Below are 52958 nucleotides of genomic sequence, written 5' to 3'. Positions count from 1 at the left end.
TATTCAATAATACCACTAAATTTTAAGTTCTACAATTTAAAAATGTAAAATGTTTGGTATTTGTATTTTATATTATTACATATTTATAATCGTACATATAAAACTTGTATATACATAATTGTAAAGAAAGTTAAGTATAAATTAACTATGTCTAAATATTTAAAAAAAAAAATATTTGTATGAAAAAAAGCATAATATTAAAATCTATCATCTAAAATATTGTAGCTGTACTTTTAAATATCAAAACATGAATAAAAAATTTAACTATAAAATAAATATATATAAAAAAAAATTGAAATGCCTTGATAAATGCTTATTAGGTGATTATCATAGTAATATTAAAAATTAATAAAACAATATACAAGGTATGTTAAACTAATAAATACAATTCTGGAGCATAGCATAGCATATACAGCATAGCAGAAACAAAGGAAGCAAATCAAACTACCTTTATACTATGTAAGTTGGATACAACTGTTAATTTTATAACTCTGTTATAACATTATATAATAAAAAAAAAACAAATTCAATATTAAATTTATGTTTGATTACAAGTAGTTCTTGTTACTGCAGAAGATCCGTCAACAAATTTTGTTCTAAACAAAACATTAGCATTGCTAAACATTCCATCCTTGAGCGATACTACAATAAATTGGGATTGTTTAAAATGTTGTTTCAACATTTTGCCTATGTTTTGGGTATGAGAAAGATCTAGAGCAGCATCTACTTCGTCCAAAATGTAAAGAGGAACTGGGTTGAACAGCAACATTGCTAAGACTAAAGACAATGCAACTAAAGAGCGTTGCCCACCGCTTAGTTCTTCTAAACTTTCTTTCCATAGTCCATTAAATGCAACACAAATCTCTAAGCCAGCTGTGATGTCATCTACGTTTGTTTGTTTTAAACGAGCTTGGGCACCAGGTAATACACTACTAAATATTTTTCCAAACTCTATATTCACACGATTTGAAGCATGTTGTAAATGAAGACGTTTTTTTACTTCTAATTCTTCAATTATTTCATTAATTTTAATTTTATCCTTTACAATTGTTTCCAGTTTTTTTTGAAGGCGCTTATACTCTTGAATATGTTTATGAAAGTTATTTAATTTTCCGGGATCTACAACTTTTGCTAATTGGTCATACCTAGCTTGCAGTTCATTGACTGACCGAGTGCATTCCTCTGTGAACAAATAATATATAATTATTTAAACTATTCAAAATACTTATTGATTAACATATTATGATGTATAAATAATATGAGTTATTTTATTAATTCTATAAACTTACAATTATACCTTAACACCAAACACACACATTACTTTGATAAGTATACATATAATACATCAGTTATTCTAATTATTGTTTCATTACTAATTATTTTTGGGAATATTTTACTTTAAATAAAATATGATATGAACATAATACTGACATTTTTTAGAATACTTATGATTATAAAGCATGTTAGTGCGTGTTTTTACATTTTTATTGCTGAGATTTATCCAGACATAAAAAACAACTAGATAGTCAACCTTATGATAATATTGAAGTCTACAGTCATATTATAAAAGGGCAATGTTTACAAAGTTTTAATATTATATGAAACTGAAAATAAATTTGTTATTTGTATTATTATCACTCAGTATAGGTAAATTATTTATTGAGTTATTTTGTAAACATTGCCCTGTTGGCATATAGCCGCATGACTTCAACATTCCTATGGAAATATTATATGCAATTAGCATATTTAGTTGTTTTATAGGTCTATGGGCTTATCATAACCAATACAAAATCAGCATTGTTTGATGAAAACAAAAAATTATAAATACTTATAAATAACCCAAAATATATTATTTATCATTATAATAAAAAATGGTATACTATGCTGTATCTTACCAGATTTAAAATTTATAAAATCCATTTTAAGTGCCATTTGTTTTTGTTCGTCGGGTAATCTCTTATCAATATCCTTAAATTTTTCTTGGGCAGCTACTAATCCATTAGTCACTTTAGTAATTTCTGAAGAAAGCTCAGCCAGATTAACTTGATTAGTTGAAATTTCTTCCATCAATTTCTTGAATAAATATTTATGTTCTTGAATTGCATTAGAATTTTGCATTGCAATTTCTTTCTGAGCTTCATATTCTTTAGATGCCTCCTTACATTTATCATCAGCTATTTCTAGTTCAGACATCAATGTGAGAAGCTTTTCTTCAAGTTGTTTCTTCTCCACATTTAACTCAACCAATTGATTTTCTTCTTCTTGCATCTGACCAGTTAAATCTTTTATTTCAAGTTCTAATTTGTTGTAGTTATTTTTTTTTTTATCGTATTCAGTTTTGTTTTTTTTTATTTTTTCCAAAATATTTTTTCTAGTTTTTTCTGCATCACTTAGCTGTTTTTTTAGAATATTCTCAGCATTTTTCATTTTATTTTCTAATTCTTTAATTTTTTTTTGCAAATTTTTTTCATTAGCTTTGCCTTCTGCCAACTTAGACTCCAGTTCTGCTATTTGCTGATTAATTTTATTAAATTCAGTAACTTGTTGATGAGGTTGTCCTAAATGTACATCTGATCTAATTTTTTCCAACTCCTCTTGAACAGAAATTTGTCGATCTTTAAGCTGTGCAACCTTTTCTGGCAAATTATGCATGGCTTGCAAACTATTATCCACCTTTTCAAATTCAGCTTTTTTTGCTTGAAGCTCTACTGAAACTTCATCTTGTTTCGCTATTGATTGTAAAATAAGCCTTTGAGTATTTGCTCCACCAGTAAGACTACCAGAAGGATTGAAATGATCACCCTCCAAAGTAAAACAATGTTTATTGACTCCCTGGTCAAAACAAACTTTTTCAGCAATTCCCTTGGTAGTACATATAAATGCTTGTCCAAATACCCACTGTATAGCTTTTAAGTGTTTTTTATCATATTTAATAAGTGACATGGCAGGAAAAACTTGATCGGCTCCACCAATTTGCTGAGCTCTACTTATAATTTTAGGATCCAAACTATTAGATTTGATTTTACTCAAAGGAATAAAATTCACACGACTTGAAAACTTATTGGTTTCTAAAATATCTTTACCAACAGTATCATCTTCAACAACAATAAAGTATAATTTACCTCCAGCCAAAGTTGTTAATGCAAGCTCAAATCTAAAATCAATAGGCGTAAATAAACGGCAAATAAGCCCATGCACTTTACGTCGATCAAAATTAGGTCTTGGATCATTGTATCTAAAGAATAAACTTGGATTGTTCGATTCAAACGATTCAGTTTTTGAATTCAAATTGCGTACTTCTCTGAGTAAATTATCACGACTTGATTTCAAATTATGATGTTGATTTAATGCTTCACTAGCTTTTATATATTCGTCTTTAACTTTCTCATATTCTTTTTCTTTAGTTGTTAATTGAGCCATTTGTATGTTATACGTTTTTTGTGCTTCTTTCATACCAGTTAAGTGTTCATTTAACTTTTTTTTTAATCCATCAATTTTAATTGCACATTGTTGATTTTCTGTCTGCTGATTTTGTAATTCTAAATTATATTTATTAATATTTTCCTGCACTGAACCATTATCTTCATCACCAAATATATTTCCTGAATTTAATGATCGTATTTTTTTATCAATCTCATCCAAATCGTTTGTATTTTTTTTATTCTCTTCTTCTACACCTGCATTCATCTCATTAAAGTCTTCCATCTCTTTTTTCTTTGCTTCATAACCTTTCTTACTATTATTAATTTGTTTTTCCAGATCTTTAATTTTTTTAACTTCAACATTTATGTTTGTTTTACATGCATTTACTTGAAGCTGTACTTTGTCTTTTTCTTTTTCTGTTTCTTCAAGTTTAACTTTTAATTTATTCAAATTAGTTCCACCATTTATTTTCAGCAACTCCTCATCTTTTTTAAGTTTTTCCTCCATATCTTTTATCTGATTTTTTGATTTTTCTATCAATTCTTCTTTATCCTGTTTTAAAACATTTAATTTCTTAAGATCCTCAGATAATTTATTTACCATTTTCATTAATTGCACATAATTCCAATTATCAAGCTTCTCCTTTAATATTCTTAACTGACCATGAACCATATTTAATTCTTCTAACATCTGTTTTTCTTTTTCAATAGTCTCCATAGTTGGAAGAATCTCTTCGTCGGCAACATCTCGCATTTCTTTTAATTTGTTATCTTTCTTGCCCACTGTCATTTCAAGACTTCTTTTCTTAGACTCATACATGTTAGTCCCAGCAGCCTCTTCAATCATAGACAATATTTCTATAGGTTTCATATTCAACACTTTTGTAATTCTACCTTGCATAATAATGAAATGAGGATTATTAACATTCATTTGTAGAGAATTAAAAAAATCCATAATTTTTTTAGCCGGAACAGTAAGACCATTAATCCTATAAGTATTTTTAGAACCCATTCCCACTTCTCGTGAAATGACAATTTCATCGTTGTGTGTATAATGTGGAGCAGACCTTGATTTGTCTTTATTGTCAAAAGTGATAGTGACAGTAGCTGTATGAACTCCAGCCTGTCCACTTTTATAAATAACATCTTGCATAGTTGAAGCACGTATAGTGTTCATAGCTGATATACCCAAAGTAAAACATATTGCATCCAAAATATTTGACTTCCCCGTACCATTTAAGCCAGTTATAGCATTGAATTCTGGATCAAAATCATTCAACTCCACACGTTTTCCATATGACTTAAAGCCGTCAATGACCAAGGATTTTATATGCATTATAAATCTGGAAAATAAATTTTACTGATGTTAATAATAACCTATTATTTAGTCTAACAAGTTTATAACAAAATAACTAAACTTAAAATTAATTATTATAAAATACACTCGTAACACAATAGCAAAAATTAATCAACCATAGTCTAAACGTTACTATCACAATTTGCTATGTGATTAAAGTATGAATATGAAAAAAAAAAACTAAAAATATTTATTAACTACAAAAAATGGTTATAGTCTTGTCTTGGTTATAATAAAATAATTGTTAAAAAAATACTTGAAGTCATATACTTGTAATCTGTATAGTGAATATATATTTGTATCTTAATAAGGCATAATATGGAGAATTTAACGTTCAGAACAATCACTTTTAATTTGTTATTTTTAATATTTAATGAATTAATTTCTAATTAAAAAGTAAATATTTTATCTAGATATGTCAAAAGGTTTTTAAAGCGTTCATTTTTGCTTCAAAATTAAAATATAAAAAAAAAACATTTTGAGGTAATATGTTTATTCTTAAATTAGATATCAGGTCAATTGACTCTAATATTAAAAATAATAGTTTAAAATGGATTATTGTAAATGTTAAATTGTCCATGTTATGCATTAAAAAGATAAAGGCAACACATATGGGTAAAATGTCTTCTCAATATCTAAAGATACTGTTATATTTATTATCACTGAATTCTGTATAAATGTGGTCCATAATCAGAATTTTCTTCTATTCACCAAATTAAATAATGATTAAGTAAAACAATTTCACTAGTTACCACATTTAATATCAAACAACCTAACCATGCAGTAAAGTAGTAGAATATTTTAAATTGTGATAACGGATCAACTAAGCAATTCAAATAAAATAAAATGATATTATAGTATCTTCAATCTGTAAATTCAATAAATAATATTAAATTATTAACTGTTATTCAAGCTTCAAATCCCTATCACAAAACTTCTAACTTATGATTTTTGATATTCTTATAAATATGTATGCTATATATTACTGTAATTTTGCAGTTATCATTCACACTTAAAGAAACTGATATTAGAAAATCATAAAAAACCTTCGTCATCGGCACTGTTAAATTAAAATTAAAGAGAATTGTCATATAAAATTTTTGTAGCACTGTAAGAAAAAAAAAATTACTACAGATACTTAAATTGATTATATTATTTTTTATGGTCATCTGTGTGGTTTTGGATTTGGACTTTATTTAGATAAGTGCCTATACAGCTACTTGTTTAAATTACTTCAATACATAATTTGCATTTTCAATCATTGTATAGCCACAAAGCACAGACTAAATGAAAATACAGTTTCATATAATCTGTAGTATGGTATCTCTAGCCGCGATTTCTGTTACAGTCGCCAGTCTTACTTAACTTTAATTATCAATATTGTTATTTTATAACTATTAATTATATAACCTACATCCTACTTGTACATTTATTATAACTTAATCGTTTAACAATATGATTGGTTTTCTAATAATCACTCTTTTACAACAGAAAGCCAAATTAATTGAGCAGTGTAAAACATATAATAATAATTGCGCAACAGGGTTACTTACTCTTAGGCAGACGTAGTAATGAAAAACGAAATCATAACATTAAAATCAAAAACTGAGTTACTGTTAATAACAAACTATAATATTATGAACTTGCTTTAAAGTTTAAATAATTGATTTATCGTCGAACACACATATAAATTAACTGTAAATTTGTAAAACCCACAAACATGAAACTTAAAATCTATTATAGTGTTATCAGATACATTCTTTTAACCGCCATTTTACCGCAACGCAAAAGGCAACATTTGTTATCATAACAAAAAAAAACACAGGGCGAGCCTTAGAGTAAATATTTAACAAGCCAAAAAAAATGTATGTTGGCTACACCGGATCAACGCGGGAATATAAAAATTAATTATTATAATTATTTTTATTATGCTTATTTATTTGGAAAAAAAATTACATATCCTAATTCCATTACTCAACCATTCTTTAAATTAAGAAGTTAGTCCAAACAATAAAATTCATGAAAAAACACAAATAAAAATAATTTATTGATGTACTGAAATTGTGTTTTTAGGTACCTATAGCCAGGTCGGGAAATTAAAATTTATCCAGGCCATGGCTGCACCGACCAAAAGAATTTGGTTTACCTATTTCAAAACTATTATATCAATAGACTTTATTTGATTACTACTTTCAGTATTATAAAAGTATTTCAGTCACAATTTTTCTATTTCTTTTGACTTCTGTCTTCTAACGCACTAGGATATATTATATTATTACCTATATTTAAATTGTGATATATCGTTATTTTACGCGATTTCGTAAAAAATTAAACTTCATACGTTCATAAATATTTTTCTATATTGTGCTATAATTTTTTATTATATTTTAGTTTTTAAATTGATTTTCACTATTTATGTTGATGAATTGATTCGGTCCATGATTTATGGAAATAATTGGATGCAGGATAATGTACATATTATATGTAATATATCTATTTTTATATGGCTTGGTGAAATTTCAAAATGGCCTGCTTGATACCTCGCATGCCCGAAAAAAACCTGAAATGACGTCCCTCCCCGAGTTTATATATACAATTCAGCAAAAACAAATATCTAATACCATATTTATCATACACTATACGCAGAATACAGTACCAAATAGGGATTTGGGAGGTACCATATTAATATATATTAATATGCTATAACTCTATAATAGATAAGTCCGTGTGCGAGAAAAACTATTACAGGGTTATGGCCTGTGTCCCACTGTGAAATTTTTAAGTTAAACAAATATTACGATAGATCATAATAGATAACTATAAATACCTGGATTTTTATGCTACAATCAACTTCAATTACATTTCCAAAATGTATAAAATTAAATTGTTAATATCTATTTATTTTTTAAATTAGAGAATAACATTTTTTTAGTGTAACCTGTAGATTGGTAGAGGTACGTCAAATTATATTTATTTAATATCATAACATATTTTTTATATAATCAGTAATGGCCAATACTTACAGGCGGTGCTACTCGGGGCAAGGGTAGGCAAGTGTTTATGTTAATTATATGTAAGTAAAGAAAGAAATTGTAAATCATAGTATTAAAAAAATAGTATTAAATATTATTAATTAATCTAGTATGATTTATAGTAAATACATTAACGGTATTGTTTTTGATTTTCAGTAACTCAAGTTAAAAGTATTTAGCTCCCCCATAAAAAAATCTTGGCTACGCCTCTGGATGTTGTATAGTATTAGTATATAAACTAAATATATTATAAAATATATAATATATAATCTATAATAAATTATCTAATCTAATTAAATATCAAACGAGTACATTCTAAGTTGTTTTCTTGCAGTCGCGACGGGTAGAGACGGTAGTGATGTAGATGACTATATATTATAGCAGTGGTCACTAACTGGCGGACCGCGAACTTTTTTTTTACGGACCCTTAGCTACAGAGTAGATTTTAAAGTTTTTATAATATAAATAAATAAAAATTATAAGTGTGTCATATAAAATTTATATTACGAAAAAAAAATTAAAGTAATCTGTATTGAACAAAAGCATAAATAAATCAATATAAATACTAATTTAAAAAAAAATGTATTTACTAACGTGATGTGTAAATTATTAAAACTGTTAGAGACCACGGTCGGTATAGTAAGTTTCAAAACGGACCTCCATAGCCATTAGTTGCTATATAGTATATAGTTTCCCATGTTTCGGTCGTATCTCGTATAGTCTTCGTTATCTTTGTCACACCGTATATTATACAAGTTCAATGACATTGATAAAGTAACATACATAAACTACAAAATAATAATACCTAACATACCTACAATAACTATGAATACAAAAATCCATGCATTTTGATGAAATAAAACTGAAAATATGTATTTATATGCAAAACCCCTAAAACGTGCAATTATTTGCAAAATAAAATAATTATTATAGATTGTTCTGAAACATGCAATAAAAAGTTTCAATTACTCGAGATTCAGGTATTCGTATAATATAATTCATATTTATGTATATGCTGATTCCCCTCATTAATAACCTCAGAAATTTAAACCTGAAAAATATTACCACATGTCCACATAATATAATAATAACGATTATGTACACAACATATTTACTGCAGGATTTCAATGTCAATTTAAAATTTAAAAAATAATGTATGATGTATATTTTTTAGTCTAAATAATACATTTGTATTAAACTTTCAATAATATAAGTAACTACCTATACAAACAATATATATAATATAATAATATACTTATACAGTCGTCTGTGTTTGTATTTAACCGTTCGTTCACATTGGGTTCACATTGGATTTAGATCATTAGTTTTGAATTCCTATATTATTTTGCAAAGCAAGTTTTATTTGGTCTTTCGGCAATTAATTTTTTATTTTATTTCTTTAAATGGTAAGGATATAAGTGATACTTATTTTTAACAATATTTCTATCGTTTAAACTATAAATTGCTAACATATTTTGTGTACAGCATAAATAATACACCTTTCAGATAGCTTTTTTTGACATAATAACTCTCAAAAATATTATTCAAACAGATATTATTAACTGATTAAATCACATTACAGAACTGCATATACATAATACAGTACACAACAAAACATGAACAATTTTAAAGATAATCATTTCCAAATTTAAATAATTATAAAAATAATTTCTTTCGGCGTGGAAGCTTGTCATGAATAGAGTTATACAGTACATTGTTTAAATTAGGGGTTTTGATATAACCAAAATAATTATACGGAGCTAAACATAACAGATCTTTTCGGATCGTAATTATTGGCTATTTATTATTTCACTAAACATGAGGCATAAACTCACCAGAAGTGATATAAATAGTTTAATAAGTATTAGTTTATATTTTAAATACAAAATGGAACCTAACTAACGAAAAAAACAAAATAATAATAACATATTTTCATATAAAAATAAATAACAAAGAAATAAATGTTATGATTATTTAATTAGATTTTCAAAGTTCCCCACCTGACTGTAAACAAATTTAAACTCTAAATGAAACACTCTTTGTACCTAGTCCTTTATTGTTTTAACGACTGATATTTGATTCTAAAAAAATTAAGATAGTAACCATTAACAGCGTATAACTTTGCAATTATGGAAGATAAGAAAACCAAACTTATAAAGTATTCTAGGTATTATTTAGTAAAATAATACACAAACGACAAAACCCATACTAAATATTGAATTATTTGTAGTAATACGAGATTTATTTTTAAAAATTCTAACTTTTAATAAAAAATGTTTACTTTTTCAACTTAATAATAATAATTTGCATAATTTTGGTTTAATTGCGTATGTTGCTTGATAGGATAATTAAATAGCTTTAATTTAAAAAAAATTATGTTAAAATGTCGAAAAGTTTTGGAGAAACATAAAAAAATGAGTGCTAGGTTTGGTTTTATTTAAAAAAAATTGAATTGCTTATAGCTTAAAAAATAAAAAAGTTAGACCCCCTCTTTAAAGGGGGTATTTCTTAATAATTTTAGGCATACTTTCATATGACATCGGCCGTGCCTACTGAGTATTGAGTAAACAACTGGGTGTTTACTGTAAGTATAGGCATACTAAATGCACTATTGCAGCTTACACGTCTATTACAATGAACTACTTTGTTGGTAAACAAGCAAGCAAAGAGAATAAAACAGGTTTATAATTTCTGGTTACGGATTTTTGGTGAGAAATCGACGTTTCGATTTTTTTGGATACCTATCGGCTATCTGTATTATTTGAGTGTCGCAGTTATAAGGATATTTATTCAATTATTTTTAATTCTTGAAGAATTGATCAGTTAAGCTTAATATCAATTTCTCGTTGTTCTGTGTTGTACAGCCCGTACCTACACTAAAAAAATCCGTGTGTACTTAATAATTACTATAATACTATGTAAAATGTAAATATTTAATATCCCAATATCCGTATTACCCAAAATTGTATACAGTTATTAACACTATTAATGAGTAAATTATTACCTATTAACATAATATTTTTTAAATGAACCTATCTCCCAACAGTCCCAACATGCAATTATTTCACTTATATAGTTTGATATGCCTAAATAACTAGGTATTGCATACAAGTTAAAATTATAAGATAGGTTATCTTAGATAGCACTGCGACTAAACATAAAAATTTAGTATGTTTAAACAATAACAGTGTTATTTATAGTCATCGTTTAAAAACTGAGGTTTAACCTAAGTTTAAATTAACTTGGTTTAATTATTAGACCTTGGTTAAACTCGGGTTTATAATGTATTATTCACAGTCAACATAGTCAATGGTCTAGGCTAAGTTTTGAAAAACTATGGATTATCTTTAGTTTATTATAAACAGCCATAGAGCCACCCAAATTTCCATATTATTACTATTTGTTGCCAATCTAAAAAAAAAATAAGGTAAAAATACATTCTATGTTCTATTATTTTAATGCGAACGTTACAGCTATTCGAGGTGTTTTTTTTTGTCATTGATATCGTTATATTTTATGAATTGTGGTAAATATTTTTAGATTACCTATATGAATTTATTTTTAGTTTCGTGTTCTATTTTTGAGTTTATTAGTGGTATTTATTTATTTAAAATTATAATTTAAATTTCATGATTCTATTTTAAAATGGATAAACAAAAAAGGGTTAATTGGGAAAGTGGAGAGAAAGAGCTACTAACTGAAATCGTCACACCATTTATCAAAGTGATTGAAAATAAAAATTGTGACACAAATACAAATAAGTAACTAGGAGCGTGGTCACAAGTTTTTAAAACACGAATGAATTACATTAAATGATTATACATATTAAGATAACAGTAATTTTTATAATAAACCAGCTTTAGACCTAGTATTTACCTAGTTTATAAATCAGAGGTTTATCGTTAAACTTAGTCTATGGTCTGATTAAAGTTTATCGTCTATGAATAAAAAAAAGATAAACTATTGTTAAACTACTATTAAACCATTGTTAAACCAGGTCCAATCTGGCTATGAATAACACACTGTAAACGTTCAACGTAACTATACAACTAACCTTATGTTTGTAGTTTGTTGATGAGGTATAGCAACTTATGAGTAATTATCGACATGATAATTTGTTCCTTTACAGATATTTGAATCATAATCCAAAACTAGTTATTATAAGTATCATACAACAATATAATAGAAAATAGCCAACATTTGTACTTGCCACTTGGCTTTTGGATTCCCACTGCAAACCCAGTTTGTCTATTTGTTTTTTAATTACCTATAGAAAGGAGATAAATTCGTCATGCTTTCAAAATAAACATTTATAATATCTATCTATAGTTATGTATATTTGTCATAAAAGTCGGAATTTTTCTATACCTATATTTTATTTTATTAATGTATTTTGTATCATACAATTTATTTTTAAACTTCATGTAAGTAGTTTATTTTATTTTTATAAATAAAATTGTAATATACCTAATAAGTTTGTGAGACGTGAGTACCTACGTGACTAATTGAGTTTACAAAAAATATAATGTAAGTATATTGTGTATATTGGGTAATACAAAGGGTATCAACTATAGTTAAAAACTTGAAGATAAACTAAAGAGTTAATTATTAATAATTAATATTTATTAGTTAAGAGTTTGTGAATTTTCTAATTAACTTACTATTTAGCTTTTTTCAGTGAATTTGAAAAATAATGTGATTAGTTATAATAATAATAATAATCATACTTATAGATATCTTTAGTTGTAACTTGTAACTATAGGTATTTAATTAAATTGTTTTTTATCATAATGTAATGCTATACCTATATAATGATTTTAGAAAGATTTTTTAGAATGTTTTTTTAACAAAATATTATTTAAAAAAAATACACTTTATTAACTGAGTTGATTATATTATTATGATGGTATTTTTCTACACATTAACTTTAAATGTTCAGAAATAAATATATATTGTTTTTCAACTATCATTCACTTATAAATTAACATCGATTTAAGTAATTTAAATTAGGGTTTTAAGCATTTTAAATGACCTTTGAATTTTGAATATATAATGTCAATACCATATCATAAATATATATATTGTTATGAATACGCTACATACATATTGTATTGTTTCCGTCTTACAAACGTACAACGTGGTAAATTTTCGTTCAGTAAAACAAATTTTGTGTCATTAGCTTAAATATTTGAATGAAATGAATAAATTACCTATAAAAAACTAGTAAGTTAAAACATCTGTACTCTCTCGTCGTATATATTATACAAATTTGTTTAATTTATTGTTGTAATACAATATATTTCTTAATATTTTCATTCAATTGTATTATTGTACTTGACGATGAACGATTGATATTTATTTTGTTTCATTGTCATACTATTTTATTTTTCGGGGGTTGACATTCTGCCTAACGTCGGTTTATGATTGTCTAACCAACCAAAATAAACTTTAAGCCACACAAGATGATAAATTAAATATAATATATTTTTATATATAGATTAACTTGTATGTTTCATAGCATTTCCGTTCAGCAGCTGATGGTGCTGTTCTGCAGTTGCATGTTTTATTTATTTTAGTAGGTACCAATAATGGGCTATAACCACACTTTACAATTAATTACAAATCAAAATCTAAATAGTAGGTATTATAATGCACTAAACGTCTATAACGAACAACAGTCATATTGTACAATAAATTTATCGTATCGTATACATACCTATTAGGTACGTATATATTATTTAGACTAGAGGTCATATACACGTACTTACATATTGTATATTAAATATAGTAATAAATTTAAAGCATGTATTTAGTTACATAATCGTAATACTTTGGATAATAATTATTAACGATTTAATATATTATAATATTATATAGTACCTATTGATATTAAACATTATAACTTATTGTTTATGTACCTACCTAACTCATCAATTGAAATTTGATTGGTATCTAAATGACTAAATCTATTTAAGTAGGTGCACTTTGTGTGCAATTATTGTTTGAACTACATAGTATAAGAGCTCTAACTATATTTTCGTTTAGTTTAATCTATAGCACTTAATTTTTATTTATATTATTATAATAGTATTATACTCCAAGTTGTTTTTATAAAAATTATGATGTTTCTATTTTTGCTATAGGTACCTACCATCACATTTATTATTTTGTTATTAAATATTACCTATTTCTTTAAAAGTATTAGTATAATAGTATATTACATAATATTATAGTATTTATGGTCATTAATTATAATTATTTATATCTATTTTTAGTTTATAAGTATATTATATTTACATATATTATGTAATTATTGAGATTTATTGTTTATTATCCCGCGGTAAGACAGAAAGTAACTTCCTTATCATACTTACTCTTACAGTACAATCATGATATTTTAATTATTTTTAATCTTCCATTGGAATTGGTGCTATTTATTAATTACTTATTATTTAATGTAAGCATAATAATTACTATTATAATTTAATGCAGTAATACAATGTTCATTTAACATACCAACAGTTAACAATATATATTGGGTATTACTTATTATACATCTATACGTATACTATTATAAGTATTTATGTATACGTTTTACATTCACACACATCGCACGCGTTACAATTATAAGAACTGCATGTGTGAATATTTGATTGTGTTATTGTACACTGTACATTATTTATATTTTGTACTAACAAACATAATTAAAATAAATTTGTTTACTCATCCATGTCTTCCAGAAATCATGTGACCTATTTCTGAAAGCTAGATATTATTTGTATAATATGTACTTACCACCTATATGTTGAGAATATATATTATAGTGTATTATATCTATATTCTATATATTACACTAATCTTCTCGAGAGTCGAGGGTTTTTAAAAATAATTATCTATTTTATGTCTTATATAATTATATTACTAATAAATTTATAACGAATTATATAATTTAAAGTATAATATTTAGGTTACTTACAAATAACAATACAAGAAGACGAAATGAATATCTAATTAAAATACAAAACAATTATTGAAAAAGTCCTATATTAAAAGTCGCTATACTCGATTGCCAACAACATTTTCCTAACTTCCTCAGTTATTTCCACAATTCTTTTTTTTTTCAAACATAACTTTTTAATTATTATATATTTTATATTTTTATTGTCATTATCGCAATAATAAAAAATTGAATAATATTTTAATATTTAATAAAGAGAATATCAAAGTATTTGAACATACCTACCTAATGAACTATAGGTTACATTGTGCATCATCATGTCTACAAGCACTGGATTATTTTTGCAGTAGGTTACCCATACGTGTTTTAAATCTATGTAATTAATTTATAAATATTTTGTCAGAGGATAATATTAATAGTATATAAGTAGTATCAAATAATATAACAGCACCAAAAAAAAAAATAATAATAATATAATATAACATTAATACAATATGCTATTGCTATTCTATATTTCGTAACATATACTAACATAAGGATGTACACCTCCTTATATAGTGGACATTTTTTAATTCCTCGCAAATGTCCACTATATAGAGGAATCACTGTATACAATTTGGGCGAGTGTTTATTTTACAAAAAATTCTGTTATTAGACGAATTAATATGAATAAAGGTTAGGTTATAAGTAAATAAATTTATATGTATAGTAAATATAGATTGTATAATAATATTAAAAAAAAACAAAAATAATGAAATAAAACGACTACTTATACAATATTATACATAATTCATTATTAATAATTAACTATAACTATACAAAGATATTGATATAGTTAGTATATATAATAATATATAATACAGTCAAAAATTAATGAGATCAAATCACGTGTGCATCTAATTTAATATTACTCTTGCTGGTAAAAATAATTTTACTCACTCAAACAGACTATTCATTTTTATGGTAAAAATTATTAACTCTCCCAAAAGACCATACCGTTCATTTATATGTATTTCTATATGACACATTAAAATTTGTGTAAATATAAATATATTATTTTTTTTTAACTTATAAATTATTTTAATATAGGTAACTACTTTTAAAATTTAAAAGAACAAATAAATCCTATGGAAAATAATTAATTGTAAAAATAACAGTTACATAAAACACATCTGGCTTAAATTAAATACAATTATATTTTATATAGGCATGAGGTAAACATAACTTACAAATTAGTTAGTAAAATGGTATGTTACATATAGATACAATTTTACCGTAATACATTCTATTGTAGTATTGTGTCTATTGCCGTAAAATGATTTACAAATATTACAGTTATTTTACCCATATAATTACTGACACGTTTAACTTTATAAAATATGATTGTGATATTGCAACTTGCAAGCAGTTATAATATTATAGATAATGAACATCGATAGCTTTTTATTCATACGTAAAACTATTATATAATAAATAATAATATCAGTGAGCTCGTTCTGTTATACCTTTAGAAGGATGTATCATGTATGTATATTAAACATTATATAGGTATAAGACGTAAAAAACTACCTTTGAATAGGCCTCTAACCATTGTAATAGATGTGTTAAATTAAATAATAGATCATAATTGTATTCGAAAAACGATTCAGAGAACAAACATGTAGAGTCTAGATGAATATCTGTTTTTAAAGACACTTTATTATATTTAGATATATATTTACAATTCACAAATGTTTTCTTAATATACAATGAATAATTCAATAATTGTAGGTTCATTTTACCAAATACATAATCTATACCTAATTTTACCTTTTTATTATTATAAAAGTAATTTATTATGGTTTTTTAGTACATAATTATTAATTATGTTAAATTTATTTTTAAGGCATATGCGTTGCTACCGAACAAAAGTATAGCAAATTCTTCAAGAATGTTTAAATAATAAAAGATTCTGCTGTAAGAAATTGTTTAGTACATATAGCCTAAATACATTTCATTATTTAAAATTGAATTTGAAATTGGTATGATTGTTTCTATTAGAAAAATTTTTGGCTATGACATCTATTAAAGGGTGTTTATTCCACTTTTGTCAAACTATTTTCAAACAATGTTTATATAATTTTACCAAATATTTAAGATTATGACAATTGTTAACCTGACGATATAAATAAAATTAATATTTTTTTAAGAAAAATGAAACAAAATTCTATTTTATTATGGTTTGGCGAAATAGGCTTAAATCACCAAAGTACCTTACATAATTTAAGTAAAAGATAGTTAGTTAGTTAGTAAATGTTCATCCGATAATATATAGAAACTTGTAAATCTTTAAAATAATAAATTTATAACATACAATCATTCTAAATATTTTTCTATATTTCATTGTCCATGGAAAATAATGTAGGTGCATAATTAAAGTCTCATCCAGTTAATATTATTTAAATTACAACATAATGAATACAATTGTTGGAGGATCGTAAAGAATAATCGATATATTTCATTTAATTTAGAAATTTTGTCAGAATTTGAACAACTCATAAAATGTATTATATTGTTTATATTATTCATTAAGTTTGTAATTTAACTTGAAACCCTTATAAAAAATATATTGTAACTAAAATGTTGATAAGTGGCGATCACGCCCCCCTCAAGACATCTTAATCTTTATTATGCTAAATATTTTCAAATTTAAATCTTACGACATTCAAAACTATACAAAAGTAATGTTAAAATTCTTTATCATTTAAGATTTGAACTGTCCAAAAATGTATGGTCAATGGTAAAGAATATATATATATATATATATAATATTTTGTTAATATTATATTATATTATATATACTACGCAAATACGCTGTTAATTTGTATACTAAATAGTACTCAATGTCTCAATACACTAATTTTTGTTATATTATATAAACCAGTGTATCGCCAAATAAGTCTAAATGTGTCACGAAGTATTTAAATGACACAAAATATTCAAATATTTTTGACACTATTTACAAAAATTAATAGGTATTATGATATCATTTCAATAGTAATAATAATAAATTATCTGTTATCGACATATTTTACATATTTTATATTACCAATTAAAATTAAATAATAAACATTATTCTTATTTTTTTTTTATTGTGTGTCGCAAATTATGAAATATTTTAAGTATGTCGCTACTCGCCATAACACAAAGGTATAACACTTGCTGGCTAATTTTATTATAGTTCAAGTATGTATACAAGATACAACTTACAATACCTACCAAAAAATATTGCCCTAGCCCCTAAGCAAAGAACTTATTATAATAATAATATATATTTACAGCATATTATATAAACTTATATAACTTAAAATGTAATAACATTTTTCTATTAATACCGTAAATCAGTGTGAATAGTTTTTAGTATAAATAAATAATATTTTAAAATAAATCAAAAATGTAATTTGTGTATAAGTAATAAAATGTATAATAATGTAATATACGTACAACTTTTAAGTTCTTACGAATAATGTTTTTAATTCATAACAAAATAATTACCAAATATTCTTATTTATCGTTTAAATATAAGCAATTTCGTTGACAATTGAACTTAAAAAACTCTATAAAAAATAATTGTTTTTATATGTTTTTTAGATTTTATGGTTTTAGTATAAATAACTTCTCATGAATCTTGTATTAAATTTTAAAGACTTAGATATAAAACAAAAAGTTTTTATGAATTTTTAAATACAAAATAATAATAATTTGCTGTTTTGTAATTTTGACCACATTTGTCAAAATTCTTACTTCGAATACATATAAAAATAATTGTGCATGTTTATTTTTAATATCTTTATACGGATTTACATGAGTTTTGACCCAGTGAATAATTTTTTTTTAGACATTTACAGGGAATAAAAACTAAAAAAAATGAAAAATTGTCATGCCTATAAAAACCTCAAGAAGAATTAAAATAGTTCAAATATTATACTATGTTTAGAAATGTTTATAATTTAAATATTTTGTAAACGAATATCCACTGTTATTATTTTTTTATAAAATACAAAATACTATCAAAAAATGTTTGAAAAGAAATAATTATTTTACGGGTTAATTACCCAGTGTTGTAAAGTTTAAACTTCAAATGCTCATAAAGTTATAAACAATTAATTTCATTGTTCTGGTTTAGCGTAAATTTTCGTTTTTCTTTAATTTTTTGTTTGTTTTTCCAGATAATTTTGACCTCTCTAAAATACAAACTAAATTCAATTCGTTATCGAAAATCTCTATAATATTGATGATCGAAAAATTTTATTGACTACCTACTTACGGTGTAGTGTGTACACAGACAAAAAAAGCACACATAATAGTTATATCAATGGAAAATCAATAAACTCATCGCTTCACTCAAAATTGAAAAAAGTATTTTAAATACCAAGACAAAATATATATATTTATTATATTAATATATATATATATATTGTCATGATAAATACCACATAGGTATTAATATAAATTATTATGATATAATATATATATTACGCGAATATAGATATGATGATATCAGATATATTAATAAAATTGATTTTTTTCCTAGTTATCTACCTACCCAAATTGCCAATTACTTACTTATTTACCTATAATATTGATTAAAATACTATAATAATTATAATTAGTAGGTATAATATAGTATTCAAGTACTGTATAATATTACTTTATAATCAATTATCATACGTAATTATACTACTACTGTCTATACGTAATCTGCAAATAAAAAAAAGATTAACATCAATATTATTTTAAATTATAGTTATGTAATATGTGTGTTAACATTTTTTATAAAAGTATCTATTATTGATACTTTAAGTACCTATTAACATATAAACGATTTTATCATCAAAATATTACATATATTATGTATTGTGTATTTTAAACTGTATGACGCATCACGCTTGTATACTTATAGTAACTATTAGGTAGGTATTACTGTAAAACTGGAGCGCTGATGTCTTTTGAAACGTCTATAGCATAATTATTTTTTAAAGCAAAGCACAAGCAACCACACTATTATCCACGAGTAGGAAGTAGGTACTAACAAAAAAATTCTCTAACTATGCATTTATCTATGATGTTTGCAGTAGGCAATACCAATATTTTGGCGCCACTGCTGTAGAAGATGTATAAATACAAATACATAATAATTACAAAATAATAGGTATCTTACCTATTACCCATTACCTTATCGCTAATGAATATAGATTTCTTAAGAGCTATGAATGCATTGATTTTACAATGATATGTGTTTTTTATTTTATCTATGTACGTGTACACCTTAGGGCTTAGAGTAATACAACTACACATTATTGTGTAATGTGTATACATTATAAAAGAAAAATGATTCGTATACTGATAATAAATTGTATCGAGTTGATACTAATGATCAAAAATTTAATAGGTACTACTCAAAATTATCACGAAAAACGAAAAATAAATGAGGGAAAATGAGAAATTTTTACTTAAAACCAGTTTTTTTGGCGAAATTATTTAATTTGTTTCAATTCAAAAATAAATGACCGTATAAAAACTTATTGAAATTTCAAAGTACCTATTTAAGACATTTACAATAGCTTTTAAAATATTTTGGCTCTTTTTGCTGTCTTTATAGATATATCTATTTTTTTCAACATTTAGCTTTCATTTTTAAGAAAAAAATCGTGTCCGATTGATTACCTTGATATTTTACGATTCTGTTTTTCTAAACAAAAAATGTTGTGTTTTTATTTTGTTTTTGTAAAAACTTTGTTTGGACTCGGCTTAAGGGCACTTATAAAAAATAAAAATAAAACTATAAACATAAGATGTATAATAAAATATGTATAAATTATAAAATATTTCTAAACTTCAATCAAAAATAATAATAATAATAATAATATTTTAATAACACATTACTAATTTAAAAATATATAACGTTTATCTCTCTTAACTCTTTTTGTCCGGCGTTGACATCTTTTATACAGTTTAAAAGTATTTATCAGTTTATCGGTCGATGACCGATACTAATCGTATATTATTTAATATTATATTGAAGTACGATGTACGAATATACGATGCCTAATATAATTTAAACTTCCAATTTTTCAGATGTACAATTTTTTTAATAAATTAAAATGAAGAGATTTTTAATTTATGTTTCAACATAATATATTATATACATATGAAAACAATGAGCTTAGTAAAAATATTTGTAATATCAAAATATACTTTTTGATTTGTACTTAGAGATTTTGTTTTATGTTGACACCACCTGGCACACCGAATAGCTCCATCTATGTAGGGGTAAGGGCATTGCATTTTTATTAGCTCTGGACGTCAAATATTCTAAATCATGCACTGCTCGATCACTACGCTGTACACCTGTACCTATGACAGAACGATTATTATTATATACCTATAGGGGTAGCCACTACTTTGCCCACTTCTTGAAATTTCGATTAATACTATTGCATACAAAAATCAAAGAAAAAGTGAAAACAATACAATGCCATATTGGATTACGTGTATAGTATAGCCTATAGTGTGAGGTGCCTATCTAAGTTTCTAATTAGTAGGTAATTCATTAAGCAGCTATATACAATATACTTATACAATAGCTACAAAAACGGAAAACTTCAGATAGTAATAATTTTAAAACGAAGTCTATGCGTAAATTTCTGATAGCACCATCGTCCTTAATTTGATTAGATACGATACATGATATATTTTTTTTAACAATTTAATTTCTAAAAGATCATGCAAGACAGCGGACTTGTTTGACAAACGTTTTCAAAATCGACAAAATCTTTTATGCGACGAATTTCGATTTGGATTTTGAAAATCAATTGTGTAAGTAAGTATCTTGTCCAGTTGTGATAATAATTTATAAGTAGGTACTAACTAAATTTAACTATAAAATTTAAATCGAATATATAAATAGGTAATAGTGTAACACCTTGTATTCTATAATATTTATATATTATAATATATAATATAGCAATTAGCAAACAATTAATTGTTGTAATTCCAAAATTTAAAAAATATTTTTTTTTAAATTGTGACGCATAGACGCATAGTGTCGGACTTTCTCTCGACGAGCTTCGACGATACAAATGATAAAACATTACGAGAAGTGGATAACCCGTTGAATTGGGTGTATAATAATATTATCATAGCTGCAGTCAGCAGGTCAAACTATAGCTGGATTGGATCGTCCGATTCGTACGCGGCGGCGGCGGAACATAAATCGAAAATATTCAAGTCCGGTCAGGACGTATAATAGACCGTATAGTTACGCAACTGGTGAAGATGTGCGTGATAGTTGTCCCTCTGCCGTATAGAGAGCGCCGTGGCCTTACGCACATTTTTCTTCCGAAATTCGAAAACGAGATTTCACTTGTGCCGCTACGCGACGACGACGACGACTTCACGTCGGCACGTCCGCAGTTTCAGTTTCGCTGCGGCCGTCAGCGCACATCTAAAGCTCTACTTCCGATCGTGTTAATCGCACGCGTAAAGTCGCTCGTCACGCGTCCGGTTCCGATCCAGGTACAAGACGCTCTTCACATCGACGTTCGATATAAATCGAAGCAAGATCTCGTCTGTTCATCGACGAACGACCCACGGAATCACTCAATAGCAACCTACCATTCACCTGTTTATAGATACCGTTAGAGATGAACAAAATGTTGACATTCACAAGATCCCTTAGCCGTCGAAGCGCTTATTTGCTCGGCGACGCGGCCGCCGTCAGAAAGAATTTATTTCGGTAAGTCTGTGGTTAATACTATTAGGATCGTATGACTCGTATGAGGCATGTCCCAGATTATTGTAAAATAAATTAAAAAGGAAATTCATGCTGTTTCAGGCCCTTGAGTACCGTTCGCGCACCACCAGTGCCTCCGGCCATAACTGGTACAGCCGTCAGCAAGGATGAGACCAGGGATTTCATGGCAGTGTTCCCAGACGTCGTTAGAGATCTGACGGATACCGGCCGCAACTTGGACATACCTGATGTCACCAAGTGGCTTTCAAAGGTATGTGACTATGTGACTATGTGACTATGATTTTATGTAGCACTTATGTATTCAACATTCTGTTTTATTATAGGTGTTGCAATACAACGTGCCCGGTGGTAAAAAAAACAGAGGATTGGCTTTGGTTTTGTCATTTAAAATGCTTTCCTCGCCTTCAGATAAAACTGATGAAAATCTTAGACTGTCTTACATACTGGGATGGTGTGTTGAAATTGTAAGTCGTTTTGAGTCTTAACTATAGACAAAGTACTACTTCTGACCTACTATTATACACATTCATCTTTTTCTTTGGACCCTGTTAATTAGATTATAATTTTTAAATATTGACTAAAAATTACTAATTGATTTAAAACTTAAAACTCATTAATAAGCAAATTATATGACGATGAAAATATGTAAGTTAAAAATGTATACAATGCGATAAAATTACATAATCTTTACTTAATAAGTAAATAAGTCATATTTTTAAGATACATAAGTAATATAAATCATAAATGCATGTTTCTATGATATAATATAACTTTATCTCAAATAAAGTCATCAATTTTACAAGAGTTGGTTAGCTAAAATCATAGTTAATAATATTTAATTTTATGATATAAGATCATTCATACTATACAAAATATAAAGTTAGTTGTATGTAGTTGGTGCATTTATTAACCTTGTTAATACTTAATTATTTTTCATTAGGTAAGAATTTTAATTTTATTATTTTTCAATGAATTTATTTGGTTAATAGGCAATTAATGACAGTACAAATTGTTATTTATGAATGATTTAATAATAAAAGGATATCCATATTGTAGGCTATTATTAAATTAATTTCTTACATATTATTTTATAGGCTTCATTTAATGAATTAATTTATTACATTATCAAATATAATCGTGGATTATTTATTAAAATTGATACATTTTTTTCTTGTTATACTTTGTCTAAAATAATAATATGAATTTTTTATAATTGTGCGTGTAGTAATTACTTAACATACAACCAAGTACAGTATATTTTATATATATTATAAAATACAGGTAGTCCACTTATATCTTTATAAAAAATAAAAATAAAAATTAATGCAATAGTTATTTAAAATTATAATGTCTATAAATACTTGTCAATTTAAAAACATTGTATTGCACTATTTCTTTTTTTTTCTCTCAAAATATAAAGTAAATATATTTTAATCACTTGTGAACATAGTTTTAATTATTCATTGTTTAGAAGTGTTTTAAATAATAATTTTATTTCATGAAGTACAGGATTAATTTTATATTATTACTTTAATTAGTAATTTGACATACGTAGCACAATGTCTATGGGAAACTAATAAATAATTATTTAGATATATGTTTGGGTTTTTTTAGCTACAAGCTTATCAATTAGTGTTGGATGACATAATGGATAATGCTATTACTAGACGTGGACGTCCGTGTTGGTATCGACACAATGATATTGGTCTAATGGCAGTGAACGATGGTATTCTCCTCGAACAGACTATTTACCAGTTGATTAAAAAATACTTCAAGGATAAGCCTTATTATATACATATTCTGGAGCTGTTCTATGACGTATGAAGTAAAAATATTCAATACACAATTTAGGGCCGTGCTTAGGATATTTAAGGGCCTTGGGAAATGTTTACATGGTTTATTTATGTTATTAATTCAATATCAAGAAATAAAAATTTTATTTTATCTATACAATTTATATTGCGGCCTTAAATGTAATTAAACTAACATTGGTCCCAGGGCCTGAGTCTTGCACTGAATACGGCTCTGATACAATTCAATAATTAGGTTACAATGAAAACATCGATGGGTCAATGTCTTGATATGTTAACTGCAAACAGCTTCAAGACAAAAAAACTTGAAAAATATACCATGGAAAATTATACAGCCATTGTGAAATATAAGACTGCTTATTATTCGTTTTTCCTTCCCGTATGTCTCGCAATGCGCATGGTAAGTACAACATGTTTATGATAATATCCATTAGATTTTACTTTATAAAATAATATTACAGACAAACATCAATGACCCAGAAATCTTTAGACAAGCAAAGACCATATTGCTTGAAATGGGGCACTTCTTTCAAGTTCAGGTATAAACTATTTATTTAAATCAAGTACAGTTATTAAAGTTAATAGTTTTTTTTAGGATGACTTTTTAGATTGTTATGGCGATCCAGAGGTTATGGGAAAAATTGGCACAGACATTGAAGATGGCAAATGTTCATGGTTAGCAGTAGTGGCTTTGCAAAAAGTCAATTCCGAGCAAAAGAAAATTATGGAGGTAACATATTATATAACTATATGTATGGTTTGAAAGTTTAACTTATTGAGTGTTTTTTAGGATAACTATGGTATTGACAATCCGTCAAATGTTGCAATCATCAAAGATTTGTATGCACAATTGAAATTGGCAAACACGTTTCAACTTTATGAAGAAGAAAGTTATAAATTAATATGTACTCATATTCAGCAATTGTCACGAGGTTTGTCACAAGACATGTTTTTCAAATTTTTAGAAAAGATTTACAAGAGAACACTCTAATTAGTAATTTTAAATCTTTATTTAAATGCATTTATGGGCATTTATGTAAATCAAATATAAATAATATAATTATTATTATTTATTAGTACCTAATCAATAAACAAATTGTTATTAATATATTTTCATATTAAAGTTAAGGGCAATTTTGTAAAACTTATTATTATTATTTTTTTTAAATCAATAATTTATTGTCCCAAAAATATTTTTATCATTATTATTATAACTTTAAAAGATTGAAATAATTTATTTTTGAAAAACCAATAGGTAGTAGGTGAACTGTTCAAAATGCAGTTATGAAATGATTATTATTATTATAAAAATATCTTCTCATATTTTAAAATGTGATATGATGTTAAAGTTATTTTTTACTTGAATGATATATTATTGTACAGCTATTAAATAATGATTTTTTTTCTACTTTTAAGATACAATTGTTCATAGTTTTAATACCATTATATTATTTTTGGAACTAATAAATAAGAGTAACTGTTAAATGTTGTACTTATAGAATTTCATAAAACCCTTTTAATATATTTCTAATATTTTATTTCTTATTTGTCCACACAGAATTTTAATTGAAGCACTTGCACAATATAATATATTGTATAACTATTGAAAATTCAAAGTTAAAAAAAAACCTGAATTCTCCAAGGAGATAATGTTGTACTCTCATGTTCTGCCTTGTATTATATACTATAAACATAATAAATTCAAATAAGTTTAACCAATGACCAGTTAAATATAACTATGTAAAATATTATAAAACATTCATTTTTTAGCAGCAATTTTTACTTCACTATTGAGACACACCAACCAAATATAATTTTAAATGCAATGAACGTAAAATGAGAGTTTTTTTTTATGTACAATATGTGTACTTACTACTCGTGCATATTCCTTAATAAATATTTACTACAATCAATATTGCTAGTAAATTTTTATTCGCATACAATTAAACCACAGATTTAAGTGTAATTTATTTTAATTAATCTATGGCTAAATATATATGACCTCAAAAGTAAAACATAGTGTTGAATAGTGTCTAGTCATATTTTATTTTTACATTATTTAACACATAAATTTTAACTACCTACTATTTATAAATATTTAATAATGTTAAAAGATAAATCTACAGATGATAAATAATTTACAATTTCTGGTCGTAACAGTATAAAATACCAAATGTATTTTTAATTATATTATATAATATATTCCATATTTACTTCTTAAAACCTATGAAATTTTTTGACAATATGACAATGCGAAAACCCAATAATAATCTTACAATCTGTTAACAATGTGGAATAATTCAAATGTGATCGTAGAGGCAATTGAAAAAAAAATGAAGAAAACAAAAAAAAACCTCTTAAAAATAATAAAAATTGTAACATAAAATATAAATAACATTTTACAAACTCATTGTGTTGCGGTTGTTCATATAGAATTGATGTCCTGATACAACTAATGTAAATATATAAAGACAGGCAGCAATCCAACAGTTATATGCGTTCTGAAAAAAAGTGAAAAGGTTATCAATTGTTTACATTGTATGTTGATCACAAAACAATTACCAAAACTTAGACAATTCAATGGTTTGTTAAAATATGTTAAATAAGGTCATTATAAATTTAAATATATTACAACAACAATAATGTTATATTCTTTTCAAGTTAAGTTTACACTCTTTCGCGCATAACTGAGGAATCTCAGAAAAAAGAACAAAGTAAAAAAGATCCAAGGAAAAGAAAAGAAAAATATTTAATATATATTTTTAGATTAGTAGTAGATTAATATTACTGGACAATTAGTAGATTTTTTTGTCAGTATCAAAATAGGAACTACGCATTAGTACATTGATAACTGTCAGGTGTTAACCGACAAAATATTTTTCGTTCAAATAATAACACAGACAAAGTTAATGAATAAAAGAAATTATAAAAGATCTTAAGGTAAAATAGGGAATTTATAGCAATAAAGACTTACTCTAAACTAAAACTAACTTACTAAACTACTCTCCATTTATTATACACTCTTCTTAATTTTATTTAAACAAAATAAATGCAAATAGTGTAAATTAAATAATATTGTTTATTTTAGTATTTTTATCATAATTAAAATTAATTTTTTTTTTTTACTTTTGTTCTTCTTTAGTAGATTGTTATTTTTTTTTTATTGATTACAATACTGAATATATTATTATAAAACTATATGTGATAAATAACAACACATTTTGACTGTTTTTCAAAACATTGTAATATAAATTATTTTTAATGTCTACTTTTTTAGAATCTAGGGGGATAAAATCTAAAAAATAATGAAAGTTAATCTCATGTATACTCGATGAAAAATTATAATCTATTTTCAGAATTCTTATTACATTACTACTTCAATCAGCATGTTAGAAATACAAAAAGTTTAAACTCCTATATTTCATGTATATTTACATTTTTTTAATTAAGATGAAATATCACGCCTAATTATATCCTTGAACATTAATCAAAAAAATTGGTTTTAGAAAAATTTGAAATTTACAAAAAGATAATCAATAGAAATCAACAATTGAATAAAGTACCAAATTATAATAATCTATATAAAATAGAAAATTAACTTTTTTGTGAAGTTGAATCAAAAATAAAGGGAAAATTGCACATGTTAAGAATTAACAATAATGTTTATGTCGTTTATGATTTACATATTTTTGATTTAAGTCATACACAGTGAACATTAAATTATAATCATTTTTAGATAGTTATATGAACTTTTACATATTTATGCTTACAAATGTTTTATAATTTTAAGCCATTACTGTTTTTTAACTAGATTTTAACCCAACACACCTTTAAATTATATTTAGGTCTGTTCTTACAATTTCCAGTTAGTGTTTGATAATACTAACTGGTAGAATTTTTTATATGTTAAACAATACTGGTTAGTCTTAACTAACACTTAACCGGTAAATATAAGAACAGCCCTTAAAATAATAAAGATATTTTAATGATGGTACTAAAAAAACATACAATTTTTATAAAATATTAAAAAATTAAAATTTTTTATGTAACGATTATATGAAAACAATTAGTATTTACATAGGTAGTATTGAGTTATTATGATAGCTTGAGAATCTAACACATGATTGATAACTTTAATTAGGCAACTTTTTAATTCTAAACAAACATTTTTAATGATAATAAAAGAAGATTTATCTAAATTTATGGTAAGTACAAGTGTACAACTAAGCGTAGGCACAAATCCACGCCCATTTTTAAAACCAAGTGCTATAAAGAATCCTATAGGAGAGTCTGCCTTAGCATTAAATAGCAAACTATGAGAAAAATTATAGATTTTACATGGCCTAAAATTTGTTGATCTATTTATTATCATGTAAGTAATTGTTTATCCTCACCAGAGAATACATTTTGTCAGCGTAGCTGTAGAATTCTTGTGCATTAGTGAACTTGTGTTCTTCAGGGATATTCAAGTCTTCAATGAGCGCTACACTCCGGATGTAATAGAAAAATCCCATCAAGACCTGTGAAAAGATAGTTGTTAAAGTTTTACAATAAAGAAAATATCGGTTAAAGCCGATCGACAAAAAAAACTATTTATTTACTCACCAATTGGATTATTCCCCAAATGCTGATAATGATCCCGCACAGGGACAGTTTAGGTCCACAGAATTTCATGATATTTGATTTAAGAGTGCGGTTTTTAATAAAATTAAAATTAAATGCGAGAATATAAAGTGTAATATCGAGAAATCGAGATTCGATTCTACCTTGAAAGTGGTTATTTCATTAAATGTAATCTCGATTCTTGAGTCTGTCTATCCGCCCAATTTTTTTTAGCGAATGTTAATTTCTTGATAAGTAGTATGTATAAGCACAGTTTTACCATCAGTGCTACACATAAATACCGTACTGTCGCTATCGAATTCTCCCGTGATCATTCCCAAAGGTCGTTTTCCTGACTGATTATCTATATAATTGAGAATCCGCTGATAATACCAAACACGGCGACATTCGCAAAATTTTCACTATTTTACGATTTTTTTCGATTACATATTTTTAGAACGACTACAATAATGTCTTCGGATTCAGACATCATGCCTGGGAAGATTTTCGGTTATGAAAAACAAAAGTATACCGGTCGGAACTCAATTGAAGACTTTTTAGAGAACCTAAAAGGCGTATTCCTTGGACCGGTAATCTGGGTTAGAGGTAACACCATTACTGTTTACTCTATTTCCTATTTTTTATTTTTTAGGTACCTAATATTGAATCTATTTTTTAAATAATTGTTGAGTATTTTCTACATTAATTTGTCTTTTATTTTTAGAAACCATTGTAAAGCCCAATCAAAAAGATTACAACTACTATCATGAACAGTTACGTAGAGTGCCTACAGTTGATCAATGTTATGACGACGATAGGCTGTGCAAATGGGAAGCTAATCAACAGTTAATTCGGGATAAGTATGTGTAACAAATCAATTAATCAATAATCTTTAATTAACTGAACAATAGTATTTCTTTTATTTTAAAATCATTAATTTATATTTATTGTTATTGCCTTTTGGATATATATTTGAACTTAAACCTTAACATTTTTATTAGTATATGATCTTTTATATGACAATGTTAATATAATAACAATATCAATTTTTATATTTCATATTAAATAAGTTCACTTTTTACGGTATAAAACTACCAAACAGAATTGAAATCCAAAATGATAAATTTCGTTAAAAATATGATAGTATTTAAAATTCATTGTGAGGATGTGCATAACAATAAGTATTACGGTTTATCTGCAGTTAATATTTGAGAAATTTTTTTTTGTTGCTTATTCGACTTTATTATATGGAAGTTTCACTGTATCAGCATATACATTTTGCAGTTTAAATTTTGTGTATTTACTTTAAATAATAGGTAAGACCATTATCTGTGTTTACTCGTCAGTTATTAATTTCTTTTCTTCTTGACAAAATTAAATTAAACTTATCCAACTTTATACTAAAAAAAAAAAAAACATACTATTCTTGGCATGGAGTGTATCTCGTCAATGAGTTAGTCACTATAATGAATATATTAAATTTAATTTCAATAATGAATCACTGTCATATGATTAAAAACAACTTTGTTCAGAGATTGTTTATTAACCTACATTACTAATGATATTTAATTTTTACTATAAAATATCTCATGACAAGTAGATAGAATTAGTGTAAATTTTTAAATATTAAAACACAGTACTAACTAAATCCATTTAGCTACCAGAAACCACCGTCAAATTCTACTAAAGGTGACATCACAAAAAAAAACACGCATTGTTGAACCAATACATTTTATCTCTTCATTTAGAATCTAAAATATACATAATATATTACAAAGATTATTGTTTAAATTGTTCTAATTTATTAATTTAAATGTTATAGGTTGATAGATAGCAATATTCTATCCATTTTAAGACAAAGGTATGAAGATTGTCGGATTTATGAAGCACCAGATGGCATTAGAAAATGCAAACCATTGTCTGAAATTTATCAAGAAGCCGAGGAAAATTATTCAATCAAATGTCAGTATAAAACATAGTTTTGAATTTAGTAAAATGGAAGTATTTAAAATTTAAAATAATTTGTTTTGTAGACGGTGATTTAGGCGTTGCTGTTACTGCTGAAAGATGCTATGCAAAACAACTTAATCGCATGATATGGGAAAGACGCCACGGACCCGTTGGAACTGGAATGAAAAAAGATAGTTTGTAATTCATGAATTTTAACACACAGTATATTATAATTATACAATAGTGTATAAAATTAGAAAACAAAATCCAGTCAGGAATTTAGAGAAGAAATTATATTCTGAAATGTTCAGTATGAAAATGTATGTTTTTTTTTAATACAAGTACTTTGTACAAAATGTTACAGTTAATTATTAAGCATGTGCAAATACAAATATTGAGCCTTAGTTTCTAATTGTGTGAGTTCATTGATAGTAGACAACAATTGGTCATAATGATTTTTATACGAGGGTCCATTCTTTGCTTTTTTTTGACCATAAACAACTTTTCCATCAAATTCATTCTTAGGAATATCCAGTTCTGAACCAATTTGTGGTATAGTTATGTTCAAATGATCTTCAATTTCAGCCAAATATTGAGGTTCATTGTACCATATGCAACAACCTTTGTTGGTAGTTAAATTAGTATTTGAACACCTCTGTCCCCTGGATGGACACCATTCACCGTGATACCAAACTTTTTCTGGGGTAGTAGCTACAAATGAAATGGCCAAACCCATACGTTCTGCTCTACCCACACGACCAATTCTATGTACATAATTTGTCTTGTCATCGGGTAAAGTCATATTAATCATAAAAGGTAACCCGTTAACGTCAATGCCACGAGCTGCTACATCAGTACAAATTAAAAACTTGATTTCGCCATTTTTAAACTTTTCCAAATTCATTCTACGATCGTTAACATTTCGCGACCCATGAAGAGTACAACAAGTATAAAAAGAACCAAGTTGTTTAAAGTATTTTTCTAAATTATCACAGTCAAGTTTAGTGCGGCAAAATATAAGAGCTTTGTCCATTTTGTGTTTGTTAATAGCTTTGATACAGTATTCGCCTTTTAAAAGCTTTACACCTTGAGATAAAGCTTCAGATGTATTCAGTGCTCTTATATTATCTCTATCATGTACACCATCAGTTGGAATGTGATTTTTCAAACAAGTCCACGATGAATCTTTTTGGGAATCAACAGTAACCACAACATGGTGTACAGTCTCAGGAACAGCGTCTTCACCTTTAAGATCTACCCACGTTGGAAAGTGCATGAGACGTGTCGCCAATTTTTTTACTTCAAAATCATGAAGTGTAGCAGAGCAAACAATCATTTGAAGTCTCTTACCATCACATGAAACTTTTGGCATCTTCTCATGTAGATTGTCTATAAGTTTTGTGTAACGTTGTTTTAGTAATCCATCAGCTTCATCCAATATATAAAATCTACAATGAGATAAAGATAAATGGCCACCAGATATTAGATCTTCCAGACGACCAGGGGTAGCAACAATAATATCAACACCAGAAGACAATGCAGCAATTTGGTCTTTAATGCTAAAACCACCTACTACTAAGAGATCTTTAACTTGCGGTTCTTCAAGGTATTTTTTAAAGCTTTTTATTTGATTAAAAGTCTGTTCAGCCAATTCTCTAGAAGGTTCAATAATTATTGCATATGGTGCATTACTTGGTTTTTTTGTATTTGAATCTATTTTTGGAGCATTACATTGAGAGAGTTCAATACGATTGCTAGGTGCTTTACTTATAGCAGTGAAGTCTTTAGGAATATCATATTTAAATGATGATTCACCAAAATTAAATGCTATTTCAGCATTTTTTAACACAACAGCTGGATAAAATGCAGATGTTTTCAAATTTGAAGGTATTTTAAATGCATCACCAAGATATTTACCATTTTTACTGAATCCAATAGTCCAATTGTCTAGATCTAGCCAACAACCAATTGTATCGTGTAAACCAAAACTTTCTCCATAAGAATCAAACTGTTTGTTATTTGACTTCTTGCCTGTTCCACCAAAACCAAAACCAAATTTATCTGTACCCAGATCTAACACAGCCCCTGGTGTAGACCAGCCAACTCGACACAGACCTTCATCAGTGACAGTTGTTTCGAAATAATATTTTCCCGAATTTTTAACGCCTTTGGTAGCTCTACAACCATGCCAATCCTTTTGCTCTCTTGATTGACATTTTTTACCGTCTGGCGTCACGGCTATGGCAGATGAACGGTCCCACACGCTCATGGCCCATGGATCTGTGACACCAGATACATTGACTGGTAAACTATTCCGGTGTTTACCGGTTTGTTTGAGCGTTTCCCACACTATTTGAATAACCGGCAAACAAAACGCTCCCGTTTTACCACTACCAGTCTCTGCGGCTATTAACACGTCACCACCGCCAAGTATTAGAGGTATCGCTTCCGCTTGAATGTCCGTAGGCAACAGCCAATCCATTTCTTCAATGGCTTTACCTATTTCGGGCAAAACTCCCATCTCTTCAAACGCCGCCGCCATCACTAAAAAAAAATAGGTCCTAGACGAAAACGGGTTACATCAATGAAAAAATAGAATGAAAAAAATTATTTTAAAAAATAAGACGAATAATTAAACACAACATTTACCAAATCTGATAAGTGATAATTTACAATAGAAATTATTAATATATTTACTATTTAGGTAGACAATATTTGTGAACTATAAAATTTAAAAAACATAAAAAATACCTTTTGAATAAAATATTGATTACAGATTGGTCTGTTTACTATCTAATCACCACGGTCTGGATATTGATGGTATTTTCTGTGGTATTATGGTCACAACATTAATGGGGCACTTTATAAATCCATGTTACTATTAGTGATTATATTACGTTTGTATATTCAGATAGATAGCGGCATAGCGCTAGTAATGATTCAAATTCTACGGTGCTCGGCCAGAATAACAATTAAACTGATTAAAGATATATAATATATATTATACCCATTAAATAGATATATCTTTAATCGTGGCCAGAATTGCCCCTCACAATTCGCATTACTTGACCAACCAACATTTTATACCATATTATACATATTATCATTTATCGCAGAATAATTCATATATTTTATCTCGTGAGTCTATTCATTACTCCTGCATAATATTTTAGTCCATGTGACATACCTATTACCTACATTGACCTTTGCATTGACCTCATAATTGCTTATATATACAATAAATATGTTAGATTAGGTAATTGACCTATATTGGTGCACAACTTTTGAACTTTATAAATCTCATTTAATTTATGATGATGTACATGTTTTTTGAGGTTGGCTAAGAGTTTGCTTACCATTATTTTTCGAAATACTTACGGGAAAGTACTCCAATATACTTGAAATATATTTAAACTTTGGTTGATGAGTTTGGAGCATACTTGAACATATTAAATCGAAGTACTCGAGTGACTACCTAATCCACCCACACCCATCGCGAAGATGAATTGTACAATTCATGCGATTAATCATGCACGTTCAGGTAAAAATTGTCGTAATAAAATAGATCTATTTGTCTTAGAAATTTAAACTAGTTCTGAATTTATGATGGATAGTAGACACTCAAACACGGCTTTCAACACCCTTAGCTCATTTCAACTTTCAGAAAAAATACCACACGAAGTCACGAACGATTGTATCCGGTCCGTCGATGTTCGATTTACATCGGTAAATGGTTATTGACAATAAACAATGAACAATGATTGACGCTTAAGAGGCCAAAACAGCAACTATAGACATTAGAAATTCGTTAGTCTAAAATGGTGTAAAATTCACCGGGATCACGGTTAATAGACATATTCACTAACTGTGCATCGGTATAATATTATAATGAACCACATAAATGATATGCTGCGTAAACTGCAAAGTATTTTGAACACACCAGTGCGCTATTTTTCACACTGGTTTGGGCTAAGCATTTTCTCATCCAACTAGGAAAAAAATCTTTTCCGCCTTTAAATTCAGCCCGCCACAAAGCGCGTAGCCCTCACAATCAGTGGCACCAACATCACGGACATCGGTACCGATGTTACAAAATACAACTTATCCGTTCAAAATACCAAGTATCTTCTTAAGCAGTTAATTTAACACCTTAATGGCTTAATGTCTTCTAGACTTCAAGGGACTCTAGGGTACTCGTTGAAATTGATTAACACGAGTTATACAAACATGATACAGATTACAGGTCCATAATAGAAAAGCGAAAAGAGAAAATAGTAATTGAAAAAAAAAAACGATAAAATAAAGGTAACTATAATAATTATTGTTATTTTATCGTGATATCTACTATCTATCGGTAATGTACAAAAACCACGGTTGTAGGTAGAACCTTGACAAAACAAGCAATTTACCTACAGCGATAGACTTACTATAACTTGCCAGAGGTTCGTGCATTTGTGTCCAGTAAATCTCTATTCGTGTTTTTGTTTTCGTCGGGTTAACAAATTTATTTTTATAAAGAAAAATTCCGTTTCAATGTTGTTTTTGATCTACTCGATATAATACATTTACGATTATTATTTTTTCCGTCCGAAAAGGTAAAGTATAATGCACGCATAGACTATATTATTATTATTTAGTTGTAATTTTATATTGTTGTACTGTTGACTATGCATTTAAAGTCGACACTTCCGTCTGTAACTTATAATTAAATTTATATATTATATATAATATCAGTGATTACGTGAAAGGGATTGTTGAATATTAAGCTGTTCTAGTGGATTGTGTGTATTAGCAATTAATGTTTGAATGCATTCAGTGTCGGTTTATTATAAATTGTATCAATAAAATAGTTGTATTTTTTTTTTAATTTTGATAGTGTATGTTGAAATGGTTTGCAATAGTATATTTCTACTTTACTAGGCTCTCTAAATTTTATGGTTTTTTTTTTAATCTTGTGAGTTTCTTAACAGAACATTTGTGCAAACAAAATTTGTCTGTTCTTTAGTTATAACCATTTTAATTTTTAATTTTCTATATTTTATTAAATAAAATGTACTACAAATTATTTTTAACTACCCTTAGTTTGTTTTAGTTATTCAATTTGTAAATAATCTTTTAAGAAAGAATATGGCAGGTACTTATGTGTTTAAACAATTTTTACATTATAAATTAAGTAAGAAATTATTTTAGTGTTTTTCTTGTAACTTGTAATTTTGTTACTTAAATATCTTTTGTGAATCATGTTGCGATTAAATATAGAAAATTATTTTAAATTATTTAGTAGGTATTCTTAAAATCATGATAAATCTGAAAGATTGAATTTAAATATTTCTATTGGCTTTATTTGTTTTCAAATTTATAATTAAATTACTTATTTCTAATCACACTTAAAGTAATATTATACATATTTGTAGTCTAATTATTTATTAATACTTAAAATTTAAACAAAGATAAGGATTAAGCTATATAGCATTTTAAAAGATAAAATTAGATAAGTTGTATGTTATAAAAATAATAAACTTGGTTAGATGTAGTTTATTGAATCTAAATTAATTCTTAATATTTAACTATTTTTATTTGCAGGTCTATTCAGTTGGTACATAAATGATACCAAGATTTTAATTTAGACTTCAAGTATTTTAAAACATATTTTTCATCAGTAAATGCAGCTTTATACCTCATTTTATTGTGGTATAATATTTTAGCTATATAAGTTGTTGGACTTATTATGGATCATCTTATTGTCTGTACAAGAAAATGTAAGTTTCAATATATTTATTTGATTGAGTTTATAATATTTGCACAGCAATTTCTTTTGCAAGACATTTAATTTTTCTCCAGCTTATAACATTTAGTGTTTGAGATATCGTTATTTTGGTAATTAATAAACCATCAATAATTTTTGATTTTTGGAAAAATAAATTAGTCTAGGTAATATGTAAACATCTCTCCAGCTATCTGATAAAAAGCTAAACTTTGAACCAATGGTTAATACCTATTATAGTTAACTATACAAAAATATAATTTAATTTTTAAGTGTCTTTCAATCGTCAAGAAAATATTGGCTGCTTTGGAAACATAGAACCATATCCATGTGACGGTCAAATAGAAACAAATTTTAAATTTCCATCACCACCACATCTTACAAATGGATATTATATTTCACCAAATGAACCTTTACCTCAAAACAATACTACATCATCTTCATATTCACACAGCGATTCAGATTCTGCATCAGATTCTGATTCGCTGTGTTCAAATTCTGATGTGTATGAGCAAGAATGTCTTGCATATGATAATCAGTTGTTACCGTACAAGAAAAACAAAAAGTCTGTAAATAGACTTCGTTCTTCATATACTTCACGTGGATATACAAACAATTCAATTCCATATAGTCATAAGCATTTATTTGCTCATTATTTGCCACCTATTGGTGTTTTTTGGGATATTGAGAACTGTCAGGTAAGTCATTACACCAATATTTAATAAACATTATCAAAATACATAATTCAATGAATAATTTTAGGTTCCCAAAGGTAGGTCTGCAGTAGCAGTAGCCCAAGCCATAAGAGACAGATTTTTTATCGGTTATAGAGAAGCTGAGTTTCTCGTCGTTTGCGATGTTAAAAAAGAAAATGCACAAGTTGTTCAAGAACTAAATGATGCCCAAGTAAGTTGATTCTTGTATTTTATATTGAGTTATTAAATTACTAGTAATTTTATTGTTTTTTTTTCATTAGGTCAATTTAGTTCATGTTACATCTGTGTGCAAAAATGCAGCCGACGAGAAACTTCGCCTTTCGATGAGACGATTTGCTGATTTACATGGTTCCCCTGCAGCTGTAGTTTTAGTTTCTGGTGATGTGAATTTTTCATCTGATCTTTGTGATATTAGACATAGGTATATCCATATTTTTATTTGCCTTAAATCTTTTAAATCATTTTAATTTTAATTTTCCAGGAAAAAAATGCATGTAATATTATTGCATAATGAACTTTGTTCTGAAAGTCTTATTTTGTGTGCCAATGAACATTACAATTATACTCATTTAGTTGAAATGTTACCATTAAGAAATGCTCTTCGAGTAAGTACAAATTATTTCATTATGTTCAGTCTTATTGTAAAATATGTTATACATTTTTATAGGCATAATGATAGGTTAGGTAAATTACAATTAAACTGCAATATAATTGTGCTTAAAATATATCTGAAAACAAGGTATTTGTTTTAACTAGCCTTCATTTAATGTTCATGGATAACTGTCATGATAAAAGTTAAATTTATTTCTGTATAAAAATAATAAAATATTGATTAATATCAAATATGTGTTGAATAATGGAATATTTTATAGGTATTTGATATATTTATATTTATTGAATAGTTTTGATATTAAGACTAGGGTTTAAATTTGTTAAGGTTTTTCATGGTTAGGAAAATAAGTTAAATCATATAATTTATTCCCATTTTTAGGAATATAAGTAAATAAAATAAAAATTTGCATTCAATAAATTAGTATAAAAATATGTATTTTATTATTTTTTTTTTACTAAAACATAATTTAATTTTAAAATCACTTATCTTTGATTTTTCTTAATGAATAGATTTTCATTGACCATTATCATTTTTAAACACCATTTTTTTTAGTAAAATGTTATCGAATATGATCCTTTTATGAAGTGTAATAAAATAAAATCATTTTAAGTTCAATTTTTAGTCAAAATCATATTTATGACCATTATAAAGGTGTTATATTTTTTTTAGACTATTAAAATGTGAGACTTAATTATTATACTTAAAGAGAATTAAACACATTAAAAACCTAATAAATATGATCATTAAAATATTGTGAATTATATTATTTTTTAAATTGTTTTCATTAAAACCATTAAGTTTTTAAAAACATGTTGACATCTTTTAATTAAAGTCATTATAACTTGTATTACCTAACCTTGTTTTCATACAAACCAATATCACTCAGTTCTTCAAAAATATTTTTTATGCTTGAAACAAATTAATTTATTTTAAAAATTGTTGGCAATTTTTTTCTACTCTATTTGGGTTATACAAATAATCGTCAGCTCATATGTATAGAATCAGTTTTTAATAAGTGTAAGTCATAAATCATATTTTGGTATAAACTAGCTACTTTTTTTTTACCAAACTATGGGATGTAAAAGCATAAATGCATTCTTTAAATTTATATTTTTAATTGCACTTAATATCCCCATAATTTTATTTGCTCTAATGTTAAATTATAAGTTCTGTAATTAAAATACCAAAAAAAAGTAGTATTCTAAATGTTTAAGATTTGTTGTTGAACCTTATATAATCAGCATAACCAGTAAGTTTGTAAGAATTATTATTTTTTCTCAAATATGTATTTTGTTCATATAAATGTTATTGCCAAAAACTGTATTTCATTGCCATTGAAAATTATATACTTAAAATGTGGTCTATTTTAAAATTACATAATATTCTTATTAAAATTAATTAGATGACAGTTTCCTATTGGAATTATATACTTATAGCATAATCTTGATATTTATTTTAAATTATTTAGATTTTAAGATTTTAATGGTTTGTTTCAAATTTAATTTAGTATAGTAAATGTAACTTTTGATAAACCTGTGTAAGTCTAGGCAAGCTTAGCTTAAAGATGCTAAAATAGCCTGACCAAATTACGCCAAACCTAGATTTTCCTATATGTAAAATACATCATAATGGCAATGATAATAGATCACATGTTGTCTATTCTGCACAAAGTAATTGATTTTATTTATAAAAATCTGTTCACTGGTGATTCTAGTCTAATTTTTTATTGCTTATTATTATTTATAAGTAATTACTATAAGTTTTTTTTTAAAGACAACTTTATCAATAAAAATTATATTAAAAGTTACAATTTATAATACTCCCAAATTCCAAGTATTTATTAATTATAATATGTATATTTAATTTGAATTATTTTTAATTGAAGCTTTTTAACCAGTAATTAAAAACATTAACGTGATAATAACCATCTTTAATTTTATTTAAATTTGAAATACTTTTTAATATTTTCTTAGTTCTAATAATTGATATATAATATATTTCAAATTATTATACATTAATATATTCTTTCTTATTATTAGATCATAATCTTTGGAATTTACATTATTTTAACATTAATAAATGTATATAGAAAAAAGAGCTTTTATCTAGTATTTATTTTATTAGCAATGTGGGAATACACCAGTTGAAGTTATTGTATCTAATCTACCAGTTGGCATTGATCCAGCAAAAATTAGAAATCGTTTAAAGAGATTATCTGAAAATTGTGGTGGACGTGTTGGTGTAATAAATAATTGTTCAACAACTATTAGATTTCCCACCAAAGAAATGGCTGCAAGGTAAATAATAATAATAATAATGATGATAAGCAATTTAGCACAACTATCATGTTTATCAGTTTTATCACATTAAATATCTTTTTATTGCTTTGACAATCTTGTATGCTTATTTTTATACAATTTTTCCCTGTGGTATTCCCTGTACATATTTGGTTTATATTACCATTGAACTTTCAATAGTATTTTTGGAGCAGCCTTCTGTTGCAGTCATGCACTCAATTACTTCATTGAGCTTTAATTTATTTGTTCAATAATTTCATATTTTGTGTCTTAATTTAATTTTTATAGTTTATTTAAATTTGTGATTTATATTTATCATTGTTTTAATGTTATCTAGTCCTTTTTTTTTTCATACAAATTTTTATAAAGCATGGTAATTTTTTTTTATACTTATTTTACTTATTATATAATACAATATAATATTTTTGTAATTTAATTTAATTTGCTTTAATGATTATTATTTAAACATAATTTCTGTTTAGAGCTCAAAAACGAATGAATAAGGAGCGCGTGTTTAATAGTCAAATTGTTGTTAGTTTACCATTTGCTGTAAAAGAAGAATCATCGTCCACTAGTTTCTTAAGTTTGTTCAATAATCATATTAGTAATTCCTATTATATTTTAATGTTGAATATTTAAAATTATTCAGGTAGACCTATTCCAGTGCAGACTAGAGAAGAAAACATACAACACATTGCTACTACCATTCAGTATTCTTCAACTAATAATATGCATTCCCGGTTCAATATGACCCCTGTTACTCCCCCTGCCACTTTTGAAAACCGAAAATTTGGGTAACTAACAAAATCTATTTCTACTTTTAAATCACTCAGGCTTTTATACCTAACTATTTTTCATATTCTATTTTATTTAGTTTGTATGGTCAGCAAATTAAAGGTGGTTTTGGAATGTCACAAATGAACTCTAGTGTCGACAACTCAATGAGAAATCATAATCCTTGGTTGAATTCAAATTCTGTTGGTATACAAACATGGTTGAATGGACCTCAAATACCTGTAGTAAGTAATTTCATGAAATATATTTTCAGAATTTTTATTATTCCTGGTATAAAGAACATTTATTTTAAAAACAAATCACATTCTCTTTTTTACTAAACAGCATTCCATTGAAATTTAAAAATAAAATCACAATAGTTTGTCTGAAATTTCATCTAATAATCTAACTATTGATCATTGGTTAAAAATCTAATATTTTTTTATATTAAGTAATTTATACCTACACTTAATGTTTAAATTAATTTATTATTATTATTATTATTTTTAATATTAAATTATTTAACTATTGTAATTCTAAGTATTCAAATGTTATGATTGCCAGTGCAGATTTACCATATTAGTGGGTCTTAAACATTTTCAAGTCTGTGTTCCTTTTTTAATTAGTTTTTTTAAATCGAATCACAACCAATTTAAAAAATCCACACCTTTATTTTTATATCATAATATATTATTAACATATTGTTTATGTTAGAATTTTCTATGCATAGTTTAATTTTTAAAATATTTTGATTATTAGAGTGTATTTTCTATATCTATTATTAACTATTATTTTGATTAAGTTAGGTGGCATTGGCAGAAATCGGGGGGGGGGGCTTGAGAGGGCTCCTCCCCCCAAAAAAAGCACACCAAGTCCCCTCAAACATTTTTGCAAACATAAAAATGTTGTAGTTTCATTTTTATATACCTTATTATATTCTTAAAAAACAAATATAACACATAATAATTTTTATATTATAAATTTGTTTGTATAATATTTTACATAATATTTTATACGAAAATTAAAATTATAAGTTGGAATATTGTCCTATAGTGATTTGTTTTATCGTCTGTTGAATATAACAAAATATATAAAATTATATTAATTTAGAAATACAATATACAGTGATTCTTTTATCATAAAACACTCATTATTTCAAAAAGTATTCATGTTTTTAAAAACATTTTTTTACATAATTTCAAGTTGTTAAAAATTATATTTTTAAATATTTTTTATCCTTATATTTTTTTAGTTGTTTACTTTTTTGAATGACAACATAGAGTTTTAATTTCAATTTTCATAATTCAAAGCAGAATAATTTTCTGAATATTTTGATGCATAAAATTGAATTTAGGGCCAGTAGTTAATGAGTTATACGTATTTTTAAAGTTTAGACAAGCAGAGTAGTGGACCAACATTTTGCGGGATAACTCCGTTCCACTCCACGCATATAAACTTTAAATACCTATAACTCATAAACTACTCGCCCTAAATTCGATTTGTATGTATCAAAATACAAATACTCAGAAAATTATTCTGCTTTGAAATGTGAAAATAAAACTCTATGCTGTCATTCAAAAAAGTAAAAATCTTAAAAAAATATAAGGATAAATAATATTTAGAATATAATTTTTTAATAAAAACGTATATTGCATACAATTAATACATTTCTAATGGCTTTGGTTTATGAGAAAAATCGTAGCCCCCCAACTTTTTCAATGGATTTCCGCCTATGTTAGGTGGGATGGTATATTTGAAACTCTAACATTGGATATTATCTCAAGACAGCATATTATATATTTAATAGATATTAATATTACTTAACTATAAACTGACTTTTGACTAGAACGGAGCAAGAGGTCCAATTAACTACAAAGGAAAACAAATGACCAAGGACAATCAGGAACAGCTTGATATCACTCATACTCAATCATTAACTCCACAAATACCTTGTAATATACTATTGAATTTAATTATAGTGTTAATTTTGATTGGTGTAAAAATTAATTAGAAAAAATAATTTTTCACAGTAAAACAAAATGAAAACTGGATGCGACATGGTTATCCAACAACAATGGGTCACGGTACACCAATAACAATTTTAAAAAGAGGACTGGGTGGAACATCACAAATAGATACTCAAGTAAGAAATCAAAGCTACAATAATTAATTATTATTTTATTTACCTTAAGTATGGTTTTGATCATTATGTACTAACAACTAACATGTTATTTGGAATTTAGGTCGGTTCAACTGCAAGCATGATCAGTTCGAATGGCCCACCACCATACATGATGTTTGGTGTCAACACTTCAGTTCCACCGCCTCCAATAGTCAATGTTTCTAGGAGAGTTAGTCCACCAACTCTGATGGAGAATACCAATTCAGATGTAAGATATTTTTATTTCTTTATTCTGTGTTTAGTTTATAAAGTATGTATACAATAAATATTTTATATATATATGTATTAATTTTAATATTTCTTCAGCGATATTTTCATCCCATATCTCCATCTTATAACAATTTGGCAACAAATCAAGCACCACCGGTACTTATGGCTCAACAGAGTAATCCAGTAGACTTACATGTTACAAATTTAGATCAGAACATCGACTCTGTTGAGATGAAAAATATATTATTTAATACGTTCAGGGAACATGTTATGGTATGCATATTAAACATAGTGTATAAGATGTGAATACAAACTCTTTATTATGTTGTTAATTATATATTTTTTTTAAATACAGGTGTTACATGTGTCTGTGTTTTATCAGTCGGATGGTAACTTTGCAGCAGCAGTTCGTGTATCTAGTCCACAGGATGCACAGTATGCCATTTCTAAGCTCCACAGACGCAAAATTGGATTCAAAAGAATTATGATTGCTTATGCTCATTCTGGTTACCCTCAAAATCCCACATTGCTGAGGTATTTAGGCAATTCTAATAATATATTACAACATTATTTCACTGTTATTTTATTCTAATTTCTTGATCATGCATGTGTTTGCTTTTATAGGTCTCAGATAGCCTATATACTGATGGAAGTTCCTGGGCAACGTTTACCCCTGTTCAAGTTCCGTGAAATGTTTGAAAACCGCTTCATGACTTCTGTATCCGTATCGGATCTTTATAAAATGAAAGATGTGTGTTTGATCACCGAAGAACCAAATCATAGGATTATTAGTTTAAACCCAGAATACCGTAATACTCCATCACCCCTTCACCACCAGCCTTCTTCTTCATCTTCTATGCCCATGTCTAATTTAGTGAGTTTTATAATACGGCATTTATCTGCTTGCGTTCAGAAAACCTGTTCAATATTACTTTGTACTTAATTATATATTTTTTGATTTTTATCGTTTATTATATTCTTAACTTTCCATAATATATATGTATCATATGTTTAGGACAAAAGCGATGCGGTTTCGTATTGTCCGACTCACGCAAAAATAACAAAACCTACTGACGATAAGGGTTGGGCAGAATTAGAAATGCCTGCATTGCCAAATGTTAAAGTCTCGTTAAACGAGTTCTCTAAACGTTTACATTCTCTAATATCATCTCACAACAATTATCTAATCCTGGCCACGTAAATAATAAATAATTATTTTTTACTACTCTACAACTGTGTTCATAAAAAACTGTGTAATGAATTAAAATAAATTTTTTTATAGTATTTGCGATTGCTATGAAGCTTCGTTTAATGAAACGTTACAGACTGATGAAGACGGTGTGCCTTTGGAACATATTGTGACTGCTGTCAGCGGTGTTGAACTGTTGCAGAGTTGTAGTATTGGTATTAAATACCTAACAACGTCTTCGGCCTCTGATATTGGCAATATGTCTGTCAGGTCTTCTACTCAAGAGTCTGACACTAAATCGGAAGGTAATACATTCAATGTTAGATATATAATAAAGTTGTTTTGAGTTAAAAATCATATAATAATCATTCATTTTACTATATTTAATATTTATTAATTTTATCCTATACTGAATGTTTCACAGCCAGTGTGGGTGGATTGAAAAGTATTAGTCCGCCATTAGCAAATAATTTGGCCTTGCTGAGCCGTGAATTAGTCGATTTGTTAAAGACCTGTACTCATTGTACTATGTCTTTCAACCGCTTCATACCAGCATACCATCACCATTTTGGCCGTCAATGTCGTGTTGCTGATTATGGTTTTACTAAACTCATTGATCTGTTGGAAGCACTGCCTAATATTGTGCAGGTAATTAACATAAACAATTGTTGATATATTCAAAATTGATTTTGAATTCTCTTTCCTCCTAATATATTCTTATGCTATTTAAAATATATATTATTTTATTAAGTCTTTATAAATATAAATTAGTTATATATACAATTAATTGACATTTTATTGGTTTATTTTTATTTTTAATATATCTTTTTGTACATTTTAGATAAGATAATTTTCATAATGTAGGTACATATATTATGCTTCGTAACAGTGTTACAAATCAAACAGTCAAATATTAATATTTGGAGTCTTTTACTTCCAAATATATTTTTTATTTAAGCTAATGATAACTATATCTTATTGCCTATAGGTTTACAGTGTATTATTTACTTAGATTAAAATTGAAAAATATTTTTATATTATTTAAATATTTAGGATCTTTTACATCCCGATTTATTGTTTCTATTTTATAAGTTACAAAATATAACGTAGCAAATGCATACTCAGAATTTCACATTTATCTTCATTAACAATTAGAGTAAATTGACCTATTATTAAATTAATGGTAAGAACTTTCAATATCATCAATGTTTTTATATTGATTTTTTAAAATAATTCAATTTTTTAGTGAGTTGTACATGTATAAAATAGGGAAATAAAAATGCTCATACATAATATTATATCGTTTATTTTTTATGGTACAAGAACAAACAAATATTTAGAAAACGAGAGTAAACATATAACTATTATATTATAGGTAACCCCCCTTTTTTCCATGATACATGCTCTATTAAGGACGGCATACATTTTTTCAGGTATTTGGAGAAGGTAACAAACGTTTCATGACATTGTCGCACAAAGCACAGGTGCGGAGATTTACATCCGATTTGTTGCGCGTACTTAAATCTGTGGCCAGCAAACAAGTTCCCATCGTTGATTTCGGTGCACTTTTCGAGAAAACCCTGGGTCGCGCTTTTGATCCAGTTGATTATGGGTTGTGTTCACTTGATGATTTATTGTCGCAAGTATCAGAAAACACAGTTGTCATCGGTCATCTGGACGGTCAAAAATCAGTGGCGATTCCTAAACGAGAACAGACTCCAGAAGAGATCGAACGCACCAAAGCTTTTGCAAAAGAAGTAAGTTTTATTGATAATTGTATGCATTTCAATTTGATGAAAATTTGGCGACACCCGGCACAATCAAATTTTGAAATATTATTAATTACAATATTAATCTTTATCTAGGTAATAGAGTTATTAAGTCACGCACCACAGTGTTGTCTATTATTTAATAAGTTCATACCTTCGTACCATCATCATTTTGGCCATCAATGTAAAGTAGCCGATTTCGGATTTACAAAATTAATTGAACTGTTTGAATCAATACCACACATCGTAAAGGTATTTTTAAGGTGTCATTATTTTGTGTGTGTGAGTTATTTGGTGTCGGTTTATGTGATATATACATATATATTTATTATGTTTTCAACATTCTAAAAATTTAGAAACAATTTTTTTGGATTTTCTAACGATTGAGTGTTAAATATTCAAGATTCAAGATCGTCAGACATACTATTTTGTTATATAGGATCATCTTATTAAATTAATTTATGTTTTGTAATTCCTTTTAATCCTTAGATATTATTATGGATACTGTGAAAATATTAAATGAGATATGAGAACAATGATAAAATTTGTAAATTATACAATTTTTTTTTTATTTATCTAACTCGAAAAGAAAATTCTTTATTAATTTTTAACACCAAATATGATTTAGTTTATCTATTAAAAAAATTGTTTTGTTCAAATTTTTTTGTTTAAACTGCGCTAAAGTTATTAATTATATGTAATGCGTGTAATATGTTTGATATTTATAAGTTTGATTTAGTTTATATTTCAAAAGTTAAGTTTAAATTAAGTTATTGAAATAGAATTAACAATTTGCATTATAATTAACTTGTTCTCAAAAATAAGATAACAATCAAGACATATAGTGAAATAAGAGTTTTGATTATTTAAATATTATGTTGAGAAAATAAATTATAATTGTTGAAGTATTTTTTTTTTCATTAGGTGGTCAATAATTATATTATTACATAAAATATTGTAAATAAGAGTTACATTTTTATTTTGAAAATTTGATTGTTGTTAATTTACTAAATTTATTGAAATATAATATAAAATGCTTAATATTATTATAAGTAATAATTACTGTCTATTATAGATTGAAGACGATTTGGAAGGAGAACGCCGTGTTTCGTTGACGACTGAAGTAAAACAAAATGTGCTTGGCGATCAGTTGGCCGCTTTAGCCGTTTACCCATTGCAAATCAGTCAACTACAAAATGCTTTCTTATGGCAATACGGCTATGGTCTCAAACCTTCAGTGTATGAATGCGAGACACTCATTGAACTGTTACAAAAGCTTGATGACGCCGTCAAGGTAAAGAAAAATATAATATTTTAATTTTAGTAGATGTATGTAAAATATATATGCATCAAATTTGATTTTAATCAATAATAAATATATTTAACCAATTAATTGAAATAATTGAAAAAATACTATTATATTTGCACAATATTATGATTATTGACCATAAAAAATATTTTACCATTCAAACCAATAAATGGATGACAATCTGAATACAATTATTAGAAATTCTGCAGACTTAATCATAATTTTACTTGTAAATATTTTTGATGTAATATTTTTGACTGTGTACCATCTACAAATATAGATCATACATTATTAACCCAATTTTTAATATATTATACTATATTTATTTCATGATTGTTTTTCAACATGTCCTAATCCATCTAGTACATGAAAATAAAATAAATATTAAACTGAACTTCCATTGCTAATATATTGTATACTTATGATATTTTAATTGGTAATCAACTGAAAGCACAAAGAAATGTTATGTTAAACACTTTTGGATGAGTGTTTTAGATAAGTGATTCTTAAACTGGTTAATGGTTGTCCTAGGGTGCGTGCGGGTGACCCTTATGTCAAAACAATTGTAAGGTTATAGCAATTTAAACTTAAATGTTAAAAAATCTTTGGATAATCATTATATTATGTAGAACAAAGTATGGTCTTCCTTACACCTATTTTTGGATAGACAAATATCTATGGTTTTGTTAGTTAAAAAAAAATAGAAATGTTTTGCATTCTTTGAGTTCCTCTTTTATGTGCAATATTTTGTCAGTAAATGTTTAATTATTAGTAATAGTGTTATTCTGTTGTGTTCAATTCTTGGTCTATTAGGTATTGTTTTTTCTCTTTTTATTAATTTGAGGTTCTGCCAATTGTATATTGTGTTTTTGATTTTTGTTTTTTTTGTTTGTTACTTGATTTTGGTTATGTCTTAAGTTTGAATTTTAAAATAAAATGTCCATATAATTATTATCCGAAGAAGTGATTTGTTGATTAGTTCTTAAAAGCATTAGCATTTACAGACTTCATATATTTTTATAGTAAATTTTACTCTGTATTTATTTTGGTGAAAATTATAAGATTATTTAATGTAAGCAGTATGAATTTTTTTCTAATAGTTATAAACGTTTTTTGTGTTACAGGTAATAGACAACCACGGCGAGTTGTTTTTGATAGCAGTAGACCGTAAAGAGGCCCAAAGGTTGTCTCTGAAAGTTCGTCGTGTACTGATGGAACACTCGTCTAATGATAAAATGTCTGTCTTGCAGTTTCAGTCTGTGTACCAAACAATGTTTGGCGAATCTATAAACATTGAAACCATGCAGGAGAAACTTAGTGAAACTATTAAGGTAATAACAAAGAAAACTCCTTGTTTTCGGATATATTTTATAAAAGCAAAATTTGTATTTAGATTGTAAAAACTAAATTTGGAGAAGAATATGTACAGCTGACACCTTTGCAATTATTCGCCCAAGACATGTATCGTCTGTTAATGATCTCAGACGGTCGATTGTTATTGACATCTCTTGAAGCCGCTTACTTAAGACTGTTTGGCACTGCCATCCAGCCTGCTGTTTATGGATATCAGTCTGTATTGGCACTAATAACTAGTATTTCGCACACAGTACTCATTGAAAACAAGCCACCTAAACGATACATTGTGCTTAACAAAGAACTAGCCAGTAAGTCAATTGTTTTATGGAGTGAATGCAATTATCATATAATATATTATTATGATAATAATAATAATTCCTAACCAACTTTATGCTTGTTTAATAGGTGTAGGTATTCATTTGCCTAACAATATAATGAAATCGCCCATGCTAGATCAAACTGAAAAGAATCATTGTAATAAACCTGATACAGACTTAATGAACCTCAATGAGAGTTTCAACGAAAATAATGTTTTGCTGTCTGAAGAAAATAAGGTAATGATCAAACTATATTTTGACTTTGATTTACTTTTTATATCCAAGACAATAGTGTATATTAATAAATAATTTGAATAACCCATGAATGTATGTAATTGTTGAAAATGATGATAACAGGCCGAGTCTGACTTAATGTATTTAACAAGGTTTCATATTAATCTGTTGGTTGAGATCATTTTCCCAACATTGAGAGATATATTTTAATCTATTAAAAACATTATTTGTGTGATCATTTTCGGAAGCGACTTTATAAACTGATCAACATTACAAATATTTTTAAGTCTTAACAGTTTACTTTTTTGATCATTCTTATATGTACATTTACCACAATAATTCAAGTATCTACATAGTCATACTTATTGTAATTAAATCTTTATTAGCTTTACTTATTCTCCTTGTTAGATTATTGCTAGTTAAAAATCTTAAAAAATTAAAATTAATTTTATATATTAATATTATACAAAATATGATGAGCCTGGGGGCCATATGATATAAATGGGTTGTGACATGGTAGATCTGTTGACTTGTTTTGTCCAGTTTTCCATTGATCAAAAAACATTATTATATGCTTATTCCCAAATACTGATTTTGTATATATTACACAAAAAATGTTAATAATTAATTATTCATACATTACAGCAGTGTTTCTCAACCTTTTTTCATGTATGTACCCCTTGACCTCTCACCACTGCTTTACATACCCCCAAATGCCAATTTATCGTATATTCACACACAACACAAATAAGATATTATGAAATAAGTTTTTTTCACGTACCGCCTCATACCTTTTTACGTACCCCCTGAGGTACGCACACCACAGGTTGAGAAACTCTGCATTACAGAAACTTATTTAATATAATATATGCAAATTACATTGTTTTTTGTATGATTAATCAAAATAAAGTCATGATGATATTTCAATAGGCCGAGCTGATGATAGTTATTTGCTTACTGTGTATAGTATGTCGAGAAATCAGTAGAGGTTTTTATTTAACTTCCAGATTTCTGGTACAACTTGTTCAGTAGATTAATATCAATTCATGTGATCAACTCTCGGAAGCGATTTAATAAAATCTGAACTTAAATTTATATTTATTGTTTTTATATAATTGTCTTAAATTATAACTGAATAATTTTTCATATATGAATGTAATTATTTGTATAAAATAAAATAACATTTCAATAAGCCTAGCTGATGTTTAATATATGTACGCGATATGTCAAGAGGTCAATTTTTTTTACGTTAATGTATATATTTTGTAATATATTAATGTTATGATTTTTCAGACACCTGTGGTGGTCAAACTTCCAGCTTTAAAGTTACATCCAAACATATTCAACATGAGTCCTATGTCACTGGTAAACTGTACTTCACCACAAGCTCCTCATCCATCACAGGTGCCCATGCCAACTGAACTGTGTCCGCCGTTTGGTGACAAGTACAAACCCATCACTACAATCAACAATAACAATCATTACAATGACAATCAGTTTTGCTGCCCAATGGGCAACAATGATTTATTAAATACTAACAATCAAGGTAATTCTGTGGGCAACATTTGATTTTTTTAGTAATCAAATTTTATACAAAATACTTTTTTTTTGGTTTTCAGATGATCAAAATCAACATTTAGTTCATCAATTAAATGATCGTTTTCATTAAAAAATTTAAATCGTCTAAGACAGGTTTCAATAGTTTTTTACAACGAAAGACGTTAATATATATATATATAAAGATAAAAGAAATTAAATTCATAAAATGTTTATACATTAATATTTTTTTTTTTACATCAGGACTGACTCTCACTCCTAATTAACTAAAAAGTATTTTTATTCGTTTGATTTTTAAACAAAATATTTTTCCTGGAGAAAAACTTCTTTATATTTACATTTACAAAGTCTATTAGGTTAAGGGATAAAGTGATATATTAATGGATCTCACTTTTGATTTTTTATGTGTTCACTAGATGTTTTAATTTATATTAGATTTGTCGCATAGTTAATATGTAAAAAATAATAAGTATAAATAAATTTATATTTATATATATTATATACGCATGTAACTGAACAAAAATATTAATTAATAGTAACAATGTGTGATATTAGTTTATTACAATATCACAGAGTATTTTAATTATTTCAAAATGTCAAGTCTTTTATTACTAATTTTGCTTGAAGTTATTATTAAAATTAAGTAAACATGCATAATTTATTTTGAGTACAGTTTTGAAGTAATCAATTTTGTTGAAATGTTTCACCGAAAGGTTAGTGTTAAATTTTGTTAGGCATTATGTTCAAACACATTATAATTTATATATTTCGTAAAATATTTTATTTTTATGCATATTTATTTAAATATATTCTACTATAACAAAATTATAAAATAAATACTTAAGCTACGTGTTTTGAGGGTATACAATTTTTTTTTATTACCAAACAAAAAAGACACAAAACGAAAAAAGTAGAATAAACTTTTATAATGTTAATTTTTTTTTTTATATTAGTATTTATTCTTATATTGTTAACTTGTTATTAGTGCTCTCGTAATATTATTTCCTATATTAAAAGAGAGCAATGTTATTAATTTTTTTTTATTATCAATAGAATATTTATATCAATCATGTAGTGTATAATAATTACATGTACACCTCTTTGTTATATTATTATTGTTACTCAATTGAAGAGGTATTTTTTTTTCTAATTTATATTTTCTATTTAATAGCTTTAAGTAATGTGTACATCAATAGGACAATATGTTTATATATATATAATGTATATATATACATATTGTCTAATGATCACTGAATATCCTAATCCGATTGGAGTCATTTTTATTTGTATTGATGTTGTTTTGCAATACGTTTAAAAGTATTCTTTAATATACTTTCATTTTTTGTTTATTTAATGTTTTCTAAACACGTGCCAAATTTTGTTGTTTTTTTTTTTTTTTGTTATCTAAATTACTTATTTACCTTTTTAATATTTACTAAGTGAACAACCACTCAATGTGAACGTATACAATGTATTATTATTTATAAGAATACCAAACTATTGTTCGAGTGCTATAATGTCAAAAATGCATGGACAATAAGTCGATTCAAATGTTATGTTTACAATGTTATTTAATTTAAAAAATAATAAATAAAAACATCAATATATTGTATTAGAGTTTGCTTGTATTATTTCTTTCTTTTGTTCCATCTGCCGCTTTTTTAAGTATCCATTTTTATATGACTGTTGAGTGTCGATTCATTACACTTCATATTATTATTAGTAAATCCATTAACAATATTAT

The 52958-nt window shown here is 26.5% G+C and overlaps 6 protein-coding genes across 10 annotated transcripts; 3 read left to right on the top strand and 3 right to left on the bottom strand.

Moving 5' to 3' along the window:
- Positions 1 to 210: 210 nt before the first annotated feature.
- On the bottom strand, positions 211 to 6526 carry LOC113549051 (structural maintenance of chromosomes protein 2). The gene is made up of 3 exons (XM_026950197.1): positions 6333 to 6526; positions 1896 to 4765; positions 211 to 1182 (listed from the first exon to the last, which is right to left on the bottom strand). Exons 2-3 carry the CDS (start codon positions 4756 to 4758, stop codon positions 539 to 541), a joined length of 3507 nt encoding a protein of 1168 aa, XP_026805998.1. The 5' UTR covers positions 4759 to 4765; positions 6333 to 6526; the 3' UTR covers positions 211 to 538.
- Positions 6527 to 22191: 15665 nt separating this feature from the next.
- LOC113549604 (farnesyl pyrophosphate synthase) lies at positions 22192 to 25816 on the top strand. Its single transcript, XM_026951361.1, has 8 exons — positions 22192 to 22546; positions 22646 to 22814; positions 22888 to 23028; positions 24179 to 24382; positions 24611 to 24775; positions 24837 to 24914; positions 24971 to 25105; positions 25166 to 25816. The coding sequence occupies exons 1-8, from the start codon at positions 22455 to 22457 to the stop codon at positions 25364 to 25366; spliced, it is 1185 nt and encodes a 394-aa protein (XP_026807162.1). The 5' UTR covers positions 22192 to 22454; the 3' UTR covers positions 25367 to 25816.
- A 707-nt stretch (positions 25817 to 26523) lies between these two features.
- On the bottom strand, positions 26524 to 29210 carry LOC113553431 (ribonuclease kappa-B). The gene is made up of 3 exons (XM_026956762.1): positions 28981 to 29210; positions 28770 to 28895; positions 26524 to 26876 (listed from the first exon to the last, which is right to left on the bottom strand). Exons 1-3 carry the CDS (start codon positions 29047 to 29049, stop codon positions 26775 to 26777), a joined length of 297 nt encoding a protein of 98 aa, XP_026812563.1. The 5' UTR covers positions 29050 to 29210; the 3' UTR covers positions 26524 to 26774.
- Positions 29211 to 29359: 149 nt separating this feature from the next.
- LOC113553423 (NADH dehydrogenase [ubiquinone] 1 beta subcomplex subunit 10) lies at positions 29360 to 31339 on the top strand. The gene is made up of 4 exons (XM_026956750.1): positions 29360 to 29583; positions 29702 to 29837; positions 30800 to 30939; positions 31011 to 31339. The coding sequence occupies exons 1-4, from the start codon at positions 29448 to 29450 to the stop codon at positions 31127 to 31129; spliced, it is 531 nt and encodes a 176-aa protein (XP_026812551.1). The 5' UTR covers positions 29360 to 29447; the 3' UTR covers positions 31130 to 31339.
- On the bottom strand, positions 31206 to 33782 carry LOC113553410 (ATP-dependent RNA helicase Ddx1). 2 transcript variants are annotated; one of them, XM_026956737.1, is made up of 2 exons: positions 33679 to 33782; positions 31206 to 33488 (listed from the first exon to the last, which is right to left on the bottom strand). In XM_026956737.1, the coding sequence occupies exon 2, from the start codon at positions 33467 to 33469 to the stop codon at positions 31292 to 31294; it is 2178 nt and encodes a 725-aa protein (XP_026812538.1). In that variant the 5' UTR covers positions 33470 to 33488; positions 33679 to 33782; the 3' UTR covers positions 31206 to 31291. The 2 variants fall into 2 exon arrangements, with proteins under 2 accessions (XP_026812538.1, XP_026812529.1); XM_026956728.1 differs by having other exon boundaries at positions 33577 to 33692.
- A 1338-nt stretch (positions 33783 to 35120) lies between these two features.
- On the top strand, positions 35121 to 51433 carry LOC113548483 (meiosis regulator and mRNA stability factor 1). 4 transcript variants are annotated; one of them, XM_026949378.1, is made up of 27 exons: positions 35121 to 35232; positions 36511 to 36686; positions 36965 to 37389; positions 37454 to 37597; positions 37668 to 37828; positions 37889 to 38012; positions 40145 to 40317; positions 40800 to 40900; positions 40967 to 41111; positions 41192 to 41336; positions 42938 to 43043; positions 43122 to 43234; positions 43335 to 43481; positions 43580 to 43756; positions 43839 to 44017; positions 44108 to 44357; positions 44499 to 44680; positions 44766 to 44977; positions 45097 to 45320; positions 46106 to 46429; positions 46538 to 46693; positions 47517 to 47735; positions 48875 to 49081; positions 49144 to 49414; positions 49512 to 49660; positions 50951 to 51203; positions 51277 to 51433. In XM_026949378.1, exons 2-27 carry the CDS (start codon positions 36656 to 36658, stop codon positions 51324 to 51326), a joined length of 4668 nt encoding a protein of 1555 aa, XP_026805179.1. In that variant the 5' UTR covers positions 35121 to 35232; positions 36511 to 36655; the 3' UTR covers positions 51327 to 51433. The 4 variants fall into 4 exon arrangements, with proteins under 4 accessions (XP_026805179.1, XP_026805180.1, XP_026805178.1 ...); XM_026949377.1 differs by lacking the exon at positions 35121 to 35232 and adding an exon at positions 35331 to 35522; XM_026949379.1 differs by lacking the exons at positions 35121 to 35232; positions 46538 to 46693 and adding an exon at positions 35330 to 35522.
- Positions 51434 to 52958: the final 1525 nt, after the last annotated feature.

This window comes from Rhopalosiphum maidis, chromosome 4 (assembly GCF_003676215.2).
Source record: "Rhopalosiphum maidis isolate BTI-1 chromosome 4, ASM367621v3, whole genome shotgun sequence".
Taxonomy (NCBI): domain Eukaryota; kingdom Metazoa; phylum Arthropoda; class Insecta; order Hemiptera; family Aphididae; genus Rhopalosiphum; species Rhopalosiphum maidis.
The sequence above is the reverse complement of the archived record's forward strand: the minus strand, read 5'-3'. Positions and strand labels throughout refer to the sequence as shown.

Coding starts and splice junctions, on each gene's coding strand:
- LOC113549051 (XM_026950197.1), bottom strand. CDS start 4,758: ATGCATATAAAATCCTTGGTCATTGACGGCTTTAAGTCATATGGAAAA. Junction 1,183..1,895: donor TTTTATAAATTTTAAATCTG/GTAAGATACAGC, acceptor ATTTGTTCACAG/AGGAATGCACTCGGTCAGTC.
- LOC113549604 (XM_026951361.1), top strand. CDS start 22,455: ATGAACAAAATGTTGACATTCACAAGATCCCTTAGCCGTCGAAGCGCT. Junction 22,547..22,645: donor GTCAGAAAGAATTTATTTCG/GTAAGTCTGTGG, acceptor ATGCTGTTTCAG/GCCCTTGAGTACCGTTCGCG. Junction 23,029..24,178: donor TGGGATGGTGTGTTGAAATT/GTAAGTCGTTTT, acceptor GGGTTTTTTTAG/CTACAAGCTTATCAATTAGT.
- LOC113553431 (XM_026956762.1), bottom strand. CDS start 29,049: ATGAAATTCTGTGGACCTAAACTGTCCCTGTGCGGGATCATTATCAGC. Junction 28,896..28,980: donor TTTGGGGAATAATCCAATTG/GTGAGTAAATAA, acceptor ATCTTTTCACAG/GTCTTGATGGGATTTTTCTA. Junction 26,877..28,769: donor CTGACAAAATGTATTCTCTG/GTGAGGATAAAC, acceptor ACTTTTTTTCAG/AACGCATATAACTGTTGGAT.
- LOC113553423 (XM_026956750.1), top strand. CDS start 29,448: ATGTCTTCGGATTCAGACATCATGCCTGGGAAGATTTTCGGTTATGAA. Junction 29,584..29,701: donor ACCGGTAATCTGGGTTAGAG/GTAACACCATTA, acceptor TTTTATTTTTAG/AAACCATTGTAAAGCCCAAT. Junction 29,838..30,799: donor CAACAGTTAATTCGGGATAA/GTATGTGTAACA, acceptor TAAATGTTATAG/GTTGATAGATAGCAATATTC.
- LOC113553410 (XM_026956737.1), bottom strand. CDS start 33,469: ATGGCGGCGGCGTTTGAAGAGATGGGAGTTTTGCCCGAAATAGGTAAA.
- LOC113548483 (XM_026949378.1), top strand. CDS start 36,656: ATGGATCATCTTATTGTCTGTACAAGAAAAT. Junction 40,318..40,799: donor ACCAAAGAAATGGCTGCAAG/GTAAATAATAAT, acceptor ATTTCTGTTTAG/AGCTCAAAAACGAATGAATA. Junction 46,694..47,516: donor CAATACCACACATCGTAAAG/GTATTTTTAAGG, acceptor TGTCTATTATAG/ATTGAAGACGATTTGGAAGG.